Genomic DNA, 72,089 nt, shown 5'->3' with positions numbered 1-72,089 from the left:
AAATTTTACCTATATTCCAACAACTTCCAGATTATATTTCTAAGCCAGGGTTTCTCAATTGTGGTGATTTTTAGCCCCAGTGGATATTTGGCAGTGTCTGAAGATATTTTTGGTTGCCACAACACAAGTGGGTTACCTCTGGATTCTACTGGGTAGAGACCAAGAATACTGTAAAACTTTCTAAAATGCCCAGGAGAGCACCCACACAAAACTTACCTATGCTCAAAATGCCAATAGTGCCAAAGTTGAGAGACTGCTTTTGAAACTCCATTTGAATGCATATTAACATATGCTAAACAGAATTGTGCTTCTGTTTTTATTCACCAAACCTGTTTCTCCCCTGACCCTTCCCACCTCACTGAATGGCACCATGATGAAGCTGATTGCTCAGGTCAGAAACCTGGTAGTTTTTATGGAAATGTTGATAGCCCATTCTGGTTGATTTACCCCTGTAACACCCCATTTTTTATCTCCGCTACCTCTACCATAGTCTACCATCTCTCACTAGGGCTCCTGGATAGTCTTCCAGTACGCATCCACCTTCTCCAGTCTTGCCTGCCCCAGTTCATTTTTCACACAGACGTCAAGGTGATCTTCCCATTGCAAATCTAATAAAATCCAAAGTCCTTAGCAGGGTCTGCAAGGGAGGCATTCATGATCTGGGCTCCACTGATCTCTTTAATCACCTTTTGTGCTGTCATTCATTATGCTTTAGAAAAGTTAGCAATCATATTTTCTGGATGATACTGAACCTTCTTCCAAGCCCAGAATTGTTTGCATGTTATTTCTGCTGTCTGTAATACTCTTCCTCCACTTCAGGCTTCAGATCTCAGTTTAAATATACCTGTCTCTGGGAAGCTTTGTTGACCTCTCAACCTGTGGCACATCTAATATGGTTTGAATCTGTGTCATCACCCAAATCTCATGTTTAAACGTAATCCCCCAGGTTGGACATGGGGCCTGGTGGGAGATGATTGGATCATAGGGGCAGATTCCCGCCCACCCAGGTATTTTCCTAGCAATAGTGAGTGAGTTCTCATGAGATCCGGCTGTTTAAAAGTGTGTGGCACCTCCGTTCCCCGTCCTGCTCCTGCTTCTACCATGTAAGATCTGCCTGCTTCCCCTTTTCCTTCCACCATGGCTGTAAGTTTCCTGATGCTTCCTCAGCCATGCTCCCCATACAGCCTGTGGAACCATGAGCCAATTAAACCTCTTTTCCTTTTAAATCACCCCATCTCAACTTATGCAATATCCTTTCTGTTACCTTTTATAATATTTACTGAAAATTTCCATTTTACTATACATCTTCTTCTTAAATGTAAGCTTGAAAAAGTCAAGAACCTTATCTGTTTTGTTCACTACTTCTTATTGGGCCTGGAATACGTCAGGCATTCGGTAACAACCAACTTTTGTTGAAGCGATTCATTAACACCTGCCAGAAGTTTTGACAGGAGTGATCACTAGGCTAACACCAGCTGAAGAGGTTCTCTTAGTCTTGAATTCATCAGGACTTCAAGGTTAGATGCATATGACTGAACAAACACTACGGAATGACCTATATATATAATTAAAAAATAATTAATGTTTTGGATAACATAGAGAACTATGCCTATAATATCGCTACATACGTTAAAAGTGCATAGATGTAAATTATATACATATGTATGCATATACATATGCTCATATATATTTGATGCATTTATGTATATTAAATATATAATATAGGTATAACAATATATTTTATATAATGCATTAAATCTGTAGCTATTATATCACGTTAATATATATACTTTATAATTTGGTTCTAATATTCAAAAGTAGTATTGGAATTACTGAAACTTTATGTAGTTGTGACACTGTAGATATCTTTCTTCCAGGGGCTTATCACATATATTGTCCTAGTTCTGAGTGAAGGGCTGGTTTTTCTATGTTTCAGAAGGTTCTATATCCAATATCAAACTTCTTCAGAATAATCACTTTATGTCTTAGTATCTTTCTTTTCTGTTGTCCAACATTTAAGTTCTTTGCTCATCATCAGTATTTTTATAGCTTAATATTTTTCTGCTTTTAACTGGAAACTAGGTCCTTCAAGTCTTTGGATTGAGATAGGGAAATGCATTAATAAAAACAAATCCACTACTGTAGCAGTGCATGTCTTGATAAATAGAATTTTTGGAGGTTTGTTTTTCAGCAATAACATATTGTAAAATGGCTTTTGTCCTAACCATTTCTTAGGAACAGCTTCTCCCTCTCACTTCTATCTTATGTCAGTGGAATAGATTTAACAGGTTATCTTGGCTTTATAAGAAAAAAACACGGTATTCTGAAAAAGCACCTCATTCCCTCAAAGAAAACTAGACTGAAGTCATGAATTTCATATTACTTTGTGTGTCAAATTCTCAGATATCCCTTGGCTATAAGGTTTGATGTTGCTCCCACGTTCCTGATGAGATGACAGGCAGCATGGAGAATCCCAGGATTCTTAGAAAAAATTGTGCTTGCCTGCAAAGAAAGATGTTTATATTTTTAAATCTCAATCCTTCCCAATCCTCAGTATGAGTTCAAAAACCTTACATAAGCCAACCAAATAGATACTGGGTTGTTGAATATCTATTGGAGAGTTAGTGCTATTTTTAAGGGTGTTGTCATTCCTACAACTGGTAATAAGAGTGCAAAAAATAATATTCCCATCAAAGCAATGGTATTAAATTTTTATAAAGTTTAACTTTTGGTCATGAAAATAAGCTTTATTTTAATATGACTGAATGAAAGTCAGAATTCTTTTCAGTACAGAGCTGATTTTATATGAGTTTAAATCTGTGCTTTGTTTTTTCCAATCTCTTGCTTTAAAACACACTAACTAGTCAGTTGACCAAGCTCTACTGGCCATTATATTTACTTGCAAACTAGCAAATTCGGTTTTCAACATAACAACACAAAGTAAAATGAAGTGGAATGCTGTGATTTTAAGGGGGCTTTGCCCTCCTTTGTTCTGTGAACTTTGCCAGCTTTCACATCATAGCCGTCTCACAGCCCTTTGTTCAAACTCACAACATCGAATGTAAAGAATGGCTTTACATTGTCATCTTCTTACCGGAGGAATCCAAAAGCATCGAGAAAAATGCTCATCAAGGCTCAGAACAAAAAGAGGTATTTATTTTACATGCGCCCTCGTTCTGTGTAACTCAGCATCAGGACAAATCGATTGGGATTGCAATTGAGAGTTAAAGTTCTCTTCACCTCCTGTAAGTCATGAGGCCCAAACGCATGGCCCAACAAGATAACCCTTTGAAATATTAGGTACTGACACTTGGGAACATTGATGATTACCACCATCTCATATACTTGAGTACCGCGAGACCTGAGAGAGATACTGCAGACAGGCTGTTTGCTCGCTCTGATGTCTATTAGTCAATGTTTCCACTTACACACCTGGCTATGGTTTCCGTAATTTATCCCACTGTGGGTAAGAAATACAAATTATTTCAGGGAAGCCAGTTTGACAGAGTGGAGAGAGCACTGGATGAACTTGGGAAGGTGGTGTGGCTTAGCTGTCATAAGCAAGTGAGGAAGTCAAGCAGATTTGGATCTGAATCCAAGGCAATTTGCTTACTTCCTGGCAGTTTGATCTTGAATAAATTATTGGCTTCTTCATCTTTCTGTTTTCTCATTTTTCTGATAGAGTTGTTGTGAAGAATAAAGTAGATATTATTTTTGAAGTGAATCGAGCCATGCCTCTCCAGTGGTAAGAACATGACGCAGATAGCTGTTAACTAAGGTGGTACATGTTTTTCTATCATCTGATACATGTTTTTCTATCCACAACTCTCTAGAGCTCAAATGCAATCATTTTCCCAATATAAATGGAAAATTTATACCACATGAGCTCAGATAAACTGACCAAGTTTCCAATTGTGTCATTTTCTCTATTATTTGCCCCTTGTTCTTTTAATTGATTTAATGGCATCCAGTACTTACATAAGAAACATTTAAAGAGGTGAAAAATAAGATAGGCAAGAGGTTTGTGGAGGTAGTTAGCAAGGGCGAGGCTATCATTTGCCTAGATAGTAGGAACAAAGCTATGGATCTCTTTGAGACTGACAATTCAGTGGAGTAAAGTGGAGAGGGCACTAAGGGAAGTGAGTGGGGAGCATGAGAACGGTCAGAACACCAAAGGGCACATCTTTGCATGCCAGCCAAGACCGGGAGAAGTCAGCATCAGTGAGAAAAGGAAAGATGCACCAGAGATTTGACACAGACGACATGGCTGGACATTGCAGAAAAGTTACCTCAATAGCTAGGCAGAAAGTGCCTTGAAAAGGCTCTTAGAAAAAAATAAATGGAAACACCAATTTTGTAATACTCTCAGAAAAAAAGTGCAACGAGAATAAAAGAGGATTGCCAGTAATGGAGAAAGATATTGAGGATGTTGAAGGCACTTGAAGGGTATTATTTTGCAACAAAGAAAAGCCAGCTCACAGAGGATGGGTTCTCTCTGTTTCTCATTTCTCTTTCTCTTCAAAAAATGTATCCATTTTATTCAAGGCAGAACAATTTGCCAAATGTGCTATTTAAATATTGGTTTTAGAACATTTCCTTGATTTGAAAGTACACTACCAAGATTGGCAAAATTCCAAGCTATTTATTTCTGTAGTCTTTCTCATGATTTATAGGGTGCTTTTTTTTCTACCAAAGATGAAGTGGAAGAAGACCAGAATGTAAAATTGTACAAAATACACATTGCTGACAAAAAAAAAAAAAAAAAAAAAAAACACTGGCTAGCGCTATTGCCAGGGGTATTTTATATTAATTTTATATTATTCCAAAGATTCTGATTTTCTTTTCAAAGATGTCTGAAACTAACGTCTCTTTTTTTCCATAGGAACGTTTGAAGAACAGAAGGGGAAGACTAATGATTCTATGTAAAATAAGTTTTCTTATTTATAAATAATTTCTAGCTAATGTTCCTGATTCTGTTATACACACAGACGTTAACTGTTACAGTTTAATGATTAAAGGCTTGAAGAAAAGAAGCTGCTAGAGATGAAGGCACTCAATTCTTGTTCTCTGAGCTATCCCAGGACCTCAAGCAATGCCTGGCACATAGTTGGTACTCAACAAATATTTGTTACATGAAGGAATAAATAAAGCCGTAGAGAAATCAAATTAGCAAGTGAATTCTTTAATCATCATCAGCTGAGTACTACTTGTGGAAAAAATTCCCAAAGTATAAATTGAATCTCACGGTTTGGGGTACCTCAGCCTGAGATGAGAATCTTATCCTGGTTATCACAGTAACTTGGTGCATAGGCAATTGTGAAAAGAAATCAGGTTGTTCATTATGAAAAGAGAAACAGAAAACAATCTAACCCGTTATATGGATTTGCTAGTGTTTGTGTGTGTGTGTGTGTGTGTGTGTGTGTAAATTTTTCTCAATGATGTATCCTCAGGTGATCTTCTCTCTGGTTTACATAAAGCCTTTTTAAAGAAGACTACTGGTGTGGCTAAAGCGCCTGTTTGGCATAGTGTTTCTAGAACATGTTTTAAAGCTGATTCCCTTAGCAATGATATTTTTCTTAGCATGGTTAGTAAATTACCTTTGAATCTTAAAATATGTAATGGCCCATAATTATGTACAAAAACACTTCAAAATTCCACCCATCCCACTTCATTCCTTGATTATCTCATGCCTATGTAACTCCTGAAGCTTCCTAGATGACTTCCCATGTCTTCCTTCCTCCTTTCTACAACATACACACCAATCTACTCTAACAAAAATCTTCATCGCATGGCTGCCTTTCTTAAGAATTTATAATAACCTCTCAATAAAACAAAATAGAAAAAGAGCAAAACATTATTTGGTACAAATCACTGATATAAATAAAGAGGATGAAACTATGGGAAAGAATGCTGCACTTAGCATAAAACTAGAAAAATGACTACTACCAAAAACAGAGTCCAGGAGAAATCTCAGCTATATATAGTAGCATTTATGTCACTTGGAGGAAAACCAAAAATAAAACTGTGCATATTTCCCAGGTAATAAACAATGTGTACCTTTTTTTTAACTGGATTCTAAGAGGACTAAGAAGGATCTTTTATTTGATCCTTCAAAGACTGGAGATGGAAGGAAGCGGGGGCATATTTGTGGCGGGTCTCGTTCTGCAGCATGGCAAAGCACAGGAGGGCTGACTTAGTGTCTCTAGGGATACTCTGTCTCATTGGAGAACAAAGCCCTAACCTAGATATACTGCCTGGTATGTAGGTAGGAAAGTTAGAAGACAAGAGCAGAACAGCAACTGCTGCTGAGCACAAAAAAATGCATACTCTGTCCCACACAAAAGTATAGGGCAATGCCTGTGCTCTAGAGCAGTGCAGGTCAGCAGACATTCTACAGTGATGGAAATCTTCTATATCTGTGCTGCTGATATGGTAATGCAGTATTCAATTTCAATTAATTTAAATTCCATTTTAATAGCTTCCGAAACTATTATCCACAATTTCCAAAAGCTTTCATTTCTCTGAAAACCTAGATCAAAACAAATATGAAAAAATCATAGAGAATAAAGCATTGAAAGATGAAAACTGAGCTGGAAAAGCAGAAGAAAAAACTTGAAGATAGTAAAGTAATTGGAGGGATTAAAACTAATTAGAAGCAGTAAGAAGTAGATAAATATTGCTGCAATCAATAATGTATATAAAGAAAACACTTGAGAAAACAGTATATATCATAAAGAAAAAAATAAAGAAAAGGAAGCAAAAAAGGAAAATGCAATTGATTTGGAAGCAGATTGCATATACACATCATAAATTTTTCTTAACCTGAAAATAAAACAAACAAATACAACCAAAAATATGTTCAAATATACGCTGTAAAATCTTCCTAAAATGAAGTAAAACATAAATACATTGATAATGTATTTCAGGAAAATGCAATACAGAATGAACAACTTTAAGACATGTCCTGAGAATTTATTCCTCAAAGAATATGTGAGGGAAAAGTAAAGCTGAAAAAAGAGAGAAAAAAAATCAAGAATAAAGAAAGAATGCAACGAGCATTAAAACTGGAAAGCGAATCACCTAAAAGTTAGAGGGGAAAAAACAGAGTGGCCTCGGAAATCTCACCACAATGTGCAATACCAGATGACAGCACTAGAATATTTCTACGGATTTTCAAGGGAAACAAATATGAACTCCAGATTTTGTATCAGCCAGATGGTTGTTTACATACATAAACATAACAGAATGAGATTCACAAATGAACAAAGCTCAGTGAAGATGGAATTTATGAGTATGTAAGTAAAAAGTGCTCGATAATTAAGCCAGTCAAAAATGAAATGAATGATGAAAAATAAAAAACATCAGGAAGGAAGAAGCTGTAATTGATGGTGGACATGAAATCCATTCAAATCTAGAACTAATGCACCTGTGACAGAGTAGGAAACAGAAGGTAAATATTTAGGATAGTAACAATGTAAGAATGATGGTAAATATTTTAGAAGTTAATTTGTGAACGGAAAAAGTGGGGGGAAATTTTAAGAGCACAAACTTTTTCATCTGTCATAGGAAGAAATAATGATATACTTTCTAAAACTGAAAAATAAAATAGAAATAAATTATAGATTTTTGTTCATTGTAAGTATCAGAAGAATAATCAACTTAGACTAAGCATCATCTAAAAGATGAATTATAAAAGGATACTCAGTCATTTCATAGAAACCAAGAACCATGTGGGAACTCCAGAGCGATTAACAAAGAATTCAAAAGCCACAGGATTCCTTTCACATCAGACCCTCCTTGGGTATCTGCTTCCATATTTCTTCTCTCTCTCTCTCTACCTACAATTGAGTTTCTCCAGCTCACATAGAGGAATGCATGGCTAAAATCACTGGAAGATACATTATTACTTTAGTCTTTGGTCCTGGTTTCTTTTCCTCCTCTTCAGTTCTAAAATTCTAAGAAAGTTATAGGTTACAATGTTAAGTGAAATAAGCCAGGCACAGAAAGATTACATGTTCTCACTTAAATGCAGGACTCAAAAGTTATTTCATGGAGGTAGAGAGTAGAATGATGATTACCAGAGACCAGGAAGTGTGGGGGTGGGAGGGATGACAAGAGGTTGGCTAATGAGTACCAACATACAGTTAGATAGAAGGTGTAAGTTCTAATGCTTGATAGCAGAGTAAGGTGACTATAGTTATCAATATATTTTTAATTTATTATGCATTTTATTATAGCCAGAGAGAAGATTTAAAACATTTCTGACACAAAGAATTGATAAATATTTGCAGTCAAGCATATCTTAATAACTCTGATTCGATCATTACACATTGTGTACATGTATCAAAATATTATACACACCTTATAAATATGCACAATTATTATGTATCCATTTGTAAAAAAGAAAATTCCACCATTATAAAAAAAATGAAATTCTGAGGGAAGTATTCAGGTGGGTCCACTTACGTGAGGTGTTCAATTTTGAACCAATGAATTATGACATGAAACAGAGCTGAAAAAGAAGATTGTGATTTGCCCAGCTTAAGTCACATGTACATCACTGGACCTATTCACTGTGGCCTGGAATCCAGGACAGAGGGGAACTGAGGGTGGATTGTGGTAAAAGGATCCCAAAAGTAAAAGGTTATTGGAAAAACAATAATAAACTTAAAGTATACTGTCTCAGATATAATGAGAGGCACCATGTGTAGCTTTCACCATACACTGCAGTTAAGATTATTCACCAGATATTTCTAGTGTCTCTCATTTCCTGGCTGCTTTTGTTCAGCAAGTTGTGTGTGGAAGCAAAGGCCCTTCAGATCTTTGTCTTGCTTAAGCACAGAGATGGAATCACTCAGGCTATTCCCTGACCCGAGTCTCTGGTTAAAGGGATGCTTGACAAAGCCACATGACGGTCAGGAGGAAGAAATATCTTGGGCTCTGAAATAAAATGTTTAGGTGAAGAATAAATGTTTAAGCTCATGGATATCTTAATAACCCTGACTTGTTCATTACAAATACATTACACTGTGTGTATGTATTGAAATATCCCATGTACATCATCAATATGGAAAAGTATTGTGTATCAATAAAAAGAAAAAAAGGCCACCATTTTAATAACATAGAATAAAATTTTACAAAGAGTAAAACTCTCCAGCCAATCTGTGATGGACATGTGCTACGAGAAATCTACCTTTGTGTTTTAAGCCACTGAGATTTAACGGCATTTTGTTACCATCGCCTTACTTAGCCTACCCTGACTGACACTGTGACTCTGCACTGCTCCTTGGCTGCTGACTGTATCATGGCTAAACAATTCCACCCTAGTGCATTTTGCTGTTCCTCCTCCTCTCCTGCTGGTAGGGAAACACCTGCTTTCTACTGCTTTTATCCTCTTTCAGGGGAGGCTCCCACAAAGGCCCTAAAAGAATCAGCTTCTTTACAGTGCAAGTTACCTATTTATTATATTATTATACTTTAAGTGCCAGGGTACATGTGCAGAACGTGCAGGTTTGTTACATAGATATATACGTACCATGGTTGTTTCCTGCACCCCATCAACCCATCATCTACATTAGGTTTTTCTCCTAGTGCTATCCCTCTTCTCCCCCCCGCCCCCCAACAGGCCCCAGTGTGTGATGCTCCCCTCCCTGTGTCCATGTGTTCTCATTGTTCAACTCCCACCTATGAGTGAGAACCTGCGGTGTTTGGTTTTCTGTTCTTGTGTCAGTTTGCTGGGAATGATGGTTTCCAGCTTCATCCATGTCCCTGCAAAGGACATGAACTCATCCTTTTTTATGGCTGCATAGTATTCCACGGTGTATATATGCCACTTTTTCCTTATCCAGTCTATCTTTGATGGGTATTTGAGTTCCATGTCTTTGCTATTATGAACAGTGCTGCAGTAAACATACATGTGCATGTGTCTTTACAGTAGAATGATTTATAATCCTTTGGGTCTACTGGTGATTCCTCAAGGATCTGGAACTAGAAATATCTTATGACCTGGCAATCCCAGGTTATCTTCTTAAAGAATACAGATACTGGGTCCTGGGACAGAGGATGGAAAGCACAGATTTGCAAGCACTCTTATCTGCAAAAACAACCCATTTTGAAATTTTTGCCCTGATACTTATCATATGCTCCTAGATTTATTCTTCACCTCTAGATTTCAGAGATCAAAATGCTGCTTCCTCTTGACTCTCAGGTGGCTTTACTCAAGGATCTCTTGTTCCAAACCATCAGACCTCCTAGGGCTATTACCCATGTCATACAATGTGGCCATAAATTACAGTACAAGAAATTTTGCAGAGAAAATCTTCGTAAATGAAATGTGAAAGAACAAAACATGGTAAAAGTTTTATCCTTAATAAAGGGCTATCAATGGGCTAAAGCAGTGGTTCTCGGGTGGGAAATGATTGTGCCTCCCGGAGACACTTTGCAATGTCTAGAGACTTTCTTGCTGTCACATGTGTAGGAGCTGCTGCTACTGGCATCTAGAGAGTAGAGGCCAAGGGTGCTGCTGAACATCTTGCAATGCACCAGACAGCTACCCGTGACAAAGAATTATCCAGCTCAAAAGGTCTTTAGTTCTGGGATTCAGAAAACCCAGGCGAAAGTCAGGGTTTAATTAGAAATTTGTCTTTAATTAGGAATTTGCTCCTCTGGATGCTGCCACATCCCTCCCCTCTAAACATAACATATTCTTTCTATCTGAGACAACACTTTTGAAATTGCAAGCAACAAAGGAACACTAACAGAAATACACAGTAAGAACAGCCAATAGCATTGCCACAATCGCCACCAAAACTCTTGAGAAAGTCCTGTCTCTTAACTGTCATTTGTTACCTGATTAAAAGAGAAGAAAACTGACCCCCTCCTAGGAGGATCTACTAGTGATTTGCTCATTCTCTTTCAAAAGAACAGAATCTTGCAAGCTTAACCATAATGTAGTCTCGGAAAATTAGAGAGAATATCTGCATCATAGTTGTTTCTTTTTAATGTCGACCTCAATTTTTAATACTCCTGAGAGCCTGAAGAGTGTACAGAACGCCATATCTTGTTCTTCTAAACAGAAGCAGAGCCAATAAGATAGGGTACTTTATAAACCAAATAATGTCTGGTGTCCTGAAGCTAAAGAAACTATTGGCACATCTCACAGAATCACAGCTGTTTCCGTCTTATTTAGTGATTCGCCCCAGTCCCTGCAGTCCAGTCTGCCTTTTGAAATATAGCACAGTTAGCTATTCTGCAGCATGTGATTAAAGCCACTGACAAGGGAAGTTTTCCTTATGTGTTAGCTCTTTGAAAAGCTTTGGTAATCTTGACAAGTACTCTTACAAAATACAGATGACTTTCTAGAAAAGAAGCTGCATAGAGATTTCTTCATGTACACATGATTGTGCATATTTTTATCAACAAACTAAATATACTTTAGAGCCATGAAGATAAAATGGTACCTTTCTAAGATGAAAAAAAAAGTTGAATGAATTTAACCACATGCAATGCCATTTTAAGAAAGGATTTCTGTGACTTCATTCGCTTACCATGTGCATTTTTAGGTTGCAAGACAGTCTGCAGTCTGCCAGCAACCCTTCTGAGTCAGACCTTTCTTACAGCAAAGGCCTGTCCCAGAGGACTAAAGAGCTTAAAAATTGGTGAAGATGCCATATTTCGACATAAGACAGCTGTGTGTAAATTCGAAGTGGGGCAAAAGGTGACATTAGCATAGACAGTCCAAACTCCTCTAACAAGCCAATGGAACAGTAAGAAATAGTTATAGTTCTTTGCATAAATGTCAAGAAAATAATTCCTTTGGGAAAAATTCATTCATTTAGGAAATTGTTTAATAAGAAGCAAGAACCTTATGGTAATGCCTAGAAAACCATTGGCAATAAATCATTCAATAGTATACATTGACTATATTTCACCCATACTGCAAAACACAATTTTTTATCATTATGCTTTGAGTTCTGAGATACATGTGCAGAACGTTCAGGTTTGTTATAGGCAGGCATCCCCAAACTACGGCCTGCGGGCCGCATGTGGCCCCCTGAGGCCATTTATCTGCCCCCGCCGCCGCACTTCAGGAAGGGGCACCTCTTTCATTGGTGGTCAGTGAGAGGAGCACAGTATGTGGCAGCCCTCCAACGGTCTGAGGGACAGTGAACTGGCCCCCTGTGTAAAAAGTTTGAGGACACCTGGTTATAGGTATACATGTGCCATGGTGGTTTGCTGCACCCATCAACCTGTCATCTACATTATTTATTTCTCCTAACGCTATCCCTCCCCTAGCCTCCCACCCTGTGACAGTCCTGGTATGTGATGTTCCCCTCCCTGTGTCCATGTGTTCTCATTGTTCAACTCCCACTTATGAGTGAGAACATGCAGTGTTTGGTTTTCTGTTCGTGTGCAAAACGCAAGTTTAAAAGTGGCTATCTGAGATCTTTTGTATTTTACAGCGAATAAATCAGGTAACTGATAATTTTTAACAAATTAAAGTTAAAGTGAAACTAAACTCAAGGTTTTCATTCTATGGTTGATTAAGTAAGCGATAGCGAATTTGGAAGTGATGGTATGGGCTGAAAATGTTTAAGAATTGCTAAAGTAAATGGTCTCTCAACTTCCATTGCTAAATAAAATATTTCATTAAATATTCTTTACCAAAACCTAAGTTTTCACCTTTGTATAAAAACAAAACTTGTAAAATACATTAGGTGAAGATTTTTTGACTCCAAATAATATAATTTCCCATCTTCTTAAGTACTACTCTGGAAAGCAAGCTTTCTTAACCTGGAAGACCACAGACTTAGGAGGGAAGAGCTCCCTACGTGGGTATCTGTAGATCTGAGAGCCCCATGAAACTATGTACAGAACTATATAGAGAGCTAAACGTTTAATCAGCTTCTCAATGAGATCAGTATCTCATAAAAGGCTAAATAGCACTGGTACAACACAGAACATAAATTAATGCATTTTTGATTAATCAGTATATTCATTAGGTCGCAAAACTGTATTCATCTCTTATTGTACCACGACACTGGAACATGGTGATGTCTGCAGAATGTATTGAGATGATTAGATCTATTCCTTTAGCCACAACATGACTCTGAACTATTGTTTCAAGCAGTAATCATCAACAATAAACTACAGATAGGCAAATTCTTACAGTGAGTACCAATATCTCTCTCTAACCTAGTAAGAGTTCATTTCTGGACACTTCGCGAAAGAATTGTTTTCCTACATTTTTGCTACTAAAATATAACTAAAAGCCTAATTACAGGTCTTGATTGCGGGTTAACACGTTAAAAATTTACTTATTAATTTGTGTATCTGCATTGTTTAACAGAACATAACACAGTAAATTCTCAATCAACTGTGCAATGTAATCATCAAAAGTTTCATAATGTGAGTAGCTTTCTTGTTTATTCTGCTCTAAATGTTCATAAAACAGTGTCCTAAAATTATTACTATATATGAATATGCATATGTAAGATCTTCAGGGTTTATAAAGTTAGGATTTCTTATTTTATGTTGGTAGATAATAAATCTCTGAGAAAGTCTTGACTTTCTAACTTTCTAAGTCATTTCAACACAGAAGATTTTAGGTCAACAGTTTGTATAGATTGAGGCAAGTCACTTTTCCTCTCTAAGCCTTAGTTTCCCCACCAGGAGAATGAGGTTGTTGGAACAGATGCTGACTTCATGGTCCTGTTCTATTATAAAATTGTGTAAAGTCAGCCAAGTGTGGTGGATCATGCCTGTAATCTCAGCACTTTGTGAGGCCCAGACGGGCGGATCATCTGATGTCAGGAGTTAAAGACCAGCCTGGCCAACATAGTGAAACCCCATCTCTGTTAAAAATACAAAAAGTATCCAGGTGTGGTGGCAGGCAACTGTAATCTGAGCTACTCAGGAGACTGAGGAATGAGAATCCCTTGAACCCAGAAGGCAAAGGGTGCAGTGAGCTGAGATCATGGCACTGCACTTCAGCCTAGGCAACAGAGCAAGACTCCGTCTTGAAAAAAATTTTTTTAATGTATAAGTCTATATTTTGAAACTTTGTTAAAGTAAAATTTTCAAAAATTTAAAATCATAACTCTCAAGCAAATAAAATTATATGACTCTGTGGTCAAAAGGTTATTAAAGCAAAAATTTCAAATGATGAAAAACTGATTCCTAGGAAAATGTAAAATGAATAGATTATAAAGATTTTATTCAAATAATCAATTAATGATGGAACCAGTAAGATGGTAAAAACCACCTAAAAGTGTATTTCAAATGCCAAATATTTATAGGCAATATTAGGATAAGATTGTTGGACTACATTGAAAATGGCTAATGCCCAACAGTTAATAAATTGTTATCATTAAGGTTATCTCTTGCACCAGAAGGAAATTATTTGCATCTCTATGGAGCAAAAGTCTACAAGTTAACCCCTGCCCTCCTGCATTGTTAAGTAGCCCATTTAATAGAAAATTCATCATAACATTGCCCTGAATGAACACCCAAAAACTCTCTCCTGGCTATTTCCAAGTTTCATATAATTTTTCTGACAAGTCAATTCTTTTTTTTTCTTCTTTTTCAACCTTTATTTTAGATACAGGGGTACGTGTGCAGGGTTGTTCCTGGGTATACTGAATGTCGCTGAGGTTTGGGATGTGAATGATCCCATCACCTAGGTACCGAGCATAGTACCCAAGAGTTAGTTTTTCAATCCTTGTCCCCCTCTAGTCGTCCCAAGTGTGAATTGTTGTCATCTTTATCTGACAAGTCAATTCTAGTTATCTTTCATGAATGAAAGTTCTTGATTATGGTTTATGATATATAATTTTTAGAAAAGGTCTTTAACATCTTTATTTGACCCATGTTCAATTTCCATATAACTTTCAGATGAATGCTCTAAATGGGTCTTGCCTTGTTCTATGCTGATCTAAACATAAGAATTTCATAAGACAGTGTGTAAATAAATCTACAGGTAGGTCTTAAATTTATTATATATAAGGTAAAGTATATTTAATGACACAGTAGAATAAACAGGCTATGATTACAAGTCCTCAGATTATAAATATAATAATGATATCAAATATAGGCACACACAAACACAATCCAACAGAATTCTTGACTCTATTTCTTTTTTCATGGACAAAGGTAGCAAACATTCCTCTATATCTAACTTTTAAAAACACATCTACAAAAGCAAATGAACTCATCTGCAAAATAAAAAGCACATGTCTTTAATTTCTAATGTTTTATTATAGATTTTTAAGATACCTATTTATTTTCATTTCATTAGCTTAAAGAAAGTTACACAAGAATAAGCTTTTGCATGTCTCCTAAATTATTATATTTTAAATTTGTTATGAAGCTATAAATAAAACACATACTGTGCTTATGTGAATGAAACCACAGCATAATCTGAGTGCATTTGAAATGCACAGAGTATTCTCATTGCTTCAATAAGACAAAAGAAAAACATTACCTATTAGAATTAAAAGCCTGACCTTCAGCTATTCATCAGTCAAAAATAATTCATCATTAAATACGCACTGATTACAAAACAAAATTGTTAAAAAGCAAAAGTGACTAAAATAAACATGCTCTTGGGCCTTTCATTTAATAAGCATTTTGGAATCACTGGAGGCAAATAAAGTTAAATCCTCATGTGGGAGGACCAGGCTGCCCAACAGCGTTGTACTGAGACTCAACATTAAAGCCAGCTTCTAAAACGCCTCTTAGTCCTACCATCAATATGATAAATTTAAATCGAGATGGTAAAAAAAAAAAAAATTTAAAGCAGTAAAAATGCAAATATGCCCCCTTGGTAAGACGAGGTGTCAGGCAATTTGCCAAAAGAGTTATTTCAAGTCAGTGGCTCAGTCAAAGTAAAATTCCAGTCCCCAAACTTTTGTTAGGCTAATTTTCATTAAGCAGATGATTATGAGAGAAGAAAGAGATCTTTAAAATCCCAGTGACGGTGAGTAAGAGTGGAGATTCAGAAGAGCCGAGGAGTACTATAAATTTTTAGGAGCAGAGGGAGGTACTCAGGTCTATGGAGGGAAAATTGAAGAGGAAGACAGTCTAAAGTTCAGTTGTCCAACAGGCAAGCACAGCCCACAAGGGTACTAAAAGTAGTACATGAATGTGAGCCTAGAAAAGCTGTCATTAGATGATCAAATGATCTCTCTCTCCTTGGTCCATCTTCTCTTAATCTTAACACATTATCTGACATTTTGCCCTACACTTGTATCATTTAGATCTATAGTTTTTTTTTTTCAAATCTTGCCTCTATTGTAATGTTGTTTGTCTTTCTCTTTCACACAGATATTGAGTTAACCAGAACAAAGAAAATGTGGTGTATTTTAGCAATAATAGACTGAACTGAGAAAAGACAAGATAGAATGTATTATAAACATTCTCAGATTGTATTTTTAAACTTTCAGGAAATGAAAACGTCACAAATTGAACTTTTAAATATGGAGTGGATTGTGTAAGGGCAGAAGGATAATTTTCTATTCTGAATTTGAAACCTCTGTGTGAATAACTGCCATATGTAATGATCTTCGGTATTGGCAAAGGACATAAAGACGGAACACATGAACCTACTTGTCCACGTCTTCTAATCTAATGTAAAAAGTGTTAGAAGGAGTTTGGAGAGGATGATTTAAGGCTTAATATTGTCCAAATTTACTGTTTTAGTTCTAGTCATGTGCCTTCATTGAGGAAAATTGATCAGAGGCAGGTTTTAACTTATTTTGTTCATATTACACACGTTGAAATAAGCCAGATAATATATTGAAACACACTCAGTATCTGGACTAATTCTCAATATCTGGGCAGTAACCATTAAATCAAATTCAATATAATTACATAGAACAAATTTTTAAAAATCCACTATTATTAATAAATATACATAATTTATACAAAATGTTTTGTAAAAGTAACTGAATTTTTAAAGAGACGTCTATTTTAAAATGATACTCTCTAAGTACATTTTCAGATAGGTAACTTCATACTTTAGCATTATTTAATTTCTCAGCCACTAGACATAATCTGCAATCTCTACCCTACTCCGAGGAAACTCTACATTGGAACACTGAGGCCCGTGGCCTGTGAGAGCATCAGAGCTGACCATATGTTTAAATAGAAATGCTGGTTTATTTGCAAAATTACCAGTCTATTTTCTACTGTGTCTATAAATAATCAGCCATTGAAATGTAGAGTTTCTTCGGAGTAGGGTAGAGACTGCTTTATGTTAACAACCAGTAACAGACAAACGTCAAGAATCATACCCATTAGCATTTGTTCAGAACAGTCAAAATGGCATAAAGTATAGTTTATTAATGGAGTCAGTACCTCTGGTTTAAGCTTTTCTATTAAACGACATAGCAAATGTTTTCAAAACTTAGCTAGAATAATAGTTAAAACTATTCTGTTGTCAGATGTTCAGACTCACACATAGCATGATGTTAGAGAAAAATATAAACAAACATTTCTCAAGTGGCATACTTTTCAAAACCTTTTGAAGTCCACCTACAGTGCTCAGTCCCATTACAGCTATTTGGTTAAAGTCATTTATTTTATGTATTCATCTACACTTCCTCATTGCTAAATGGGCTTGAGGTTGATGAGCTCGATTTAAAAACAAAACCACAAATGCATAAATATATCTAACACCCTAGCCAGAAGATTCTTTTGTCATTCGTTCATAGGTAATACTTTGGCCCCGTGAGCATTAATGTAGGTGATTAGAATTTTGGCTCTCTGTTCTATCACATCAATAAGCTTTTCAATTCCTTGTCTACCGCCTTGACTTTCCCAATACACTTTATCAAGAAACAGAGACTGAAGGAGTTTCTGCCGTAAGTGCTGGCTCTTCAAAACAGAAACTGCAGAAGCGGGAAATCTGAAAAGATAAAATGATATTTCAATCTTAGTAATTGCTTGGGAATAGTACTCCTTACCCATTTGTTCTGACTTTCATTAATCTGTTGTAAATCACATTATCAAGGGGTATCTTTGAGAACCAAAGCATTTTTGTCACTGCCAAGATGACGCTTCTCTAAATAATAATAAACTAGAAGAAAATTTCTGGATCAAAAACATAAGTAATATTTTGCTGAATCCCCAATTTGACGTTTCCCAGCTTTCATTAAAATCCTGACAAAGCACAGTAAAAATCGTTTTCATAGTAAATTTCTAATAAACTCAGTTATACCTCAAAAACTGTAGTGAGAACATATATACTTGTTTAAAGAGTACACCTTGCCAGAAATTTTAGGCCTTACAAGCAACTCTTCCAAATTCGAATGAAGCACAATGGAGATGGCACACAGGGTTCCTGAAAGCCAAGGGTCAGGTGCTCTAGCAGTTCTGATGCTGCAGAAAAAACAAAGACCACAGTGCTGGACATGCTTAAGGCATGTGATTAAGTGGGGAATGAAAGAATGCTTACAAGAAGCTCTGAGTTCCCTGAAGACACTACTATACAGTTTCGGCCCTAAACTTTAGGGGCTCCAGTATTAAGCAGCATTTTTGCTTTATGAAGTATTCATAATCCATGAATTGTCAGTTCTATAGCCCTTCAACTAATTTAGCTGTGGCAGAATGTATGAGATGAAATTGTTAAAACCACTAGATCTCCTTAGTGACTAATCCTTTTCATAAAGGAAAGCAAAAATATTACCTGTCTCTGTACTACATTGCTATAATAGTGGGAATATTCAATGCATAAATCTAGGATTAGAAAAGTCTTCATTTTTGCTTTTCAGTGTATGAATTATATTTTCAAAGAAGATTTAACTTCAAACCCATTACTCCTCATAATACAGTTAAATAAATCTTCTTTGAAAGAAGAAATAAAGATATTCACATTTACATCAATGTATGAAATGGTTGAACTGTATTCTTCAGGCACTCTTAATTCTAAGAGGGAATTTAGGGATTTAAGAAGACCCTGTAATATCAACTTAGTAAGTGATGTCTCAGGAAAGTAAATTTTCCCATACATAAAATTTCCTTAGCTTAAAAGAGAGAACCTGCCGCATATCCTGCCTTCAATCCACAAAGAGACACGAGAAACAAATATCAACAGGGCAGGACCTGGCAAAAACTTATAAAATTGGGTCTGATAAAACTCTCACAAGAGCAGTGTTGCTTTTAATACTAAAGTACATAAAAATCCACACCATGTAAGTCATAGTGTTCAGGAAGAATGATTAAAATATGCTCCAGAATATTAACAAGAGTAATAATAACAGAGCATGAACACCACAGTTATTACAGAAAAAAAAAAAAAAAACTGGACTTGGATTTAGAAGACCTGAGTTCTACCTCAATTTTAGTCTTGCTCATGAGCTTTCCAGAAGTTACTTCGCTTCACATAGCTGGTTAGCTATTTTACCAATGAACCCTTTAAGTCTCCACCCTACAGCAGTTTCTTAGAAAATATGATTTCTGACTAAGGTGGGAAGTACGGAGGAGGATGGCTCTGACCCCCTGTGAGGTGGAGCTTGAAATCCAGCCACAATTTCCATTGCTGGGGTTGAACAGCTCATGCTTTATAGTTGGGTTCCTGCCATTACTAAGTGTTTTAATTTCCTTTATTTCCAAGTAGATGTCAGATCAAGTGCGCCATGAGCAGTCACTGTATTTTAACTTCTGCATTGCACAACTCCTTTGGTTCTCTCTTCATTCTGCATTCTTTCTGAGGCTTGCCAGATGGCCCCAGATCTTTGAGATCTTCCCTGAATTCTTGGTCAACCCTAACTAGCCTCCAGAAGCCCTCCCTCTCAGGTGTTAGATACTTTTCCCCTTAATCTGTATCTGCTAGAAGGATTTCAAAATGCTGAAAAATCCTCCTGCTGAATCAAACAGCCAGCTGTCCTTTGAGACCATGCCTTACTTACCAGATTGGCTGTCATTTTCCACTGCATCCATAAAAGTCACTTGAGTTTATTATGAATGTGGACATTCTGCCTTGTCAATATTTGCGTGTCTATTAGTTCTTCCCATGTCCTATCTTATGCCTAATAATGGAGCCTCTGCCAACTGCTTAACCCTGCTCTGCCAAATCCTAGGCCAGAGGTCCCTGCATTCTTCCAATATAACCCACATGGATTTTCACAACGAATGTGAAATGTAGCATGAGCTTTGTAGGTGGTATGGGTTGGAGATAGAGATGTCAGGGATGCACTCTGGTTCTGTTCTTCTTGAGTTTGTTTCCCTTCTTGGGTCTCCATTTCCAGATTCCACATTCACAATTACTTTCAAGGGTTAAAACGATCAGATGTTAAGATGTGAGTTTTCTCAGAACCTTGCTACTTTTCTAACATACAAGTGATGTTCTGCAGATGTGGCTATAAAACTTACTCTTTGATGCCTTCTAACAATTTGAAGTTTAAGTTATCTTCACTCCTGTCAAAGAAGCCCTTGTTGTCTATAAAAACCAAATGTCTTGGGTCATGCTTTCGCTGGATAATGTGTGCTAGAGCCACAGAACCTTGGTCGTCACATTTTGGCCTCAATCCATCCTGTACACAGGCATCTTCCTTGCGAGGTCTGAAGCCACAGCAATTTGTATCTAAGCGATTATAAATCTGTAAATGAAAAACACAAACAAAACCAAGATGCTGAGTGAAAACAAAACTTGGGAAAGTAACAAGATTTTCAACGACTAGTGCTTTCTGAATAGCTGACTTGCCAGAATCTAAGAGGGCCAGGCTCCTTTAATTAAAGACAACTGTCAGAATAAGTCCGAGGTTCATATCCTTCTGACTCAGTCATGGTTATAAGCATTTCCAGCTTCTGCTAATAGATCCAAAGTCAGATGATCCAAGTTAGGCATCTCCACCCTAAATATTCAAAGTTCCCACTGACATCACATACAGACACATGGCCAGCAGAATCTCTGACTCCACGCGGAAGACAAGAAACACCGTTGCATTTCTATGTATCTAGAAGGTTCTGTCTTGTTTTCTCCCTCATGTGGTTTATGGAAAATTGGAGTTATTTCATTGCCACAAAAAAGTTTATTGCTTCCCCTAGCCTATCTGGACTTCAGTATTACAGTAATCTAACTTGAAATTACATAGAAGAAATTTATTGAACATATGCGCAATCCAATCATGAAAACTAAAAGCGCTATGTAAATGGAGGCCACAGCTAGATTCTAAGTAAGTGAGCAGAATGAAGGAAATGGGCCTACTGAGGTTTATTATGGGAGTTAGGGATACCACCCTACAGAAGAGGGTAACCAGATTATTTAGAAAAAGAAGAATTGTTTAATGCCATTTCTTTTGGGCAAGGAAAAAAGTAATATTTATGAATCAGGTAAAATACAGCCTGGGCAAAGAAATTAGGTAAATTTAAGTCAAATCTGTGCTTTCACACTTCTTAGCTCTGCAACCTTGTGTAGATTCCTTTTCACCACTGACTCTCAATTTAAATGCTCGAGTAACAGGAATGATACTCTTTACCTCACAAAGCTGATAGAAAGATTTATGAAAATATGTGTACACCCTGCAGCCCTGACACGACCATCTAAGACACCAAAAAATGAAAATCACCATGACTCTTATTGAGACACACCTACATCCTATCCGAAGTTATTTACCTCAAAACAAGCTTCTAAGACAAAGAGTAATTTGTCTATTTTAAATAAAGAAAAACTCAGCCTCTGAGGCATTAAGTAACCTGCTCTGGGTAGAATATTAGTAAATAAGTAGCAATGACATAGATTTGTTTGTCTCCAAAACTCCATGATATTCCCCCCAGTACATTGTATTGAATGGTTTAAGGCTAACTAGTCAAAGTTTGTTTGTGTGCTCATGAATCAAAAGATGACTACACAGACACTGCCACTTTAATTCTTTTGGCATTAAACTCCCATCTTGTTCTCTCCTGTTGTGTTTCTGCAGCTCCCATGGAGCTGTCTAGGAGACCAGCTGCTTAGAAAGGGATGCAAAAAAGCAGTGCCAAAATTGAGTCTACTTTGGAATCATCATTTATTCATTCATCCAACAAACACTTATTGAACATCTTCTGTATCCTATCAGTGAGCTAGGAACCAAGGTAAATGTTGTCCATGGTCAGCACCTCTCCACCATTACCACTTCCAGTGGAAACTGAAATGGTCATTAAGTTTTTTTTAGCTACCACAGCAGGCTTCAAGAACTGGACAAAAGGCTTTATTCTTTGCTTTCTGTATGTAAACGGACTTTGTATCAAATAGCATGCTTGAGATCAAGGACTGTAAGAGAAGTTAGCATAAGCCAATTTTCTATAAAGTTTATGTAAATCTGGTCACATGGGTGGCAAGTGAGCGACCAAGCATTAGCACCAGTCAAAGGGTACACTGCTAGCCTAGAAACAGTCACAGAAAAGGAGGGTTCTGTCAAGATTGGTTCCAACCTGCTGATCCATGGGACCCAAAGTCTAATCTGTAGTTTATCCAGAAAGTCACAGAGGCTGACTCCAGGGAACAGTAAGTTACCTGATCTAATTCTGAACCACTGCTTGTTAATGTGTGTTTGTTCAACATGAGCATAAGAAGGTTTCCCAAAGTGAGCTAGAGCGCCCCAAGCAAATCACTGTACGTTAGAATAGCACGTGAAATGAAAAAAGCACAAATTAGAAACTTTTATAAAAATGTATTGAGCCCTTTCTTCTCAATTTCAGTCATTTTATGCAGTACCTTCACTGATTGAATATAAAAGAAATCAAATGATATAAAAGAGAATGCACCTGATTGCCAATTATTTAAGGTGAGATAGAACATGAAAAATAACTTTTCTAAAAGCTGCTTCCCATCCAATCACCTCTTTTTTAAAATACGGATTAGCTAATGATTCTCGAATAATCGGTATACCATTTTTATTATCATCATTGTTTCATCTAGTTATATTGACATTAAAAATGAAAAAACCCTGTATCTTATTTAAATTTAACTATTAAATTTGACTACAATATCAAAGTCTATTATATCGGACACATGTATTTTGAATTTAACTCTTAAAGAAAACTCTACCAAACATTTCTTAAATACTTCTTCAAACCCTAAGTTCCTCCATCATTGTGGATTTCATAGTAGTGGGGAAAGGACTAAGATACATAACTACATTTGCAGTGTTTCTATAACAAAGCCATGAGTAGCATATATTTATGTTAAATAATAAGCTCTTTAGAGATAAGGCCCTTTCAGTACTTCTATAAACATTATATATTTTCTATTTTTAAACTACATGAAAGCATTAAAAGTTAAAGGTGGAAAAGATCAATTTAGGTCATCTTTTTATTGCCTTACCAACTTTAGACTGTTTGCTACAGTGTACTTTTGAAGTGCTTCATCTGATCTAATTTTGAATCACTCAACAGTCTGTGATGACTTCATCACTTCCCTGACAGACTGTTGTGCCATTCAGATCTAACAGACATTATTATTGAAAACAGGTGTGTGCGTTCAGCCCAACTTGTTTTCTAGAAAATGCTGCCACTCATTTTTTTCAGATCTATATATGTACTTGATGGGCACATACACACACACACACACACACACACACACACACAAATATACACACATACACACACACATATACACACATATATATGCCGACCAAGTATATATATGCATATACCCACACACATATGCGTGTGTGTGTGTGTGTGTGTGTGTATGTATGCTTGGTGAACATACATCTGTGTGTGTGCATATATATATATGTATGTGTGTATATATATGTGTGTGTGTGTAAATATATATATATATAGTGTGTGTGTGTGCGCATGTGCACACTGTGTGTACACCTTAGATGGAAAATCACCTTGTAATATCTCAAATAATTTAGATTTTACTTTGTTTTCCTTATCCTCCAACTGTAGTAATTTAAGTCTTTGTATTATAGCCCTTGTCCAGCAAGGGCTTATGTACCTCTTAATTCATGTTCTCTAGCTCTTCTCGGAATTTTGTTTATAGCCTTCCTTTTGAATTCTCATTCAATATACCAAAAATAACTTGACCACAAAAACATAATCTACTCCCTTAAATTCAGTGCCATTTTGTTGGGCAGTTAATTTAGTTATATATTGAGCATATTTCTGCTTACTTTTAGGATAGCTTATCTATTTTTAAAGCCTAATAAAGCATATCCTGCATAGCTATGAATCCATAATATGGTTTTAATATACTTGTTTAGAGCACACATTAAAACAATCACTTAACTACTGCATGATTAAGCACTGTAGTGCACATCTTCATGTTTGTGTAGGTAATTATCCTACAAAGAAGGCTATTTGGGGATAAATTTTTGTCAGCTAAGCAATGGTGAGTGTTAGTCCTCATTACTGCTGCTTGTTCAAATTCACATCTTCTCATTCTTTAAAATAGGAATATCTTTTGCAAAACTGATCTTCTGCATCTTAAAATTACTGCCAACCACCATTTTCCATAAAATGACTCTTTCCTTTCTTAGGAAAATACATCTTTTCAGTGTTTACCTAACTAAAATTATACTCAGAAAAACCCAGGTGTTCCAGCCAAATTTTATGTTGGTGGTGGTGGGATATTTTTAGATATATTTCCTTCTTCTAAATTTTTTTAATCCCATTTTCCTTTGGTAGTGTTAGTTTTGCCTGCAGGAAAAAAAAAAAAGTATCTATGAGTGATTCAGATTATGCTTACAGTATCTAAACAAGGGTGCCTCTGCCGCACTGTCCTGGTTCCCCAAACCCATTAGAAATCTGTGAAAACCCAAAGATGTTCCATCCCTATTCACAATACCCATGCCAGCTATGTCTTCAAAAACTGGTCTATCAAAAAATTGTGTCAATCTCTTCACATCTTCTTTTTCCTCAAAACAATATGATTAAATAACTAATTTCTGGCAATGTTTGAATGAAGGCAATAAAAAGTACTATATTTTTATTTTATTTATATATGTAATGCTGCCAATATTAACAATGAAAAATATTAAGCACAGTCATATATTGAGTGTTTAGTATGTGCCAGGAACTGTATACTTAATGCTTCACATGTATTATTTCATTTAATCCTCATAGTAACTTTAAGATATAGGTGATGCCAAAAGTCTCATTTGATAAATGAGGAAACTGAGGCACAAAAGGGCTAGCTGACTTTCTCAAGGCCGCTCAACTCTTAAATGAACAGAACTCAGGATTCCAGCCCAGATTTCTAAGGTTTTAAAGTCCATGTTTTTAACCACCCTGATTGTATCTCTCAGGTATAGTCTCCAAAGTGATACTGCAAAAAAGGAAGTGCATTTGCATAGAATGTTAAATGATACTGAATTTAAAATATTGGTTATAAGGGTTTCATCAGAAATACAAAGATCTTCAGTAGGACTTCAGAGAAAAGCTCATGAAGGAGAGGGCATTATAGTTAAATTTTAAGAGCCAGGCAGTGTTAGCTAAAAACCAGGCAAAGGCGTGAAGGTAAGAAATCCAAAGACATCTTTAGAGACACAATGAGCATATTTGGTCAGCGCTTCTCTATGTGGACTATTGTTTTGTTAAATAAATAAAAAATTATTAATTATTAGAAAATAAAATTTGTAAAATGGAAAATACCAGATGAATATCTTGTTAGACTCAGCAGACAAATTACTCTATAAAATTATTAAAGTTTCTGAATGCTTATTTGTAAATCTAGAGACAACAGATGCTGAAGAGGATGTAGAGAAATAGAAATATTTTTACACTGCTGGTGGGTGTGCAAATTGATTCAACCATTGTGGAAGACAGTGTGGCAATTCTTCAAGGATCTAGAAATAGAAATTCCATTTGACCCAGCAATCCCATTACTGGGTATATACCCAAAGGACTATAAATCATTCTGTTATGAAGACACATGCACATGTATGTTTATCGTGGCACTGTTTACAATAGCAAAGACCTGGAACCAACCCAAATGCCCATCAGAGATAGACTGGACAAAGAAAATGTAGCACATATACACCATGGAATACTATGCAGCCATAAAAAATGATGAGTTCGTGTCCTTTGTAGGGACATGAATGAACCTGGAAACCATCATTCTCAGCAAACTGACACAAGAACCGAAAATCAAACACCGCATGTTCTCACTCATAGGTGGGTGATGAACAGTGAGAACACGTGGACACAGAGGGGAGCATCACACACTGGGGTCTGTTAGCAGGGGCCGGGGGAGGGAGGGTGGGAGGAAGGGTGGGGAGGGATAACATGGGGAGAAATATCAGGTATAGCTGATGGGGAGATGGAGGCAACAAATCACCTTGCCATGAATGTACCCATGCAACGATCCTGCATGATCTGCACATGTATCCCAGAATTTAAAGTACAGTTAAAAAAAAAAAAAAAGCTAAAAGTGTTTTATGTGTCTACAAGTTTAATTAGTACTTTCTCATGCGGAGCTGGAAGAAAGGTCAAAGGCAAGTGAGTAGGGCATCAGGTGAAAACATTAAAGAAATGAAAACCAAAGGAACACAGGCAGAATGTACTTGACAGCTAGAGAGAGTAAAATGAGGATGTTCTTAACATAGGTCGGAAATTCACGTTACCCAAATGTTATTATCATTCAATCCTGTTAGTTAAATCAGATAAAGCTCTGTTTTTCCACCTCTGTTTTCCACCTCTTTAAGAGTCTAAGTGAGGGTATATTCTGCAGGTGTATGTAGGTGTTTGTGTGTTTCTGGTTTGGTAAATCAGTGTCTTAAGCTCCTTACCATCTCTTTTCAAATGATTTGTTTTTAGCATTTAAAAACTGCATCTTTAGAAAGAAAAGTGCATTATCAGAGAGAAGGTATAAATATGCAACAAGATATGTAATTAGTGGAATTTAACAATTCACCATGGTGATTCACCCAATGCCTAGCACATAGTAGGCACTCAATAAATGTTTGTTATTGAACCCTGCTGAAAGTTGGTACCCACTTTGTATTTGGCTATTTACAATGCTCCTCCAAAGCACTGTCTTGTATTAGGAAGAGTCAAATAAACAAAATAATGGTGGCTTATCAAGATATGGAGTTTTTTTTTTTAATGTAGCATCCACTGAATAAAGTACAAAAAAAAAAAAAAAAAAAAACGAACAGGCCAAACAATGGAATTGCCTGTACTTGTTACATGCTTTTGGTTAGCTTCTTTTGTGGGTTTAAATTAACTAACCATGGATAATGAATTCTCATATCTCACATAGGGTCTACCATACTGCCATGTACGTACTAGGCATTCAATAAACACATACTAGGCAGGTTGATAGAAACAACCAAAAGAAATTCTTTTCTATAAATAGTAGTTTTCTGGAAAATTCCTTTCAAGCCAATTTATCTCATGGGATATCTCATTTAGAAAAAAAGTTCCATTTGCAATAATTTTAATTATTTTGAAAAGGCAAAAAGACAGTGACAATTGTTATCATTATCAGTACCTCTTCAGACAGACAGCTACAAAAACATATGAACTTATTTGTTTATCAGCTAATAACTTACATTGGAAGATTCCTCTACATGAATTTGTCTTGATGTAAACCATTGTATGTTGCCATATTATCAATGGAACTAGAGTTGGCCCCTTGTAGTCTAGTGAATATACAAAGGGACACTAGATTGTAAAGAATGCAACTTCAGACAAATTTCACAATCCCCATGGCACTTGTTAATTAAGACACAGCCTCTTACTTGGAGAGCCATACAAAGCAAAAGCCCACAGTATTCCCCCCACTCCACCCCCGCCAGCACCCGTATCACTTGGGAACTCTCACCACATAAAATAGTGGATTTCATTCTTGTTCTATGCAGCCATGGTGCCTGTTAAATTAGTGAGCATGCATATGCGACTTGCAGAGCAGTTGATGAACGATGAGAAATGTAAAAATAGTCTGCATTATAGAAATCTAACAATGGGCATAGGCTCCCTCATGTCTCTGCCTCTGTATTAAAACCCATATACTGCACCTCTCAATAAGAACCAGAAGCCAAACATCACTATGCCACAGAAAGACTGGAGTCACCAGGCAAGCAACAATCTATTTTTGGAGAAAGAAAATTCATGTTCTATAATTTGCACAAGCAGGGATACATTAAAATAGTCTCTGTCAAAGACACATCCACGTTCCTGTAAAGATTTAAAAAGAACACTCAGACTAAAACAAACTTTTTGCATTTTATGAAATTCTGATTTATAGAATAAATTTCTATTAAGCAATAAATTAAACATAGCAATTAAAAAACCTTACTATAATAAAATTTTTTAATTATTTTCTTCAGTGAAGTAAAACACTACTACTTGGAACTGAATCTATAAAATAGAAATAGAAATAAGCTAAAATGTGTTCATTTACAGCTGAAGGAATAGTATCACTGAAAACCTTTTTGTGCTTAACTTAATATGCATTACTTTTATTATTAATATAGAATTTCTATCAATTTTATTTTTTCTATAATATAGAATTTTTAAGTAAAATGACAAAAGTAAAGATAAGCTGAATGACTACATTAAAAATCAATTTTGGTTATGGTTAACAGAACCTAATGTAGCAAACAAATTTAATAGCTATTTGAATTTATACTTTTTTATAAAAATAAGTTCTCTTTTTAAAAAATAAATTAATTTTGATAGCCTAATTATTTTCTGGTCACTAAAAATCAATTTTGCTTTTATGAATTAAACTTTTCTTAAAAAATGCTTTTACATATATGCATAGAATTTTCCAATCTACATTTCTGTGCTCCTTGGGTTAGCAAATAGCTATAAAATCAAGCCCTTTACATAAGCTGGCTAAAATATTTCAGAACACTGCTAAAGCACTTTACATTAAAACTTTATAATCATCAAAATAATCCAGAATGGTATGTATTTTCCCCATCTTACAAGTGAAGAAAAAAGTTCACAGAGGATAGCAACCTGCCTAAGGAGATACAACTAGTGACTCATGTGGATTTCAAAAGACATCCTCTTGCCTACCACGATGCTTCCCCCTGCTACAAAAGACAAAGTTCTGGCTTTCATGAAGATTATGACTTAATGCCTCTAAGTATGATTCACTGGGTATTCTCTACAGCAACCAGCATCATACTTTGTACAATGCAGGTACTCTATAAATGGTAGTTGAAAGAAATCAAAGAATGCATACCAGCTCCACTCAGCTCATCCATCAAAACAGAAGGCAGATGGCTAACTACTAAAAGTTCTGTTTTTCCATATCCACTCTTTTGTAGAAATCTTAAAATCACAGAATCTAAGAATCACAGAAATGTAAAACCTTTGAAGTTACTAGATCCTCTATAGACAAAAGGGAGTTTATTTCAGAAAAGATAACCTAGAGCAATGGACTTCAAACTTTTGATTTCAGAATTCTTTGACACTCTTAAAAATTACTGAAGACCCCCTAAGAGTATTCATTTATAGTTATTTACCATATTAAATGAAGAATTAAAGCCAAGAATTTAAAAAACAAATATGTATTAAATTCATATAAAAATAACATCATATGTTAATATAAATTACATCTTTTAAAGGATTTTGCTATACTTTCCAAACAAATAAGAGAAGTGGAATTGTTCTTTCAAGTTAAAATGGCATTTAACGAAAAAAGCAGCTAGTTCAGCTCACAATTCAAACAATTACATGAGTGGTTTCCTCAAGATGACCATTGCACTGTGGGATATAATTGATATGCTTTATACATTCTAATTTTGTCATGCACAGGATATTAAAAAGACAGGTGACTTCAAACTATGCTACAAGTCTACAGTAATCAAAACAGCATGGCACTGGTACCAAAACAGAGATACAGACCAATGGAACAGAACAGAGGCCTTGGAGGCAACACCACACATCTACAACCATCTGATTTTTGACAGATCTGACAAAAACAAGCAATGGGGAAAAGAGTCCCTGTTTAATAAATGATGTTGGGAAAACTGGTTAGCCATGTGCAGAAAGCAGAAACTGGACTCCTTCCTGACACCTTATACTAAAATTAACTCCAGAGGGATTAAAGACTTAAACATAAGACCTAACACCATTAAAATGCTAGAAGAAAATCTAGGCAAAACCATTCAGGACATAGGCATAGGACTTCATGACTAAAACAACAAAAGCATTGGCAACAAAAGCCAAAAGAGACAAATGGGACCCAATCAAACTCCAGAGCTTCTGAACAACAAAAGAAACAGTCATGAGAGTGAATCCGCAACCAACAGAATGGGAAAAAATTTTTGCAGTCCACCCATCTGACAAAGGGCTAATATCCTGAATCTACAAAGAACTAAAACAGATTTACAAGAAAAAAACAAACAAGCCCATTCAAAAGTGGACGAAGGATATGAACAGACACTTTACAAAAGAAGACATACATGAGGCCAACAAACATATGAAAAAATGCTCATTATCACTGGTCATTAGAGAAATGCAAATCAAAACCACATTGAGATACCACTTCACGTCAGTTAGAATGGCGATCATTAAAAAATCTGGAGACAACAGATGCTGGAGAGGATGTGGAGAAATAGGAACACTTTTACGCTGTTGGTAGGAGTGTAAATTAGTTCAACCATTGTGGAAGACAGTGTAGTACTTCCTCAAGGACCTAGAAATAGAAATTCCATTTGACCCAGCAATCCCATTGCTGGGTATATATCCAAAGGATTATAAATCATTATGTTATGAAGACACATGCACACGAATGTTCACTGCAGCACTGTTTACAATAGCAAAGGCTTGGAACCAACCCAAATGCCCATCAACGATAGATTGGACAGGGAAAATGTAGCACATATATACCATGGAATACTATGCAGCCATTAAAAATGATGAGTTTGTGTCCTTCGTAGGGACATGGATGAACCTGGAAACCATCATTCTCAGCAAACTGACACAACAACAGAAAATCAAACACCACATGTTCTCACTCATAGGCGGGTGTTGAACAATGAGAACACGTGGACACAGAGGGGAACATCACACACTGAGGTCTGTGTAGGGGAACTAGGGGAAGGACATCAGGGGGTGGGGAGTTGGGGAGGGATAACATAGGAAGAAATGCCAGATATAGGTGATGTGGAGGAAGGCAGCAAACCACATTGCCATGTATGTACCTATGCAACAATCTTGCATGTTCTTCACATGTACCCCAGAACCTAAAATGCAATAAAATATGTATTTTTTAAAACAAGACAGGGAGTTATAGGTAGAGGTTTTTAAAAAATTAATATATTTTTATTGTTTCAAGAAAATATTTAAGGGAATCCAGCATTTATTTCATGTGCTATTTTTCTTCCTGTGGCTGCAGCAGCAGTGAAGAGTACAATGACCACTGGTAGTTTGGTGCCTGCCTTTATTCATGCAAAGCATCAACAGATTTAACCACTACTGCATATATCAACACTGAAAAAAAGCAAAAAAAAAAAAAAAAAATAAGATCTCAGTATTATTGTGAAAATAGTTTTGGCTTTATGAACCTCTGGAAGGCACACAAAAACCATTGCCCCAAACCATTCAATTTGATCATACAACAGTAGTAATTATTGGAAGCTCCATATATCTTTTAGTGATATGTCTCCATAAACATCATAAATATGGTTGAGAAGAGCATGAAACTAATAGAATACTTATCCTACTTTTGCACTGGTTGAACCAGCTCTCACTTTACCCTTAGCCCTCTCTGAATCTACTTCTTCATTAGCCAATAATGAGCCATAAACTTTTTAAAAACTTTTTATATAATATAAAAAGCATATACATTGAGCCCAGTGAGTATCTGTCTGCCCTCCCAGATGTTCTTTTGAAAATACTATCATGCTCACTTTTCCAAAACCGTTGTATTTGCATCCTACCAGACTTACTCAGAGGTTCAATGCTTTGACCTCCTGTTTTGCTAGAAAATACCAGTCAAGGTTGGTTTCAGACTGTCTATGATTTAATGGCACAGGATTAGTGAAGAAGCCAATCCCAAAAGGTACTTCCAGCAATGTGTTAAACAATGTTTGAATCTCAAATGGTTATTTATTATATCACACAGGCTTCCTCAAGTCTCTGCTCTTTCTAGTCCAGCTATGCTTATAACTAGACTTACAACTGAGGCATGCTAACTATGCAGTGATTAATTTCAACAGTCTAAAAAATTCACCACATGGGTGGAAATAAGCAAAGGGGACATAAAATTTAAAAATATATACTGTGCTTTTGATTAATAATAAAATTAGAATGATTCCAGTAATGCTCAATTGGTTGTCGCTTAGCAATTTGAAATTACAAAGATAACATATTTGGTCAGATATTTCCTCCTTTAATTCAGACTGATTCAAGAGCAAAGACTTATGTTAACCAATTTTCTATTCTACATGTTATGCAGATGAGGCCTTAGAACAATTAACACCAGCAATATCTGAGCATGAATGCTAGATAGTAGGTAGAAAGAATACATTTAAGTCCCAGAATACATTTAAGTTTGAAGCAGACATATGAGGAATCTATATGTTTCTTAATGGAAGAGATATGCTTTGAGACAAAGATCAGTCTGAAAAGGATATGTACCGGCACATATTATAATCACCCATGTTCATTATAAAGGCATAGTTTATTAGATACCTGTCCTCAATAAGCAGAATGTACTTCTGAATGTTGTCTGATACATTTTTGTTATTGAGGCCTGGTATCTAATAAGCTATGCCTCTATAATGAACATTGGTCAGTGTGGCTAGACTATTCTTTTTCTTAAAGTTGCCTTTATGAAGAAAATGCTTACATTCTGTGAAGTGAGAGAATGTGGTCTTAAAAGTCAAGCCTCGATTCCACCTGAAGATGGCCAAATAGGAAAAGCTCTGTAGTGCAGTTCCCAGCAAGAACGCAGAAGGTGAGTAATAACGACATTTCCAAACGAATTTTTACTGCCCACAGACCAGGAGATTCCTGGGCAGAAAAATGTCATGAGTCTCCAGCACAGCTGTTTCAGTTGGCACAATGGGTCTCCACACAAAAACTCACACAAATCTGGGTGCCGTTTCAACTGGCCACTGGAATGCTTGGGAGACAGAGTCACCTGTTCAACTGAAAAAAAGGGGGCTGTAACAGGGAGCCAGGTGATCTGGCTTGGCTGGTCCCACCCCCACAAAGACCAGCAATCTGAAATGCTCTGGATTGAGAGTTTCACAGCAAGCACAGCTGGACCCGAGATGGTCCAGCTCTGTGGGGAGAAGTACGTCCACCATTACCAAGGCAGTCCACCACTACCGAGGCAGTCTGCCATTACCGAGGCAGTCTGCCATTACCAAGGCAATACACCATTACCAAGGCAGTCTGCCATTACAGAAACAGTCCGCCATTAATGAGGCAGGCCGCCATTACTGAGGCAGTTCTAACTATACCTCTATACACAAAACCACAAGGAAGTTCACACAGCAGCTGGGCAGAGCCCACAGCAACTCAGCAATGCCTCTGCTGGCAGACTGTGACTAGGCTACCTCCTTGCTGGGCAGGGCATCTCTGAAAAAAAGGCAGCAGAACATCAGGAACTTATAAACAAAGCCCCACCTTCCCAGGACAGAGCACCTGGGAAATAAGGCATTTATGAGTTCCACTACAGCAGACTTAAACGCACCTGCCCAGTAGCTCTGAACGGAACAATGGAGCTCACAGCTCAGCACTTGAGCTCCTATAAAGGAGAGACTGTCACCTCAAGCAGCTCCCTGACTCCCGTGTATCCAAAGAGATACCTCAGAAAGAAGAGCTCAGGCTGACATCTGGTGAGTATCCTTCTGGGACAAAGATAACAGAAGAAAAAACTGGCAGCAACCCTTACTGTTCTACAGCCACTGCAAGTGATCCCCAGGCAAGCAGGGTCTGGAGTGGACCTCCAGCAGTCCTGCAGCAGAGGGGCCTGACTGTTAGAAGAAAAACTAAGAAACAGAAAGAAATAGCTTCAACATCAACAAAAAGGATGTCCACTCAGAGACCCCATCCGAAAGTCACCAACTACAAAGACCACAGGTAGATAAAGCCACTAAGATGGGAAGACACCAGTGCAAAAAGGATGAAAATCCCCAAAACCAGAACGCCTCTCCTCCTCCAAGGGATCACAACTCCTCACCAGCAAGGGAACAAGACTGGATAGAGAATGAGTCTGATGAATTGACAGAAACAGGCATCAGAGTGGGTAATAACCAACTTCTCAGAGCTAAAAGAACATGTTCTAACCCAATGCAAAGAAACCAAGAACCTTGAAATAAGGCTTGACAAATGCTAATGACAATAAACAGCTTACAAAAGAATATAAATGAATTGATTGAGCTGAAAAACACACCATGAGAACTTCACAAAGTATACACAAGTTTCAATAGCCAAATTGACCAAGCAGAAGAAAGGATACCTTTTGACCAAGCAGAAGAAGATCAACTCAATAAAATAAAACAAGAAGGCAAGATTTGAGAAAAAGAGAGTGAAAAGAAATGAACAAAGCCTCCAAGAAGTAGGGGATTATGTGAAAAGACCTAATCTACATTTGATAGGTGTGTCTGAATGTGACAGAGAGAATGAATCTCTTCAGGATAATATCCAGGAGAACTTTCCCAACCTAGCAAGACAGGCCAACATTCAAGTCCAGGAAATACAGAGAACACCACAAAGATATTCAAGAAGAGCAGCCCCAAGGCATATAATCCTCAGATTCACCAGGGTTGAAATGAAGGAAAAATTGCTAAGGGCAGCAAGAGAGAAAGGTCGGGTTGCCCACAAACGGAAGCCCATCAGACTCACAGCGGATCTCTCAGTAGAAACCCTACAAGCCAGAAGAGAGTTGCTATAGGCTCATATAGTTCTACTGTTGTTTTCCTAACCTTCTTCAAGGTTTTGAGAAGGCCTAACATTTCAAGGGAAGTGGAATATAGCAGGTCAACTTCTGGAGGCAGATTTTACAGACTACCTAGATCAGATTGTCTTTGGAAGAGTGAAATTGAAAGGAGTCGCCAAGTGTAAAGAGGAGGTGTGTTCCATGAATGGTCAAAGAGGAACTGAATGTGCAGATCACCAAAGAAACATCTGGGAAGGAAACACACTTGCTGCGAAACAAGAGTACAGTCAGTCCCAGGCATGGAAATGACATTTTGTCAGATTCAAGAAGCAAGTTACAAAATCTCAAATGATGACTGAGGCTCACAGATCAATTGATAATTGATTACACAGGAAGTATTCTCTGAAGTTCCTCTTATCTATGTAAAAATGATAACCCCTGTTCCAATTTTACCTAAATGGCAGGTCCATGGAAACCAGCCTTATATGATGTGGTTTCATACAGCAACAAATATTATAATGAGCAGCTCCACACCATAGAACATTCAAAGAAAGACCTATGTGATCTCTACCAGTAAAAAAAAGTTGGGAATAGACCATGAACAAGAATGTGGGTCATATTCAACCAACAGTGGATAGACCGAACTGCAACACACACACACACACACACACACACACACAGTATGAGAAAATAGTGGCAGATAAGATTGGAAAGTTAGCAAAGTAAGTCATGGGACTTATTAAAAGCAATGCTATTTTTTTCTATATAAACTGCATCCCTGGATAACCAAACAGAACATGAAGTGAAAATCCTCTTTAAATTAGTGTTCCAACTAATAAATGAAGAATTAATGATATAATTAACATATGACTTTTCAATTCCCAGTGAACTGGTGGAACAATGTGAACATCAATAGCTGCTATCATCACAAGGAGAAGCACTAACTAGATATGGTGTGTCTTCCGATAAAAGAATATACTACTATCTAAAAAGAGGACTTGACAAAATAAATCAAATCCAAATCTATTCACTAATTCGACACCAATCTACAGGGAATGTAGACAACGGAAGGGCAAAAGAAAGGCACCACAAAAACACAATCACCAAAATCTAGAGTGTGAACTCTAAAAAACAAATTATCTGGTTTCTTCAACAAGATATTGAAAGGGAAAAGAAAAGATATAGAGATGAAGTCCACAGATTAGAAGGCACACAAACCAATCACAAGGCGTAGCGATTATTTACATCTTGATTCAAATAAACAAACTGAAATATATAAATGACACTTATGAAATAAAAACATGGCCACTGACTGGGTATTTGACTAGAATTATTGCTCAATTTTCTTTTGGATGTGACAATAGTAATGTGCTTATGTGTTTTATATTCTAGGGATACACACTGAAATATTTACAAATGAAATAACGTAATACCAATGATTTTCTTGAAATTAATGGGGGTGTGGAAAGTAGGTAGAGATGGAGATTAAATAACATGGATCATGAGCTGATAATTGTTGAAGTTGAGTGACAAGCACATAAAGGTTTATTATAATATCCTATCTTCCTGTGTATATGTTTAATTTTCCATAATAATTTTTTAATGCACTAAAGAATTTAAACTTTATCTTCCCATCAAATGGAAGTCTTTCGACATTTTATTTTGCAAGTGGCAATATGACTAAAAGAGAAATAAGAAAGATAAATTCAGCAATGATTTGCACATTAATTGGCAGTTGGGTAAGACTAAAGACCAGGAGATTAGTTAGGAGTCTCTTACAGTATCTTGATCTACATTGACAATAGTCTCATTGAAGTAACATTAACAGAAATGAAAAAGAAAAAAGTGACAGGAATGACTTTGAGGAACATCAAAGTTCACTGCTACTTGAATATGAAACACTAAGCAGAGAAAGATTAAAAGATGACACAAAAATCGCAATCCTGGCATGTTTTAAAAATAGTAATGACATGATTAAAAATAGGCAAGTCAAGATGGCAAATTGTTAGGTGATGAGGTAACAAATTTACTTCTAGACATCAAGTTTGAGAGGATGAAGTGGTCACTTGCTGTTTAAAGCAAATTATTGTTTAGTTACACTTGCATTAAAAAATGATGTCCTTTGTGCTGTCTCCTGAAATGTGATGATGTATTTAAAAATAAAGTGTCATAAATTGATCTTAGTATAATGAAATAAATGAATAAAATAAAAATATAAGTCAAATCTTGTTACCAATACTAAAATAACCCAAATCCTCCTTTAATAAAAGTATTTTCTTGTCATGGTTTACCATTTGTTTACCTTATTTCCCTACCAAAAAAAAAGCTCCATGTTCCCCGATATTGTAAGTAGATCTGTATATGTACTTATTTTACATCACTTCCCCTGTCTCTATATATCTAAACATATAAAGCAGTAAACACATCATAGGTTCCCAATAAATACCAAGTTTTCTGGCCAATATGCTCACTTATTGCAAGCAGTATTCAGAAGAATAAAATTATAACATTGCCAGATAGTTTGGAAAGTCTTCTGAGGCTTCCTTAAATAAGACAACATCATTATTTTTTTAAGCAGCATCATTTATTATCTTAAGTAACATTGTCAATGCTGAAATAATTTCTCCTAGTGACAAACTATGGAAATATATATAGTAGAAACTGTCTAAGTCAGACTTTTGAATTTCATTTATGACAAACTTAGCTGTACACAATTAGAAGCCTATAATAACCACAATGCCATTCAGTGTTTCGTATTTCCATATCTGAAAGTTTGGAATTTTACATTTTTAATGCCTACCATCATACATTCCCATACCTTAGTAAGTGACTCCTTGTAATCAAATGAACCATTCTAATTTCCTTCATACACACACACACAAATTGGGGAAATGCCTCAAAAATAATAAAAAGCAGAAGTATATTGTTCTCTAAACCCTCTGATCCCTGACAATTTTTGCTCCCTAGATCCCAACCAATTCAGCATGCTAACCAATACTGACAACTAATCCCAGACTTTCTTTGCTACTTGAAACCAAGGCAACATCCAACTACATTATCTCTCATTGTTTGCTAGAAAATAAATGAGAAATTATTTCATTCATTTGCTTGAACTTACCAATAGATACATGGCTAGAGGTCATTTAGTTTGGCAGTATTCTGATTCAGCAAAGCAATAAAACCAACCGAAACTATCTGAAATCCCAATGTCCAGGACCCTGGAGCACTCTGCCTCTTGCTGTCAGAGCACCTGCCTGCGAGTGTGTTTCCTCACTGGCCTCTGAAAGCTGATCGCAAGACCCCTGAGCATCAAGCAGGAGAAAAATCCTCATCATCTACCAAGGAGGACATAGTTGGAATCTTTCTTTGTCATCCAAATAGAATGTTCCTGCAGAAACAAAGGTCTTTCCATGAACAGTAGTAAGTTCCCTCTTGTTTCAACGGTGATTGGCTGGAATTTTTACTCTTACTTTTATCATACCATTAAGTGGAAAAAATAATGCACAGAATCAAAAACAGGAGAAAGTAGGGCAAAGATGAACACCTCTTGATCTAATTCGTTAGATTCAGGAAATAATTCCTTAGAAGTCAGTTAAGAATTAGGAGGACAGAGTTAAATTAAATAAGACAAATCCAGGAGGCAAGGCATACCAACTCATATTCTTGTTGTCTGTTGAATTTATGAATACAAGTTTATTACTCACAGCCATCTGAGAGAAAATCACTCTTAGGAAATAGGATATTTCTGCAAGCACCATTTCTCCCACTCAATGAACTTTTCAGACCTTCAATCCTTTGCTAAAATTCCTCTCTCTCATAAACTCTTTCCATCTCTTGTACTCACCTAATTTCTACAGGTTCCTCCATTTCTAGATTACATCACATTTTCTGTCTATGCTCTCGAACCTCCAATAATAATCAATAGTACCTTATTTCTTCCTATAAAATATTACTCAATGCAGTTATGGCACTTGCTATATTCTGCTGTGATTATCTGTCTCTTTCAGTAGATTGTATAACTCTTGAGGGCAGGGAAATGATCTCATTCGTCTTTTATTACCAGCACTAAACCTACTCAGTGTCTGGAGCAGATAAGAGCTCACAAAAGTCTGTTACAATCAAGTGAAAAGAAATACATGCAGCTTTTTTTTTTTTTTTTTTTTTTTGATGATAGAAGAAAACATCTCCCAAGACACATCCTTGTTGGTCCCCCTCCATGTTAACACCCCTTAAGTCATTAAATAAACAGTTATTCTTAGAAAATGTAAGTACATCAAGAACTCCATCAAATACTGAAAATATTATACATTTTTTACTTGTTTCTTTTATTTTCTAAACTTCTAATTCTCTTCCTTTAACAAAACGATGTATACCTGTATTGTGAGAACACTTCATATCTTTTACATTTAACATTTTTAATCTGACACTTTGGACTTAATATTTTAATATAACTAAGTAGTTTTTTTTTCAATAAACCATGCCCTAAGTAAGTGTGACATTTCTAGACACTCTGCTGCTAACAAAATTGTTACAAAGTTGAAAAGACAGGGACTTGCCCTTGAGAAATTTACAGTTTGTCAAGACAGACTAGTCAAATATAATTAAAGCTTAAAAGCCGAAGGCATATAAGTATGAAAGTCCATAAGAATATAAAGAAATGAAATTATTTCAGAATGGCTTATAATTTAATAAATAAAAATAATGAGAAAATAATTTATTTAATTCTTACCTATTTCTACTCTTATTTCTGGATGATCAGTTGCTTAATTCATAAGCAACACTAATTGAGGGCCTACCATGTACTAGGCATCATTCTAAATGCTTTACATATATAAAATATTTACATATGCACCCTTATTATTTCTATTTTACAGATGAGTACACCAATGTAGAGAGAGGTTCAAGCAACTTCTTGAGGTTAAATCAGTCGTAGCGGAATTGGGACGAAAATATAACTGACTGCAGAGTCCCGGGTCCTAACCATTACAATATAGTGTCTTTTTGGTCAAAAAGCAAGTTTTCTACCTCCTGAATGTGCTCCTGTTATTTTATATAATCTTTTGAGAGAAATTTGACCAAATCTTGGAAACTCGAACTCTCTCTAGAATACTTCTCTTTGTCATCCTAATGGAGGTGAATTTTTGTCTAGGCAGTTTTTACCCCCACGCATTAAGAATAAAAGATTACTTGTGCTTCTCTCACATTTTACAGATCCAGTAAAATGGCATAGCCTTTGTGAATGTAGATTTGTTAAATGGGTGAAACAAAAAGAATGCTGTGTACAGAAAATTATCAACTGGGTTCTGTATTCCCTTGCTCTTGCTCTGGCATCATAGAGCAAGTGATTTTAGTTTGCTTCAGGCACAACTTTTCTAAGATTGTTCACAAATATCCATCCAATACATTTCTCAATACCATTTAAATTAAGCATTTATTCTGATTTAAAATAAAATTTTTAGTGTAATTGACAAGAAAGAGTGTATCAATAATAATAACTATTTACTATGGCATTCATGAAAAATGGCCTAAGTTTGTCCATTTGTTTATTTATTCAATAAACTTTTTTGATTAATACTGTTCTATAAATATTTTATGGCCAGACATGGTGACTCATGCCTGTCATCCCAACATTTCGAGAGGACAAGGCAAGAACATCACTTGAGCTGCAGGGTTTAAGACCAGCCTGGGCCACACAGTGACACTCCATCTCTACTGAAAATCAAAGAAATTAGCCAGGCATGGTGGCGCATACCCGTAGTCCCAGCAACTCAGGAGGTTGTGGCAAGATGATCACTTAAGCTGGGAGACTGAGGCTGCAGTGAGCTATGATCATATCAACACACTCCAGCCTAGGCAACAGAGCAAGACCCTGTCCCAAAAAATAATAATAATTTAAAAAATTTATGATAGTGAATACAGGAAGTAAAAGAATCAAGATATGATTTTATTGAAAACAAGTAAAACTCCTCTCGAGTAAGCTCTTCTGTAAGCAAAGTCAAAAGAAGAACGATAAAGTAAGAAAAACTATTTAAAGGGCCGGGCGCGGTGGCTCAAGCTTGCAATCCCAGCACTTTGGGAGACCGAGGTGGGTGGATCACGAGGTCAAGAGATCGAGACCATTCTGGTCAACATGGTGAAACCCCGTCTCTACTAAAAATACAAAAAAGTAGCTGGGCATGGTGGCGCGTGCCTGTAATCCCAGCTACTCAGGAGGCTGAGGCAGGAGAATTGCCTGAACCCAGGAGGCGGAGGTTGCGGTGAGCCGAGATCGCGCCATTGCACTCCAGCCTGGGTAACAAGAGCGAAACTCCATTTCAAAAAAAAAAAAAAGAAAGAAAGAAAGAAAAGAAAAACTATTTAAGACATATATGATCGATAAAGGTTAAATACAAAAAAATTTTTATCAATCAAAAGAAAAAGCTATAAAATGCAATAAAAAGGCACAATGATTTGAGCAAGCAATTCACAGAAAGTAAAATATAGATAATAAATATTTGAAAATAGAGACTGGGTGTGGTGGCTCATGCCCAGTACTTTGGGAGGCCGAGACAGCTGATTGCTTGAGCCCAGGAGTTTGAGACCAGATGGCAAAATGATGAGACCTTGTCTTTAAAAAAGCTTTTTTAAATTTTTAAAAAGTGTAGTGGCATGTGCCTGTTGTCCCAGCTACTCAGGAGGCTGAGGTAGAAGGATTGCTTGAGCCCATAAGGCCAAGGCTGCAGTGAGTTATAATCACACCACTGCACTCCAGCCTGGGCAACAGAGTGAGACCCTGTCTCTATTTTTAAAAAGGGAAAGAAAATATAATATCCTCAATATCACTCAAAATGAAAACTCAAAAATGTAAATAAGACTCCATTACCATCCACAAGATCAGCAAAAATATTAGTTTGTTTTCCACTTCCCACAGTTGGCAAGAGAAAAGGAAAGAGGTACTTTCATCCCTTACCGCTGAAATTGTAAAATGCTGCAACATCTGCAGGAAATTAGCCTCTTACCTTTCACACTATGGGAAATAAATAAATGTTTAATAAACAAAATGTGTAAGTTCATTCTCTCAGTTGCCATCCCTACATATATAATTTGACAAATAATATTACTTTTGTAAATATTAACCAAATTAACTGATAACAATCAGATTAACTTCTGATTTTAGCTTTGTGCTTTAGCCATAGCCAAAATCAGGAGATCCAATCTTGGTATTATAATTTGAGCAAGTTCCAGTAAAGTTTTGCAGAGACCTCAACCTTATAGAGTATCAAAAAAGAGAAAGACCCTCCCACCCCAGGCAGAGGGGGAAACAGATGTGAAATTTTTATCTTTGTCGAAAACTCCTAATAGTGATTTCACATGTGCAGATTCATCCTCAAAGTCACAGACGGGATAGGCACGATAATGATTAAAGCTGCTGATGCACTCAGAAGAAGACTGGGGCTCAGCTGGAATTTGCTCTTGCTCAATCAGAAATAAGTATGAACAGCAGAAAATTACAAAGTAAACATACGTCTTTGAGAAACATCTCTCTTCCTCTATGTTGAATCATATCTCTTAGAGGCAGCAAGCATTGCTACTCCTCTCAAAGAACTCTCTACTTCAAATGGTATATTTCGGATGCCCTTAATGTTGTATGAATAGTACCAATCTTATATTCTTACTCAAACTTTTCCCTATCCTCTCTATCATTGACAACCTACAATCCTACTCAAACTCTTCCTCCTTCACTATTTTATGGCAAAGTACTCTTCCTTGTTTGACCTCATAAAAATTAGAACTTATATTGTCATCCAGTAATTCTTAGATGGATTTATCATTTGTTTCATGCACTATGTTTTCATAACTAAATAGTTTTTTAAAAAACTTGAAGTAGGACAGTGAGGATGATCCCTTTGTACTACTTTGCTACCATTGTGGTTGTTTTTTACGCTATAACACACAATAGATGTTGCATAAATGGAGCTTCTCTCAATAGAAAAGAGAATGATAAAGGCAGTAGGGTATAATGAGATTTAGTTGAGGGGTTTAAAATAAAACACGTATCACTAGAGAAAATAAGGGTTTGCCCTCTATTCACAAGAGGTTAGCTCTTATGTTCATCAGCTTCAAACCTCAAGGTCCTTTCTCATAGACTTCACTACCAGGTTCATAATTTACTTTACATTGTCCTTCTAATCATTCTCAGGAATTTCAACATCTCTGCTTACCACTCCCCAAACACTTGACCTCATAGTGAAAACTTTTACCTACTTGACCCTAGGTACTTTCATTCATTCTTCACTTTATTACTATTACATTTTATCATATCAACTTGTTTCATTAATCCAAGGATAACTTGGTAGTAGTTACACAAAAATTGCTGAAAATATTGAATCTACCACTAACTAGATTTGATAATATCTCTGTTTAGGAACTTAATAGCTATGTAACATTAAACAAGTTAGATAATTGTTGAGAGACAATTCTTCATGGCATTTCTGCACATCTTATCTTAGATTTTGTTCCGCATGTATTTTGAAGAGTGTTAGCATAGCAAACAGAGAGTATCTCCCTCTGAGATGAAGGGCAGATTTGTCTCCTGACAAAGATAATCAAGATAATGTATCCTTCTGAGGCAAATATTAGACAGGTTAGCTAGCAGTTCCTTATAGAATGAGGGGTTTCCTAAGCTTAGAGTCCCTCAGCAGTGACATAAACACACTATCTGAAACATTCACCAAGGCCACTCTATATCACCCCAATAGAACTTGAGAGGCAAGGGAGCATAAAACTCATACCACCTGCTATATCATGAGTAAGAAAGTCATTTGTCTCTGACCTGGGAGTCTCATATCTTCTGCTAATACCTACCAAACTGTGGCAGACTAAGTTGTTAGCTTCCAAGTAAAGTGAAATCTCAGATTCCTCCGTGCCTCAGTTTTCCTACCTGTAAAATGAAGAAAGGATGCCTACTTCACAGAACTAGTACATTAATGAAATTGAATAATAAAATAATGCATATATAATGCTTAAAACCAACTGGTTATAGCCTCATAGCTGGACCCTTGAACACTCTTTAAGGAGGCAGAACTTGGTGGCTGCTGACCACCTCCTTGCAAAGTCAAATGTTCTTCTCCCCAGTTCAGTCCTTGCTGGTGTCTCTGTACCACTGACATCAGAGATCGTTTTCTCCTTTGTCAAAGTTCCTATTTCGTAGACTGTGACTCTCTACTGAACTGTTTTCTTCCTACATTTTTGTCCCTTTCCAATTTCTTCCTCCTACTCACACTCACACACACACAAAATGAACTAACAAAAGGAGAATGTTTAGCAAATGTCCTAAGGCCATTCCAAATTTCCACAAGACACTAGTTAACAATCCAACCACAGAAACTTTTTTTTTCTAAAATGGGAGAAGAGAAAGGCAATAATCAGAATGAGGAGGTGGAGAAAAGTACTGAGATATTTATCAAAGGGAGAAAAGAGTCATAAGAAAAACGTATAAGATGTCTGGAATCACACAATTATATAGATGATCATTTTTTTTATTTTTTATTTTTTATTTATATATATTTTTTATTGCATTTTAGGTTCCGGGGTACATGTGCAGAACATGCAGAATTGTTGCATAGGTACATACATGGCAATGTGGTTTGCTGCCTCCATCCCCCTGTCACCTATATCTGGCATTTCTCCCCATGTTATACCTCCTCAACTCCCTACCCCTGACTGTCCCTCCCCTAGTCTCCCCCAACAGACCTCATTGTATGATGCTCCCCTCCCTGTGCCCATGTGTTCTCATTGTTCAACGCCCACCTATGAGTGAGAACGTGTGGTGTTTGATTTTCTGTTATGGTGTCAGTTTGCTAAGAATGATGGTTTCCAGGTTCGTCCATGTCCCTACCTTATTATTTTCTAATGTAGAATCTTCATTTTAAAAACTGCAATAAATTTAATTGGAAAGAAAATAAGGAAAATAAGTTACATGGCCAAGTGACCATTGAAACACAGTGTGGAATGTTGGAAAGAAGACACTTTTATCATCAACAGATCCAAACAAATCCCAGCTCCAGCCTTCAGTGGTTGTAAGAACTTGAGTGACAGTTTGTTGAGAATGATGGTTTCAGGAGACTTTAGCAGAAAATCAAACACCGTATATTCTCACTCATAGGTGGGTGTTGAACAATGAGAACACATGGACACAGGGAGGGGAGTACTACACACTGGGGTCCATTGGGGGGAAATGGGGGAGGGGTGGGGGGTGGGGAGGTGGGAAGAGATAGCATGGGGAGAAATGACAGATACAGTTGAGGGGACGGAAGGCAGCAAACCACACTGCCAAGTGTGTACCTATGCAACAATCTTGCATGTTCATCACATGTACCCCAAAACCTAAAATGCAATTAAAAAAAAAAGAACAAAAAAAAAAAAAAAAAAAAAAAAAGAACTTGAGTGAGATACTTAACCTCACCAAACCTCAGTTTACTCACCTCCCAAATGGGGTAAGACAATATTCCTCATAGCTCAACAAATGGTAGCTATGATATGTATGACTACTGCAGGATTATGTAAACCAAAATTAAATTCTAAGCCCCCAAACAACTGAATTAATCTCTAAGCCAAGAACATTCTACAACCAATACCACAACAATGCAAAAGATCATTCATCATTCGAGGCTACTATGAGCACATTTACATGCACAGACTAGAAAACCTAGAGGAGAAGAACAAATTCCTGGAAATAAACAACCCTCCTAGATTAAACTAGGAAGAAATAGAAACTCTTAACAGATCCATAACAAGCAGCAGGATTGAAAAGGCAATTGTAATGGTTAATATTGAATGTCTACTTGATTGGATTGAAAGATGTAAATATTGTTTCCAGGTGTGTCTGTGAGGGTGTTTCCAAAGATATTAACATTTGAATCATTTGAATCAGTGGACTGGGAGAGGCAGACCCACCCTCAATCTGGGTGGGCACTATCTAATCAGCTGCCAGCACAGCTAGAATAAAGCAGGCAGAAAAGGTGGAAGGAGCTGACTTGCTGAGTCTTCCGGCCTTCATCTTTCTCCCATGCTAGATGGTTCCCGCCCTCAAATATCAGACTCCAAGATCTTCAGCTTTCTGACTCCTGGACTTACACCAGTGATTTGTCAGGGTCTTTCAGGCCTTTCGCCACAGACTAAAAGCTGCACTGTCAGCTTCCCTACTTTGGAGATTTGGGGACTTACTGGCTTCCTTGCTCCTCAGCTTGCAGACAGCTTATTGTGACACTTCACCTTGTTATTGTGTGAGTCAATAATCCTTAATAAATTCCCCTTCATATACACATCTATTCTATTTGTTCCATTAGTTCTATTCCTCTAGAGAACCCTAACTAATACAGTAATTTTAAAATTGCTAACAACAACAACAACAACAAAAGTCCAGGACCAGACAGATTCACTGTTGAATTTTACCAGACATTCAAAGAAAAATTGGGACCAAGCCTATGACATTATTCCACTATTAAGATAGGGAGAGAAGGAATCATCCCTACATCATTCTATGAAGCCAGTATCACCCCAATAGCAAAACCAGAAAAGGACACAACAGAAAGAAGAGGAAACTACAGACTAATATCCCTGGTGAATAAAGATGCAAAAATCCTCAGCAAAATACCAGCTAATCCAAACCAGCATATCAAAAAGATAATCCACCATGATCAAGTGGTTTCATACCAGGGATATAGGGATGATCTGACACATGCAAGCACGTCAATAAATGTGATACACCACATAAACAGAATTAAAAACAAAACCACATGATCATCTCAACAGATACAGAAAAATCATTTGACAAAATCCAGCATCCATTTACGATTAAACTCTCAGCAAAATTGGAATAGAAGGGACATACCTTAAGATAACAAAAGCCATCTATGACAAACCTGCAGCCAACATTATACTGAATGGGGAAAAGTTAAAAGCATTCCCCCTGAAAAATGGAACAAGACAAGGATCCCACTTTCCCCACTTCTATTCAACATAGTAAGGGAAGTCTTAGCCAGAGGAATTAGAAAAGGGAAGGAAATAAAGGACATCCAGATCAGTAAAGAGGAAGTCAAACTGTCGTTGTTCACTGATTATATGACTGTATACCTAGAAAACCCTAAAGACTCCTCCAGAAAACGTCTAGAACTGACAAATAAATTCAGTAAAGCTTCAGGATACAAAATTAATGTACACAAATCAGCAGCTCTGCTATACACAAACAGTGACCAAGCTGAGAATCAAATCAGAAACTTAACCTCTTTTACAATAGCTGCAAAAAAATAAAAATAAAATAATTAGAAATATACTTGACCAAAGAGGTAAAAGATCTCTACAAGGAAAGCTACAAAACATTGCTGAAAGAAATCATAAGTAACACAAACCCATGGAAACACATCCCATACATATTTCGATGAGTAGAATGAAACTGTATCCTCATTTCCTACCGTATACAAAAATCACTCAAGATGGATGAAAGACTTAAATCTAAAACCTGAAACCATAAAAATTCCGAAAGATATCATCAGAAAAACCTTTCTAGACATCAGCTTAGGCAAAGACTTCATGACCAAGAACCCAAAAGCAAATTGCAACAACAACAAAAAAAAAGATAGGCTGGGTGTGGTGGCTCATGCCTGTAATCCAAGCACTTTGGAGGCCAAGGCAGGCGAATCACCTGAGGTTGGGAGTTCAAGACCAGCCTGACCAACATGGTGAAACCCCGTCCTAAAAAAAAAAAAGTAAAAAAAAAAGTAAAAAAAAAAAAAAAGATAAATAAATGGAACTTAATTAAACAAAAACCTTCTGCATAGCAAAAGAAATAATCAGCAGAGTAAATAGGCAAACCACAGAATGGGAGAACATCTTTGCAAACTGCGCACCCGACAAATGACTAATATCCAGACCCTACGAGGAACTCAAACAAATCAGCAAGAAAGCAAAACAAACAACCCATCAAAAAGTGGGCTAAGGACAGAGAATTCTCAGAAGGTATACAAACATATGAAAAAATGTTCAACATCATTATCATTAATAACCAGGGAAATGCAAGCCAAAACCACAAAACAATACCACCTTACTCCTGAAAGAGTGGCCATAATCAAAAAAATAACAGACTTTGGCCTGGATAGGGTGAAAAGGAAACACTTTTGCATTGCTAATGGGAGTGTAAACTAGTACAAACAGTATGGAAAACAGTGTGGAAGTTCCTTAAAGAACTAAAAGTAGATCCGCTACCTGATCCAGCAATCCCACTACTGGCTATCTACTCAGAGGAAAAGAAGTCATTATACAAAAAAGCCACTTGCACACGCATGTTTATAGCAGCATAATTTGCAGTTGCAAAAATATGAACCAGCCCAAACACCCATCAATCAAGTGGATAAAGAAAATGTGATATATATATAGATATATATAGATATATATATCTATATATATATATATAGATATATATATATCTCAATCATAGAATACTACTCACCTGTAAAAAAAGGTATGAAATAATGGCATTTGCAGCAACCTGGATGGAATTGGAGACCATTATTCTAGGTGAAGAAACTTGGGAATGAAAAACCTAACATCAAATGTTCTCACTCATAAGTGGAAGCAAAGCTAGGAGGATGCAAAGGCATAAGAATGATACATGGACTTCAGGGCCTCAGGAGAAAGAATGGGAGGAGAGCGAAGGATAAAAGACTACACATTGGGTACCGTGTACACTGCTCAGTTGATGGATACACCAAAATCTCAGAAATCACCACCAAAGAATGTACCCATGTAACAAAACACCACCTGTCCCCACAAAACCTATTTAAAACATTTTTAAATAAAAATTAAAAAATAAAAGTAAACTTGAAACACTAGTTCAGGCCATGCTGGGAATGGGTGGTTGGGCATGCTTCCTTATATCTTTCTCCGTTTAGAATTCAGGCACAGCTGACAGGCATTAACATTAAAACAGAACTTATGACCAGCAAAACAGACTCTGTAGCAAATAAGATACCAACATGACAGACAGTGGGCTCTGAAAGAAATCTGCTTATTTTACCCCAAAATGTATTTCTTTGATATATTTTGAAATGGCCTGCAAAGCTGTCACTTATGGGGAAAATCTACATTCCGTAGAGAATGCCCTTCCCTTTCCAGATCTTTTTCTTGGTCTAGGAGAGATTGAGCGTCTGGTACCTCTTTAAGTCCGATAGAAACATTTATGATCTATTCTCTCTGGAGCCTGCTACCTGGAGGCTTCATCTGCATTTGGCCATTATGGCCAAAACCGCAATTACTTTTGGACCAACCTAATAGACGTTATCGCCAGATTCATAAAAACTCCAGGCGCTGAACAATCCTTAGTGTCAGGTCAATATATCTCAGCACCAGTATTAGATAACTGTTTGCTTGATTTGATAAACTTACCTGTAACAAAAAATCAAAGAGTGCCATCTTGGACCACTCATGATGGTGTATTTCAGTACAACCCGATTCAGGTTTGGGTACTCGGCCATTCTGCCAGCACTTCTGCTTCAGCAACTGCTGATAAGTTCCCCAGGTGAGCTTAACAGAAGAATGGGTGTCATTACTTGCTGGAGATAAAGATGCATCCCAGAGAATGACAGGGAATGGGCGGCCATCTGTGGAATCAGAAAAACAAACACACTTTGAGCACACTATTGATGCAGTGTGTGCCTTTGAACAGGTCATTCACTCTTTCCACTCTCAGCTATCAAATGTGAGAGTATGATTTGTCAATATTTTATGGTCCCTTTGTCTTCTGTTGTTTTAATACTTTCATACCTCAGTGCTTCCTGTTCTAAGTCTTATAAAGCAGAAAGTTATTGTTAGACGATGAAAAAATATTTTTAACAAGATACTTGATAGATGTGGTAGGAATAGGATACTAAGCACCAATAACAACATCCTATGGTTAGTGTGGTTTTATTCCACATCTAAAAGAAGCCACCACAAAACGGGAAAGAATCCAGACATTTATAATTGTCTATTCAACGTCTGAGTGGAGCTGCTATTTATTTGTAATAACAACTGTCTGATTTTCTGAGGCCACATTATGATGTCAGGAAGAAAAAGAATTTTTAGAAGTCGCAAATTTAAAAGTGAAATTGTATGGTTCACGCCAATCACTGTAATTTCCAAAGAAGAAAAAAGAAGAGGCAAGAGGTTTTTTCTTTTCTGATAGAAACTGTGCAAGCACAACAGTGCTCTTGGTAAGGGATCGTTTATTCACACATAACCTCAACAAAGTGCATTTAAGCAAATGTCAGTTCTTCAACTGCATGTGCATAGGTGATTTTTTTTTTTAATCTGTCACTCAATTTGTTTTGTTTCACTCTTGGAGGTTTAGAAATGCAATTTCTTTCATTGCTAAACTGTATAAAGAATATGGGCCCCAGTGAAATAATCATAAATAGGGAAGACCATGATTCGGACACATTAAACAACACTTCAACCTTAAAACCAGTAACATCACTTCCAAGCTTCCATTTCTGCCCAACAAAGTCACGAAGAGATGGTATTGAGCAGCTTTGCTTGTAACTCAAAAATCAGAATGATGCACTTGATAAAAACAGCTAAATTACAAAGGTCCAATAAAGCTCACTTAATTCATCCTTAACTGGCCTGAACAACAGAAATTACAACCGGAATGTTCAGACATGTTACAGGAATTCTTAAAACCTCTCTTAAATAGCCTCAGATGTTCTCAATGTACAATGTTACTGTCTACTAGAAACTTTATTTTGCCACCTGACTGTCTTGCCATCTTGTAGAATTCTTATCTCCAGTCTTTTAACACAGGAAACAGTCCTCTTCTCTAACCACTCATGAGTTTGGTGTTACACTAACCTTCGTGGTTTTAATAACATTCACTTAAATCATTCTAATCGCTTGCATTCCTGTTCTGTTGAAAGAAAAATCTTTCCCACTTTAGCCTTGCAATGTAGGCCAGGGAATGTGGAAAGTCTTTTGGATTATGGAAAATATACCACAATCCTTGCTGCAAAACTAAGAGAAGAATAGAGAAAGAAATGCGAGCCATACAAAAGAACTCCATTTGTAGCCTTCTCTCTCTCCTTCCAATTTCTTTTTACCTTAGTACATTATTTGGGGTTCCTGCGACCTAATTATTTTCTTAGATATAAGTAATTTTAAATGTGTATATTCCAAATACTATGCCAATTTACTTTAAAAGAATGAATCCCAGGTAAAAGTAGTCCATCCTACGGTGGAAGACAGCACTGGGCCAGTATAACCAAATACAAATAGAAAACACACACACGGTCTCCAAAGACGTGAACTTCAGGTGTCTAAAAATAAACACCAAACAAAGACACTATCAGTGTCTTTGAACCACAGTTATATACATACAAAAAGCACTTTGCACGCTCAGGGCTAGAAAGCATTCAAAGGGAGTTGAAACTTAACAGTGAACTTCAACACAAGTTAATACACAAGCCCAGATGGACAGCAGATTCCTCAGCCATTCATACAATGTCTTTGGAGAAATATGGAAATGATCTACATAAACAAATCGAAACCTGCTGGGCTGTTTTTCTTCTCTTAGAAACATTGTTTCTTACTGTAAAACTAATCAAAGGTAAACCCATTCATTTTATGAAATATAGAAAAACATAAAAATGTATAGCTAAGAAAATAAAAATCACCTATAACCTCATCTCCCTGTAGTTCGTTCTGTTATTTGCATATTTACCTCCAGTATTTTTCTATCCCTTTCTTTCTCACCTGAATAGGTAAATTACTTTTAGAATTTGTCATTTAAAGAGAATAACTTATGGTTAGAGCTCTGACTCTGGAATCCAACAGAATTCTGGTCACATTATGTCTTAGCTTTGTAACGTCAGAGAAGTTATGTAACCTTTTAAAACCTTGTTTTTCTCATCTGTAAAATGGGACCAATAATGTACCTTGTTAGGAAGAAATGAGATTGTGCAACTAAAATTCCCAGCATGATACCTAACATAAATGCATGTCCCAGAAAGGTTTTGCTCTGATGACTACTACATATATATTACATAATCACATCATTCATCAGGCTTCAACTGACCTTTACTATTTCTTGAGCATTTACCGTGCACTAAGCACTGTTCTAAAAACTGAAGCTACATACATAATAAATACATAATTAGATAAATGTGAAGTTTTTTGCTTTCCTGGAGCTTACACTTCTACCAGGAGAAAGAGGCAAAAATTATGCAAAGAAAAAAAAGCTATTTGGGATCATCTTACCTGTCGAATTTGTTGTAATTATTTCACTAAATATTATAAGTATTTCTTTTAATTATTTTTAAATAGTACCACTTTAACTGCAATGCAATAATCTAGCCCAGTGATCAGCAAATTTTATAAAAGGCAGATAGTCAATATTCTAGGCTTTGAGGGCCTAAAATACCACAACTTTTCAACTATGCAACAGTTCAACTCCGTTGTATCACAAAAGTAGTCATCGACAATATATAAACGAGTGGTCATAACTGTTCCATTAACATTTTATTATGTATGCAAAAACTGAAATTTCTTATGAGTCTCTCAAGGGTCATAGCAATATTACTAATCTTTTGATTTTTTTCAATCACTTAAAATGATAGAGACCATTTTTAGTTCACAAAAATAAAAACAGGCAGTGAGCCATTTCTGGCCCACAGGCGATACATTAACCCCTAATTTAGTTTATGAGTATACTGTATGTCAGTCACCATTTCTCTATTATAGATCATCAACGTTTTTGAATGATACATTTTCTATACTAATCATTAAAAACCCATTCCCAAACTGCCAAAGAAAGTGTTCAGCTGATAAGCGTAATTGGTTTTCAATTAATAGCATATGTTTTTCTCCCTATCTATCCATTTTCCCTCAGCAAAATATTTTGAATGCCAACTATGGCATAAAGACATTCTTTACTGCCCTGCTAGAAATCAGTGTGACTTAGGAAAGGGGATTTCCAGAGAACAAGAAGAAAGCATGGTGAGCAGTAAGACTTAAGACTGAGTCACAGAGGGCTGTGGTTCCTTTCCACATACAGGCCTTCTTGCTACAGATACGTGTGTGTGGCCCTTGCAGGTAATAACAGTAGTCAGTATAACTCCAGATCTCAGAGCAGTAAGTGCTACTGTGAGGAGATTTCCACTTTTTCTAAACATATGGCTTTTGAAAGAATTAAATGAACCTTGATGGATTTGAAGTGATGACAGAAAAATCGCCTATGAAAACAGGAAGCTGGTAAAAGTAACTTACCCTGAAGTGTTTCAGAGACGAGAAGCATTCATCTCTCCACATTCAGGTTTGTCAAAATGATGCAGTACTGGACTCTCTAGAGAAATCTCAACAGTGAAGAGATAAAATTCTGTCACAGTGGTGAGAAAGCGGGTTTTAAAAGATATGTGGGTGTTCATGTGAATTAAAGGTTATATAGCTGTCCTAAAAAATGGGACTCGCCAAGAAAGCTGCTTTTTTTTTCTGAAATCTGAATATTTCCCCTGAATTTTGATGCTCTCCCAAGTCATTTTTTATTCAAAAGCACAAAGAAGACATTCTACTGAGAAGATGAACATGAAAATTCACTCAGAATGAGTGCTTTACACGATCTTCTTTGTCTAGATTTATTAAATGCCCTTCACTTTAAGCACTGGTTGAGTGGATTTGTGGAACTACAGGTGAATGCTAAGCATGTTGGGTGGGGCTGTGAATGTCTGTGTGCATTTGTCACTGAGCAAAAATAAGAAAAAAAAGTCTTGAGCTCTGAAATCAAAAGTTCTTTCTCTTGCATGGGCCATGTTCCAAGACTCTTGGTGAAGAAGATAAAAAGGAAGTGACAGTCCAGCTCAGAGTCCTTCAATAAAAACAACTCTACAATACCCATTGAAGAAAACAAAGGCCAGTCAAACCTGAGTGGCATCTCTGTTATGGGAAACAAATTCTGCTGGGCTCCATTGCAACTGTCAACAACACGTTGAAGGAAAACTTTAATGCAATAAGAAATAAACCTCCATAAGGTTTTCATGATTTTTAAAAACAGTAGGTGGGGAGGTAGGAGTCTGTAGATTCCATACACATAGATTTTATATGGCCAAAGAAGGCCTGGACCTAGAGACTTGTCCTAAAGCAACTTAAAACCACAATAAGATATGACTTCACCCCTACTAGAAGGGTTATCATCAAAAAGACAAAAGATTACAAATGTTGGTGCGGGTGCAGAGAAAAGGGAAGCCTTAGCACTGCTAGTCGGAACGTGCATTAATACAGCCATGATGGAAAACAGTATGGAAATTTCTCAGGAAACTAAAAATAGAATTATCACACTATCCAGTAATCCTATTTCTGGGTATCTATCCAAAGGAGTTGAATCTGTATGCCGAAGAGATGTCTGCCTCCTATGTTCACTGCAGCACTATCTTTTTTTTTTTTTTTTTTTTTTTTTGAGACAGAGTCTCACTCTGTTGCCCAGGCTAGAGTGCAGTGGTGTGATCTTGGCTCACTGCAACCTCCAACTCCCAGGGTCAAGTGATTCTCCTGCCTTGGCCTCCCAAATAGCTTGGACTACAGGTGCACACCACCAAACCCAGCTAATTTTTGTATGTTTAGTAGAGATGGGGATTCACCATGTTGGCCACGATAGTCTCGATCTCTTGACCTCATAATCTCCCTGCCTCAGCCTCCCAAAGTGCTGGGATTACACTGCAGCACTATTTATAATAGGCAAGATATGGAAGTAACCTAGGTGTCCATCATCAGAAAATGGATACAGAAAATGTGTTATGTTACATATACACAATGGCATACTCTTATTCAATCTTAAAAAATAATTCACCTAAAAAATTGTGAATACTATTATTTGTAACTTTAAAAAGGGAGAAATCCTGTCATTTGTGACAACACGGATGAACCTGGACGACACTATTTTAAACAAAATGACCAAGGCACATAAATACAAATACCGCATGACCTCATTTATATGTGAAATCTAAAAAAGTTGAACTCAAAAGCAGAGAGTAGAATGGTGGCTACCAGAGTCTGGAAAAGGGGGTTAGATGGGAAACAGTGTTGATCAAGAGGTACAAAGTTTCACTTAACAGGAGGGATAAGTTTAGTGATCTATTGCACAGAATGGTGACTGTAATAAATAAATACATTGTATATATCAAAATCACTAAAAAATATATTTACAATGTTTTACCACAAAAAAAATGATGATCCTATGAAGGAGCCTAAATAATAAATTAATTTAAATTTAAATTTTAAAAATGCAAGGTGATGGATTTTTTAATTAGCCTAATTCCACATTGTAAACATACATCAAAACATCAAATTGTGCCCATAAATATACATAATTATTATTTTTTAACTTAAAATTAAATTAAACTAAATTAAATAAGAAATAGGTCTCTGAGTGATTCAGAATACATTTCATATATTTATTTATCTAACTGTTTTTTATTTCATAGCTTGTTTTCTCTAGGCTAAACAGAGTTGAAATAATCTCCATACTTAATCTCCATAATCTCCTTCCTCAGGAGTTATCTAAATGTGAAGTCAAGGAAGCAGGAAAGGTGAATGTCTTGTGACTTCATTCATCACCAACTACCTAAACAATCTAAATTGCCAGTTCTCCTGTGAAAACAAAGCATTCTTCTTTGTTCTGACTAATGGGCAGGAACTTCTGCTTTCTAGGGCTGCCCTGGACTTCTGGTGTATGAATGGAAACTCCGACACTCTTCCTGTCTCAATATTCCATTTTAAAAAACAGGAATCAAAATTGACTTCAGAGGGTGGTGATGATGTGGTCACCGTGCCAGACTCTATGATCACACTTTGCAGATGAAGTCTTGGTCACATCAGGGTGACTCAGTCCTTGGCAATCTAGCATTTGTTAGTCCAGTTAAAGGAGCCATGAATTCCTGACCTGAATGACCTTTTTAGTTCTTACAGTGCAAAGCCCATGACATCATTCACCTTCTTCAAACCCTTCAGGGACTCCCTACTTTCTTAAAGATAAAGTCCATGCTCCACATATGATATAAAACACACTTACTCTGCAGTTACCACAGCTTAACTCACATCGTGCCCCCAAACACTAATCTGTTGTTTTTCAGAACTATTTGCAATTTCCTGAACACACTCTGGTTTCACACGTTTTTCATAGTCTATTCTCTCTATACTTTCTGCACCCATCCCATCTCTCACACAACCCACAGTGACTTTTAAGAACCAGTTCTGGCATTACCTCTTCCAAAAGTATTTATAATTTCCCTACTCAACCCCACTCCGTACACATTCTAGGCTAAATTCTCCCTCTCTGTGCCTACAGGGCTTCCTAAAAATACTTCCATTGACGTTGTTATCATAGGCTCTTTGCAAGGTAGGTTTGCTTAACTGTCTCCTGCCTTTCAATCTGTGAGCTCTGAGGAACAGAGACTACTTCTTTTTCCTCTGGATCTCCAACTTTTTTTTTTTTTTTTTTTGAGAAGGAGTTTCACTCTTGCTGCCCAGGCTGGAGTGTAATGGCACCATCTTGGCTCACCACAACCTGCACCTCCTGGGTTGAAGCAATTCTCCTGTCTCAGCCTCCTGAGTAGCTGGAATTACAGGCATATGCCACTATGCCTGGCTAATTTTGTATTTTTAGTAGAGAAAGGGTTTCTCCATGTTGGTCAGGCTGGTCTCAAACACCCGACCTCAGGTGATCTGCCCACCTCAGCCTCCCAAAGTGTTAGGATTACAGGCATGAGGCACTGTGCCTGGCCCTAGATTTCCAACTTTTGATTCAATGTTTAGAGCAAATGAAGCACTGGAAACTTCTGAATGCATTTTTCAGAATCCCCCAATGTTCACCTATAGCTCTTAGAGCCTAAGGAATGCGTCTGGCGTGACATCCTAGTAAGCTATAATTTCACTGTCTTCACTCTACATGAATTGGGAAAGACTTGAGAAAAGCTTGAGAAATAGAGCCAGGGATGTGCAGAGGTTTTAACGCCTTCATTCTGTCCAGCTCGTGCTCAACTATCTGCTCCCATGCATCTCTAATACACTGGGATGATGAAAATGGGGGTGGTGAAACACTACTGCCTCTCTTTTTCTGACCCCAGATCACTATCATGAGAAGGGGAACAGTGAGGTATCATGGCTATATTCGGGAATCAGACAATAAGGCAATGGGAAAAGTCAGTTAGAATCTGGATGTATGATTAGCTGGGAAAGCCCAAGGCTGCAGTCATTGGAGGCTCACACATGATGTGAAGGGACAGCGGGATGCAGTAAGGCACAGCTCTGAGGAATGAGGCTAGGAGTCCTTCTGACCATGTCTGTATCCCAGCCCTACTACATGCTACCCGTGGGCTTTCAGGGGACATATGTTATTCTTTCAGCCTCAATTTCCCCTCAGGAAATAGGTACAAGAACATCTGATGTATGGGACTCTTGTGACATTTAATAAGATAATGAATGTAAACTGTCTAGCGCTCCACAAATAAGAGATCTTGTTATTATCCACTATAAGCTCCAAGGTCTTTCTTTAAATGAAAATTTTAGATGTCCATTTATTCTACTCAAGTAAACATCAATCTAGATAAACCAACGAAGAAAATCTAAAGAAACAAAACACGAAGACTACATCAGCTTAGAAATGGCATGAAAAAGTGTTAGCAAAATGGCATGGTGGCTCATACCTATAATCCCAGCACTTTAGGAAGCCATGGTGGGCAGATCATGAGGTCAGGAGTTTCAGACCAGACTGGCTAACATAGTGAAACCCCATCTCTACTAAAAAATACAAAAACTAGCTGGGCATGGTGACAGGCACCTGTAATCCCAGCTACTCAGGAGGCTGAGGCAAGAGAATTGCTTGAAACCAGGAGATGGAGGTTGCAGTCAGCCGAGATTGCACCATTGCTCTCCAACCTGGGTGACAGAGCAAGACTCCATCTCTGGGAAAAAAGAGTGTTAGTATGTGTCAAGCAATGTTATATTTTATACATATTGACTCATTTAATTCTCATGACAACTCTAAGGTAAGTAATGTTATCATCATTGTTTTTATTATCATCCCTATTATACTAATAAAATGTAAAGTACAAAAAGATTAAGTAACTTATCCCATGTCATGTAGCTAGCAAGTGGCAGAATCAGGATTCACTTGCAAGGAGTCTACATTGCCTGTCCACACCTCCAAACACAAAGCTATTTGAATTAGAAACTGTACCACTTTTCCCTAGTACCTAGGACAGTGCCTCACACATAAAAATGCCATTGAATTGAATTGACTACAAACAAATTGGACTGAACCTGTAATAATTCTTCTTTAACTTAAGTAGGAAGAAATATTTAGCTCCCCTGCACCTGTGTGGTCCTTACATTAACTCAGAGACAGCAGCAGATTCATTCCCACTGAAGAAGCCACGGCCTTGAGTTTGGGGAGGTGCTCAGTCAATCCTCACATCAGTGGCAGTAAGATTTCTTCAGAACACTGAACTTACACATGGCCCTCTACTGTCAGCTCCAAGAGAGCAGGGATTCCTGACTGTTTTGTTCACTGATGCAGCCCCAGTGACTAAACTATTTTCTAGCACGTAGCAGGTGCTTAATAAATACGCGTTAAAGGAAGAAAAGATAAATGTGATCCTATAGAAGACAATAGATTGCATGGAGTTAAGGCACATGCATCTCTTACACTGAGAGTACTGTGGCAACCATTCATGGCCCCTTTTATCCCAGCCGCATGTGGGACCAAGGGACAAATTACCGAAGCACAGCAGAGAAGGTTGCCCGGTTCCCTCTTTGTCTATGAAGTTATGTAGTGAGCAAACAAGAGGACACTGGAGCACAGCGCTGCTTAGAACTGAGGCTCAGTAAACTTTTGTTCGCTGATGAATGAATGTATTAAGCTGACCAGCTCAATTTGATTCATAAGGAAGTAGACTTAAGGCTTTTCTGAGGAAGAACACAATATACTTTCAAGCCAACTTTTAAAACAATAAAACATGATTATACACTCCTAAATAAATCCTTTCAGAAAGTTTGCTTATATGTCAAAGATTTCTAGTATGTGGAAGCCAGTATGTTTCCAGGTTGTGGTGACGTCTGTGTTATTCTCCACATTCCCTGCAAAATGACTCTGTCCTTACCTGAGAGACTGAAACAATATGAAATCCAAAGCTGCCATCCCTCTGCCTTAGCAACTGCACATTCATCCAGAACTCACAGTAGACTTGAAAAGAGGGTGCAAAAGACACAATATATTTCTCCTACTTTATAATACGAAGAGGCAATACAAGTTGGAAAACAGTGAGTAACTTGGGATCTACAATGAATTTAAATGGAAGTTCGTTGGGTGCCTGCAGTTTGTCATCTAAGCAGCCTTGACATACAGAATTCCTGGAACTAGGCTACCTTAATTCAGTCTGACAGCTCTGTGGCAATAAAGCAGCATCCTAAAAATAAAGCATACATAATGCATTTTCCATGCTGGGCATGAAAAATAGTACAATGCTTAAATGCTACCAAAATGGTGTCCCTTGAGATTCATTCACATTACTGTGCAGACTACAGGGGAAGCTCTGGCAAAGCCGCTCAATCAAAGATCACGAAAGGTGCGGGCTTTTCTCTTTTTTTATTCTCTTGATTTTTATATGGACTTAGTCTGCTTCGTCTAATCCTAGATAAATACTTTAGGATATTTAATTTTTTTTAACTATCAAAATGTATCAGCACCAAATAGTATCTGATGACTTTTGTAATAATTTGAGACTCTTGCAAGGACAACTTGGCAGAAAACAAATATGTTCAGTCACACTGATACACATGTGATTGTTTATGGTAAACAAGAAAATCTGGTAAGCACTTGGACCTTGGCTTGCATTAAAAAATCTTGCAGCAGTGTTCACAACGATACATCAATACTGCACTTGAGTAGAAATATTATCAATGTTAGATTATTGAACTGAAAAAAGAGATTAAATAGAAATGTTGGTATAGTGGGAAAATCAGAAACCATCATGCTAAAATTTGCACATTTTTGACATTATCCTATAATTGTATTAAGTTATACTGAGAGGTAGTGTAGCTTAACAGAAGCAACATGAGGAAACTTCAGTGTCAGGGACAGAATTGGGCACAATTCCAGTTTCATTGCTCACTAGTAGGTGACTTGGGGCAAATTTTATAAGCTCACTGAGTCTCGGGAATCCTCTATTTAAAATAAGCATATTATCTGTGGTGTCAAATTGTTAGGGGGTATAATAGACAGCACACATCAAATACAATGTAAGTATCATCTGATGCATAACACTAGATTCTTTATCACAGTTGAAAAGTACTTCATTATTGCACACAAATATTTTAAGCCCCTTTAATGCTGTGCTTTCGTTCATTTTAAGACTTCCTACACAAATACATGAAGGATGAAAATCTGCTCCAGTGAGAACTGCTGGATCTTACACTGTAGCACACTGCTGGCTCTGCCTACTGAATTACCATCTTGCCCTTCCTCAAGTGCACCCTTCTTACTTTCTAGCATATCTTGGAGCATAATCTGTCAGAAAACAGTCTGCTAGAAAGTACAATACCAGTAAGCCCACTAATTTCACACATCTTTTTGTTTTCGAGAAGAATCATCTAGAACCCGTCAATCACACAGTCAAGATCTTGTCCCGGACTAAACTGAGCTAGCTGATTGGATCACCCGCACCAGTTCTACCAATTTAGAAAAATCCTAAAGATAAGCTTTATCATTGGAACTCTTTGTCTTTTTACTGAATCAACAGAGAGCTTTATCTGAAAGGCTGGGGCAAGCAGATCACTCAAATCATAGCATCTGATTTCTTTTTATGTCTCCTTCTGCATGTCATATATCCATTTTATAATTACTCTGGGCCTCAATTTCCATATTTCTTCAATGTTCGTCACACAGTCCCCAGGGTCTGTATGAATTTGTATGAGGATTTAATGAAATAATGCAAGCACAGTACATAGAACAGAGCCTGATATATATATATATATATATATATATATATATATATATATATATATATATGAAAATTCAATCACTCTTAGCTATGGTTAATGTTGCTTTGTCTCCTTGTGAGAAAAAAAGAGATTCCCATAGCTCTATCTGTCCCTCAGTGTAAGTCATCTATTTCATTACATTAAATAACTAAATTTTCTAGTAGGCTGTGGTGATAAAGAAGATGTACCTTAGGGCCCCTTAAAGGATTTGTTGAGGGAAGCAGATTTATGAAAAGAGAAAAGACCTGGAAGTTAGAAGACAAAAATTTTTGCTGGATAACTAACTCATTACACGACCTTGAGCAATCTTCTTGCCTTTCTTTCATCTTTAAATTGAGGTTTAAAAAAGTCTACTGCATAAAATTATTTAAGAAAATAACTAAGACAACCCAGATATCTAAATTCAACCTGCAGTACAGACTACCCACTTTCTCGGTGCCAGTTATAAATTTCTTTTCATAAACATTAATCAAAGGTCAGAACATAAACAACATTTAGGGCAGATTATTTACAGTCTTTGCTGGCTCCTCACTCTCTCAAATATTAAAAGATCTACTCCTAGACCAAGCCAGATCATCAGAGAAATATATACCTAAATTAAATCTATTGTTCCTCCTGCAGAAAACTCATTAACAAATTACACTAGAGTGTGTTGCTAGCATACTATATTGATAGTCCTCACAAGAATAAGCCCTCCAAACATTTTATTTGCATTGTAAGGAGGCTGCCAAAAACATTTTTCATTACCTCCACAATGAATTCTTTAAGAGATCCTCTAGAGAAAGCCCCGCCTGGACTGAAGACTAAAAATGTTACAATGTGTCCTAAGTATTAGAAGCTGGTGGTTTCCAGTACAGATTTATGTTTAGAATACAAGGAACAAGCAACAGATGGATTCCTGCACTTGTTCAAAATATTTATTGAGTACCTATTATGGGCCAGACTCTCCACTAAGATCCAGAAATGCAATTCTAAAGAAAACAGGAAGCCTCTTTGCCTTCGCAGACCCAGAGAGCAGTAAGAAGGAACAAATGATTAAAGAAATGATTATAATGCAAATATGTATTATATAATGTAATGATATAGAGCATGCTGAAAAAAGATGCTGGGTAACTAGGTAAGATGTGTTGCCTCCCTGGGTGGGCTGAGAGGCTCAAATAAAGCCAAGCTTTGACCAACAGAATAAGAGGGGCCAAGAAGAAAGCTACACACTTCCATGGAAATCAGGGAAGACAGACACAGAGACGAAAAGACTAGAAATGGGTGGATGGGTAGAGACACTGAGAACCTAACACTGTCTATACCATGACCGGAAGTGTTCTATCTATGCACTTTGCATCACTACAACAGTCTGCTTGAGTAGAATTATACTGCATAGCGTAATGGTAACTATATGGAAATGATTTCATGAGCTCCTGAAGACACCGTCCTGACTTTGTGACTCTAAATGACTAAGTAGACGAAGATATCAAAGAGACAATGTTGTTTGGGATATAATCTCAGGGATTTAATGCATTAAATGGAGTCACATTAGTATAACCTATTAGTTTATTTCTATTACCACTCCCACATGAACAGAGAGAGAGCTATCCAGGCTATATTGAGATTATAAACTCCTCCTTTAAATTGAATTTTTATTCTCAAAGATGTCAGAAATTCAGAGCAAAGAATTAAATATCTAAGAGAAATTGTGACTACAAAAGTTTAATTGAGCAGTTTTAGTCATAGTCTGAGCACATACGGAAATAATATATGAGACTTGGAGGTTACGTGAGGAATTCAACGAACTTGGTACTTCATGTACTTGATAAAATAATAATAATAACCAATATTTATTGAAGGTTTATCTTGTACCAAATACTGGTTCTAAGTGTTTTCCATGTATTAACTAACAACAATCTCATATGGTAGACAGTATTGTCATTTTACAGCTGAGGAAACTGAGGCATAAAGAGACCCAGTAACATTTCCAAGGCATATGGTTGGTAAGGTCAAACCTAGTTAGTCCAACTCGAGGGTCCAGGCTCTTAGCTGCTACTGTATTCTCCAAACTTCCATCAAAGAGCATCTAAAGGAAGCTCAAAAGACTATCAGAGAACCCTGTCTCAGGCTGTACCCAGGAGTTCATCTTCTCTTCTCTGGGCCTTTATGACATGAAAATAAATGGCAATATAGTATAACAAGGGGGATCTTGTGCCCTACTCTGCCCAGAACAGCTGCTGTGTACCTGTTGTCCCAATGCCCACCAGCATCTTCCTTCACCCACAGAGTTCCAGTTTGGATAATAAGTTACATATTCCCATAAGTCCAGTGGCTAAGAAGTTATGTTCTGAACTTTGCTGGGCCTACAGTCAAAACCTAGCTTAGCCACTTACTAGCTGTGGAGTTGAGGCCAACCACTTTGCCTCAATAAGCCTCAATTTTCTCATCTACTAAATGGAAATAATAATAGTCCCTACCTCATAGCATTGTTATGAGAACTCTAGGAGCCAACACACATGAATCAATTTGTATAATCCTTAGCAATTTGTGGGCACCGAATAAAAATTCATTTTTATCAACATTAGATTAAATGTTTGAGAGGGTTTCTTATATTGGCATAATTGTGGTGGACTGCTTTGTTAACTTGAAACATCAAAGCATACCTGTGAATCTGGAGCACCTAGACAAGAACCACTATCTGTAAGGAATGTCCGATTTTTCTAAGTAAATCACTGGTACTTCAAGAAGTATCCATTCTAAAATGAAATTACAATGCTAAAGCCATTGGAAATGCAGTTTGGGTCTCAGCCACTCCCAGGGGTTTTAATCCATTCCATTCTAGGCTCCCTGGGAACCTCACTGAAATGCTAAATTTCATGGTAACACAGAGAAAGTAAGTATCCTTTGAGTTTATAATCTCTTTGGGGTACGTTTTAGCCTCTTGGGTCAGTCTAGATGCAAAGTTGTAAATTCTGGCATCATTCTGCATTCAAACACAAGCCACTGATTCACTATACTTTGTATTCAAACCCTGGAATAGCTTTAATATTCAGAAAATATCTTTTATAGGGCATCAGCATGACCACAGACCAACCCTTTTGCTGGCAATCGCAGTAACTGGCTACACGTGTTAGAACCTGCCAAAATGTTTGTCACTCAAGAAGAAAGACTCTTGAAAGACAGGCTCAGTGGACCATCGTGATGGGTTTGATAAAACCACACAGCTAGTTAGTATACATACTGAACAAATCGCCTATTTTTGCCTCATTCTTTTTATTTGTTAAATAAAGGGGTTAAATCCATGGGGGGGGGGGGAAAGCAAGGGGTTGAACCTAACATGGTCTGGTTCTGTGCCTCTTAAGAAGATTCCATCTGCTCCAGAAAAATAACCTGCTTCCCCCTTACTTTTAAAAACTCCTACTTCCTCCCATAGTAACCTATTTAATAGTATGCCTGACAGCAAGTTCTTTGCCTCCAGCCTAGCTTCCTCTCCTCATCAGGTAAACTGCCATTGGCTTTAATTAGATTTAATAAGCCACTGGGAAGTGCAGCAGAGGGAAATGGAGAGCAAAGATTATGCAGTATGGGCTTACTCTTGCATGTCCAATGCAGCATTTTCCTGGAACTCTCATATCCTCCCAGGCTGGGAAAATACAGAATGCCAAGCGCATGGAAAGAAAGGCGGCTGCTGCTGCTGTCCAAATGTGAACCGTGGGTGGAGAAAAATCGTTTAGAAAAAGAGATTGAGGGAAAAGAGAAAATGAACCCAAATCCCCAACAGCTGCAAATAACGAAGCACGTGAATCTGTTACCTTGGATGAACTCTGCTTTCCTGCTCACAGACGGCAGGGTCCTGTTGAGCCCCAGGATCCTGTCTAGGTGGAAGGCAAACACCTCACTCATGTCCAAGGGCTGCTTGAGAAGCCCACAAGGGCTAGGGCCGCAGCGGGGCACAGCGCCAGGTGCACCCCCCTCCAGCACCAGCAAGCGGGCACCGCTCTTAGACGACACGGGCCGGAGCCCTGCCACTGCGCTGTCCGCCAAGAGTCTCATTCTTCGGATGTCATCTTTGCTCAGCCAGGAGGGGGCGCTCTCGCTGTAGATCCTAATGTTGCTCTCCCTGGCCTTGGGCTGCAGGAAGTCTGGACCCCCCGCTCGCACTCCTGGACCCCGCATCAACCTCCAGGGTCGCTCTCCAATCTTGGCCAGGTTTCCTCCCTGAGCATACCCAGGTGCTCCAGCATCAGCTTCCTGCGGCTGAAGGGATGGTCCGACCAAAGCCTCCAGCCCTGGGGCAGCTGATGCCACTGCATGCTTTTTCCTGCGCTTGGGCTTCACGGTGCCGCGAATATTGGCAGGCTTGCTGCGCTTGGAGCGTAGGGTAATGTACACCACATTGGGCTGCAGGGTGGTCCCATTGCCCTGGGACTCAGGAGGGGCCAGGGTACCATCCAGGGGTATCTCAGGGAAGGGTGCCTCGGTGGTGTGGCGGCGGCGATGTGGCCCCTTCTCGGCCGCCTGTCCGTGCTGGAGAGAGGCCCTCCCCACCTGGCTCACCAGGAAGCCCAGGTAGATGGCGCAGGCAGTGCCCAGAAGAAGGTTTCTCCGGGTCCTCGGACGCCGGCTGCTCCAGAGTTTACACACCCGTGGGAGGAACAGGGAGCAGATGAACCAGTTTATGAGCTGCCCCGGCTTGTCTGGACAGGTCATTTCTCTGCTGCATCCACATGTTGAACAGAGTTTAAAGTCTGCAGTTGGCTCCTGCTAATGTAATGCATGGTTTCCTGACTTCAGCTGCCGCGTCCGCTTCGGGATCTAAGTGGTCTCCAGTGGGTAGAAGTGGAAGGAAAGGATTGGTGATGAAGCTGAGAATGTTTCTGACACAACAAACCTTTTAAACTATCAGCCTCCCCAAGGAGAAATGCGGCTTGCTTCTGGGAATGAATGGATACAGAGTTAACTGAGTCACAATCTCAAACATTTCAGTTCCTCTACAAAAGTACAGAAAAAAAGTAATCATTTCCTTTCATAAATATCACCACTAAGTGTTTTTAAAAATAAAATTTAAAAACATGGAAACAAGATAGATGTATAGATTTGATAGTCACTTTCAAGTAGTGAAAACAAGCTACAAAAATCCAAGAGTATTTTGTAACTTGTACTTAGAGTCTTTAAGCTGATTCTAAAGCAAAAGCTTTAAAATGTGACAAACCTAGGCTTTTCCTTTTTGAAATTCAGAAATAAGGCAAGTAATTGATGATTTTTAAAACTCTATAACTAAACCATATTTATTTTTAAAGTCCTGAATTAACTAAGTACAAGCACCAAGTATTAACAATAAAATTTAGAAACATATTCTCTTAATCTAATGGTACAATTTTTTCTTTATTAATACGTTCCATTAGTTTACATTGTTAGCATAATACAAAGCCATAAATGTCCATATATCTTGGAAGCAGTTACATTTATTCTATTTCTCTCTCTTTCTATGTTTTACACACACACACACACAACACAAATCTGACTGCTTTTTATTTCTTTTCTTTCCACCGAAGTCAGCTGAAAGAAAATAAAAGCATCTCTAGATCTGTTTTTTCACTATTAAAAAGAAAAAGAAGAAACTCATAAGCAACCTTACTTACACAGCTGGCCCCATGCTTGGCTCCAAGAAGAATGTAATCCCTGACTCTAATGCAAAGAACTTTTAAAGGCTGAGGCATGTAAGTAGAACATATTTCATGGTCAAGAGTGTTCCACATTTCAAACATTTCACTTCAGCTTTAAAAGCTCCCTTGAAAACTGCTGATTGCAAAGCAAAACTTGTTAACAGATCGCTGCATGGTTTTAAGAGGTAGAAGGCTTTTGAAAACAATAGTTAACAAAACAAACTTTAGTTTTAAATTCTGAAAAAAGAAATGCCGTAGAGAATCAGTTTTCATTCAAATAACTTTCCCCTTATTCTTAACCCCTGGGAGCCCTCTAGTGTCCTGTTTGCAAACACACTCAGAAATCAGTCTCATGAAGTTCAAAAGATCGGGAGTGTTTGCTTAGCTTGGTGGAGCGGCCGCAGCCAAGTAAGTAACTTGTAAAATGAGGAATGCCATAACCCCTCGAGTATCCCACATAACTTGGGGTTAGAGCACAAGCGATCCCAGGAACTACTCACCTTACCATCTTGGCCGTTTACAGAGTAACATTTGTCTTCCACCAGTTCCAGGAAGAGAAGGCCTAGAAGTTTAGGGAAAAAAAAAAAAAAAAAAGGTAAGAAAGAGTTAATACAAATGAGGGGAAAAAATAGAACAGTGAGATAACAGTGCACATAGATAAGGAAAGACATTTATAGTGTGCAGTTGCACGGTGCCACAGTTCACAAAAAGAAGTCGTGGATTCTTTCTGATTGGAGGCTTTTTCAAAAAACAGGTTGGGGATTGGCCTGGGTGGTTTGCACGTCCTAGCAACAAAGGCAGGGGCTGATGACCTTGGGGGTCTCAACTGGACTATGGTAAATCGAATCAAAGAGCAAGAAGACAGAAAGGGGACAGGGATTTTTCCTCCCCACAGAGAAAGAAGGTTGTGATACTGGAGAGTGGGTAAAAGATTAGCATATGGTGTATAATCCTAAAAATATTATATTTTACAATGCAAAAAAGAGCAAGGAGTTGGAATATATACGGAGGGAGAGAATAAAATTCCAAGTGGTAACTTGACAAAAATTATAATGTGTCTGTTATTTCAGCACTCCAAACTCAGTCCTTTTTTCTTCTTTAAAAGTCCTGCCACATGGAGGAACGAGAAGGAGCCATCCCAATATTGACAGTAGCCTAAAGTACCTGCTTATTTTGGCTAAACTTTGTGAGAATTCAGGCATCAAAGCAATTTTATTTGTGCTCAAAAACTCTTAAAGCACACATTTCCATACACACAGAATTATTTTCTAGATAGGAAATGTAAACTTCTTGCAAGGAAACTATACCAAAGCTGCATTTTATAACCATCTTATTATTTTCACAGTCAGAGGAAGAAGTGACCTGGCTCTAAAAGAATTGAAAGTAAGCCTTTGGCGGAGGCCAGCTACAATAAGCAGAAGTCTCCTCTAGCTGTTTTTAGAGCTATTTTTTTTTCATGGAGAAATGCCTAGGAGGTAGGTAGAGTTGTGCGAGTTCGTAAATTTGGTTGACCTACCTTCCCACCCCCACTCCGAAAATGTCTCCTAGAAAAAGAACAATATACTGTCTCCTGCTATAGCCCCAACAGTGATTAGTGGAGGCTACACGATCTGCTCTGAACTGTGATATTCAGAGAATGGGCTGCAAAGGCAGAAAGCCTGACTTTAAGTTCTCTTCATTTACCTCTTACATGTGGTCCCCCTGTGGCAAGTAATCTTACCTCTCTAAGCCTCAGTTTCCCCCCTATGTAAGAGGAGGAAAATAACAGCACTTGCTCCATCGCTTTCTCGTGATGATTAAATGAGAGAGCGGCCTTGGAATGATCGTTTGAAATATTCAGCAATGTGTTTGTCTTTATCCCCCACGATGCCTCATTAAATCGCTTGGAGGCCCCTCTCCTCAGCCCAGGCCTCGGCAGATAGTCACCATTGCACCACAGCAAAGCTCTCATGGGAGAACTGGGGATAAGCAGCCAAGATACTGATATAACCAATACAGTGGATAAGCAGGGCTTGTCAGACATAATCAGAAAACAATGTTAGTGATTCCCCCCACTGCCCACTGAAACCTGTCCTGTGGCCTGACGCCTCTTTTCCACATTTTTAAATGGAAACTCAGGCAGGCTCCATAACTTTTCTAGTCACATTTAAATTTTTTTAAAAGTTCTCCAGCTGTTAGCCATAGACATACAGACATGTAATATACATAAACTAATTAACATGTTTGATTCTGTATCATAGTCAATTTTTTAAATTTGTTTTACATTTTCAGAATTTCTCCAGAAGACAGCAGTCCCTCAAAAAGCATAACCAAAATCTACTGAAAAGAGACAGAGGAGATGCATCTTAGATTATGTTTTGTTCCTACCTAGAGCTCTTATTCCTTAACCTGTCACCCCACTTTGAGCTTGGCTCTAGCTGTTCCAAGGTAGTGGGAAAAGAGAAGCAATAATGGCAGAAATGGCCTTCCTACTCCATTGATATTGCTGGTTTATAAGCTCTCCAGGCTTGGCAGGTGTGCAAAGCTGACTCTGCGATCAGCATCTTGCAGTCACTTCAAAGACACCACTATCAAAGCATCTCTCTGGCTGGCTGTTCATAGCCCCTCAGTCCCTTGAAATGAACTTGGTAGCCCCCTGTTCTGTTGAGATCACCTCATCTCTCCAGGCTGTTCTCTTAGGTAGCATTTAGGCAGACCCGCAGGCTGGTTTTCTCACTTGGGCCTCTTTGTACACAAGTGATCCAATGGATGTAGTCACCACCATTTGCTCCAGCATCCACAGACTTCCCGATGCAGCAACTCACCTCCCTGAGAACAGCAGATCCATATCTCATTTTGGAATGTGGAAGCAATTCCCATCAATTGCTTATGGTCTCTATTGAAAGTGAGAGGGAAGACATTTTCTGCCATCAGGTAGCATGGAATACAGAGAAGTTTAATTTCGTTTTAGATAAATAAAGCAAAATTCCGTGAACAAGCATTAGTTTGAAAATTTGTTGCCACAATATAACATTCATGTGTAACTTACAATATAATCTGTGAGTGTGCATGCAGAACTCAAAGCATGCATAATTATTAATATCATGAGATCAGAGAGATTAATAAGCCTCATGTCTAAAATATTTTCTCTTCTTAAAAAAATGAGGGAAATTAAGTGAAAAAGTAGACAGTAAGACAATGATAGGGCCCACTAGAATTGCCTAGAGACCTTTCCACATCTTTATGGAGGGGCAAGGATGGTGATGGAGAAACAACATGAGCCTTGACAGGATTGTGGGAATGTTCTATTTCTTCATTTAGATGGGATTTACAGAAGTATGCTTATTTTGAGGTAACACATTGACTATTCATTTATGATTTCTGTACTTTTCCATGCTTATATATAGCTTATCCTTCAATCAAATTGGAAAAGGTGGTAGGTGAGTAGCTGTTTATTTTATATTCTTTATACCTTGTATATATGTTATAAATCTATATAGAAGGAGAGTAGGACTAATAATTTATTTACAATGAAAAATACATATGACTTCAGTCATTTAAAAATTAAGTTTAAATATTAAAGAACAGTAAAATCCCTGAAGATTTTTAAAATATATGAGTGTCTAGGCCGCATCTATCTTCCCAGAGAGTCTGTATGATCTGAAGTAGGGCCCACGAATCCTACTTATAATGTGCAGAGTTATAATTCACTGTCCTATGAGTTAAATACTTAGTTCTAGAAGCAAATTAACACCTTTTACAGTTAAATGATGTCTTAGGTTTCACTGGCAATGAAGTAATCTGTAAATCCTTTCAGGCTTCCAATTATAAGATCCTAGTTTGGTCAAGGTTATTTGCCTTCAGTCTGGCACAACTCCTGGACCAGACTAGATGGTAAATCGGGCCTCATTTTTCCACCCCCAGCACTCTCATTTCCCCACTCCTGTCAGATGTCACTTGCTGCGACTGTGTAGCAGCTTGACCATCTTCCGAGAGTGCTTGGGAAAGTGAAGGACAATATTTAAGGATTTCAATCACTGAGAAGCTAAGTACTAAAGTTTTCCTTGCCGTTGTTGACCCATGCTTATTGCACAGAATGCAGACTTGCAGATGGGCACCTTGTTCCTGGTTCACTGTTGCCCAGACCCTTCCACTGGGGGTCCCTATCCGTTGCTCCTCATATTCCTGATTTCTAGGACCCATAACCCTACTACAATTATAATCCCGGCATTAGCCTAGGTTCCTGGGTACAACTTTTGCCCTACTTATTGCATGGAATTTGCTAATACCTTTGCCATCCATTCCAACAACAGGCCTGGACAGCACCAAGCTGCCCTGTCCTGCTGCTGAAAAACTTTTAAGTTAATAATCTTTGAAGTTTTGTCATAAAAGTGTTAAATAGTACTCTATACTATATCTCTTTTGAACTGTATGCAAAAGAAGTTATATTGTTATATTTTATAGAAATACGTAAATTGTTGTATTATAAAGACATGCACACATATGTTCATTGCAGCACTGTTTACAACAGCAAAGACCTGGAACCAACCCAAATGCCCATCGATGATAGACTGGACAGGGAAAATGTGGCATATATATACCATGGAACACTATGCAGCCATAAAAAACAATGAGTTCGTGTCCTTTGTAGGGACATAGATGAATCTGGAAACCATCATTCTGAGCAAAGTGACACAAGAACAGAAAATCAAACACTGCATGTTTTCACTCATAGGTGTGTGAACAATAAGAACACATGGACACAGGAAGGGGAGCATCATACACTGGGGTCTGTGGTGGGGCTAGGGGAGGGACAGTAGGGGGTGAGGAGGTTGGGGAGGGATAACATGAGGAGAAATCCCAGATATAGGTGATGGGGGGATGGAGGCAGCAAACCACATTGCCATGTATGTACCTATGCAACAATCCTGCATGATCTGCACATGTACCCCAGAACCTAAAGTACAATAGAAATAAATAAATAATTAAATATGTTCACTTTTATCTGACACTTGATTGCTTACCCCTAAGGACATCATTTCTGTTGACCTACACTAGCACATCTATTTGCAGCAGGAGAAGCACTTTTGGAGAAAATCACCTGTCCCCTAATAACTGGTCTTACAAATCTATGAAGTAACATTAAGTGCCATAGCTAATCACTCATATATGACCAAGAGAACACCAAACAGGCATATTTCCAGCAGATAAAATGCCTAGCACTGCATAGTATTAGATATTCTCTCCTCTGTCTGCTATTATACCATGCACTGTCCTCTGTTTTCCTGGTAGGGAAATCTTCTGCAATAATCAATTTGCCTCACTTCCCTAGAAAGGCTTGTCTGTGTTAGGATGGTTCTGCCACGTGACCAGAAACTGAGCAATGTTTGCATGAACATATCACGATATGGTAAACAGATAAAATGTCTGACAGCCAATTTGACATATATTTCAAATGATAAATATTTATAAAGTTATTATTTCACTTAGTAATTAGGTGAGTTATGCATGTTAGAATAATTTGCATTTGTTTTATAGTTCTAAAGCCTGACAATTCATAGAGTCATCATAGAATAAAGAATTAGGAAAACTGGAGGTTGCCCTGGATTTCTTCAAAAATCCCCCACACAATCTAGACAACTAAGCTT

At 37.4% G+C, this 72,089-nt stretch overlaps 1 protein-coding gene across 3 annotated transcripts; it reads right to left on the bottom strand.

The window, feature by feature from the left end:
* Nucleotides 1-15,235: 15,235 nt before the first annotated feature.
* Nucleotides 15,236-67,136, bottom strand: GASK1B (golgi associated kinase 1B). Of its 3 annotated transcripts, none has more exons than XM_010338562.3 (5): nt 66,963-67,136; nt 64,609-65,730; nt 49,202-49,416; nt 20,371-20,597; nt 15,236-17,905 (listed from the first exon to the last, which is right to left on the bottom strand). In XM_010338562.3, exons 2-5 carry the CDS (start codon nt 65,504-65,506, stop codon nt 17,698-17,700), a joined length of 1,548 nt encoding a protein of 515 aa, XP_010336864.3. In that variant the 5' UTR covers nt 65,507-65,730; nt 66,963-67,136; the 3' UTR covers nt 15,236-17,697. The 3 variants fall into 3 exon arrangements, with proteins under 3 accessions (XP_010336864.3, XP_003927986.3, XP_010336865.3); XM_003927937.4 differs by lacking the exon at nt 66,963-67,136 and adding an exon at nt 66,439-66,717; XM_010338563.3 differs by lacking the exon at nt 66,963-67,136 and adding an exon at nt 66,439-66,717 and having other exon boundaries at nt 64,609-65,727.
* Between the last annotated feature and the right edge of the window lie 4,953 nt (nt 67,137-72,089).

Source organism: Saimiri boliviensis, chromosome 3 (genome assembly GCF_048565385.1).
Source record: "Saimiri boliviensis isolate mSaiBol1 chromosome 3, mSaiBol1.pri, whole genome shotgun sequence".
NCBI lineage: Eukaryota > Metazoa > Chordata > Mammalia > Primates > Cebidae > Saimiri > Saimiri boliviensis.
The sequence above is the reverse complement of the archived record's forward strand: the minus strand, read 5'-3'. Positions and strand labels throughout refer to the sequence as shown.

Coding starts and splice junctions, on each gene's coding strand:
- GASK1B (XM_010338562.3), bottom strand. CDS start 65,506: ATGACCTGTCCAGACAAGCCGGGGCAGCTCATAAACTGGTTCATCTGC. Junction 49,417..64,608: donor GAAAGCAGAGTTCATCCAAG/GTAACAGATTCA, acceptor CTGATTCCACAG/ATGGCCGCCCATTCCCTGTC. Junction 17,906..20,370: donor TTGTTAGAAGGCATCAAAGA/GTAAGTTTTATA, acceptor TTATCTTTTCAG/ATTTCCCGCTTCTGCAGTTT.